This window comes from Suricata suricatta, chromosome 7 (assembly GCF_006229205.1).
Source record: "Suricata suricatta isolate VVHF042 chromosome 7, meerkat_22Aug2017_6uvM2_HiC, whole genome shotgun sequence".
NCBI lineage: Eukaryota > Metazoa > Chordata > Mammalia > Carnivora > Herpestidae > Suricata > Suricata suricatta.
This window is the reverse complement of record NC_043706.1, coordinates 95,528,758-95,600,434: the sequence shown is the minus strand read 5'-3', so window position 1 is coordinate 95,600,434 and position 71,677 is coordinate 95,528,758. Positions and strand designations below refer to the sequence as shown.

The following is a 71,677-nucleotide window of genomic DNA, read 5'->3' as shown; positions in this document are numbered from 1 at the left end:
TCTCTCTCCCTCTCTCTCTGCCCCTCCCCTGCTCATGCACATACGCACGTGCTCTCTTGCTCTCTCTCAAAATAAATAACTTTAAACTTTAGTCAGTTTTAAAAGTATAAAAATCTTACTTCAAAAATAAATACAGAGGGGTGACTTGGTGGCTCGGTTGGTTAAGCATTTGACTTTGGCTCAGGGCATGACTTCATGGCTCATGAGTTCAAGCCCCGTGCTGGACTGCGGCTGAGCCTGCTTGGGATAATCTCTCTCCCACTCCCTCTGCCCTTCCTCCCCTCAAAATAAATAAACTTTAAAAATTATGCACATAAATGTCTTATTGCCCTACAACTTTACATCAAAATCCCCTCATACAGGATAATTTCTAATTCAAAAAAAACCACAAATTTACTAAATGAATAGTAATTAGTCCAATCATTTATTTGCAGTCTTAAATCAGAGATTCTTGTACTCACCAATGATGTCTGATCCTCAAATGGTCTTGTAATGTTTTTTCTAAGAATATTTTAAAAGGTTACCTTAATTTTAATAATCTTAGTAAGCAATTCACCCATTAAAATTAAGTAATATATTAAATAAAGGTAATTTTATATTCAGATGATCAAAAATAGCTAGAGGGATATTCATTCATTCAAATTCGTATTTTTGCCTATTATGTGCCAGGCACTATTGTAAGAGCTAAGGATACTAGAAAAGCAAACAAGATCCTTGCTTTCATGGAGCCTATATTTTAGAGGAAAATTAAAAATTAAAAAAAAAACTATAGTGATGAAATAAAGTAGGATATTGTGTTAGTTATGAAGAGTGGAAAATGACTATTTGTGCTGAAATGTGATAGATAAGGAATAAGCAACTGAAAAGTTTTGAGGCTGGGGTGCCTGGGTGGCTCAGTTGGTTAAGTGTCCAACTCTTGATTTTTGGCTCAGGTCATGATCTCATGGTTCATGGGTCTGAGTCCCACTCAGCATGGAGCCTACTTGGGATTTTCTCCCTCTCTCTCTCTCTCTCTCTCTCTCTCTCTCTCTCTCTCTCTCTCTGCCCCTCCCCTACTTTCACTCTCACTCTAAATAAATAAACATTTTTAAAATTTTTTAATGTTTTATTTATTTTTGATACAGAGAGAGATAGAGCATGAGAGGGGGAGGGGCAGAGAGACAAGGAGACACAGAACCAGAAGCAGGCTCCAGGCTCTGAGCGAGCTGTCAGCACAGAGCCTGATGTGGGACTCAAACTCACGAACCGTGAGATCTGACCTGAGCTGAAGTCAGAGGCCCTACCGACTGAGCCACCAGGGACCCCTAAATAAACATTTTTGAAAAGAAAAGTCTTGAGGTTAAGGGCATTCTGGAAAGAAGAAACACGATAAAGGTTCTAAGATGGAAACAAGCTCAGACCACTCAAGAAATGGAAATAAGGCAAGTATTCCCGAAGCTAAGCATGCAAAGGGGCATGAGGTCAAAGATGCAGACATGGCTCAGACTACTCAAGGCGCTGTTGGTCAAGATAAGGAATGTAGATATTGATGTGGTAATAGGAAGCACTGAAGAGTTTCAGGCAGGAGAGTGACATGATTGAACTCAAATTTTCTTTTTTTTTTTCTTCCCCACCCCCACCCTCACCCCTCTCAAATTTTCTTTTTATTACTTTTTTAAATCGTAATCATTAAAAAAATTTTTTTTTTTAATTTTAGAGGGAAAGAGAGAGAGAACGCACAAACAGGGGAGAGGGACAGAGGGAGAAAGAGAATCTCTACCAGGCTCAGCACAGAGCCTGATGTGAGACTTAATCCCATAACCCTGGGATCATGACTCTTGAGAGTTGGATATTCAACCAACTGAGCCACCCAGGCACACCTCAAATTTTCTTTTTAAAGGACTGTTCTGTCCACTATGTGAAAAAGGAATGTAGTTATGGCAAGATCGAAAAGAATTAGCAAGAAGCTATCGCAGTAATCCAGGAGAGAAAGAAAAAACCAGTGTCCTGGACAAGGAACACTAGTACTGGAGCTGGAGAGGCAGCAGAGAAATATCTTTCAGGCAAAAGGGAGAGAAATACAAATATGTATTTTTCCTTGCTTAAATATGCATAAAGAAATCCTGGTAAAATAGATAAGAAACTATCTTTTTCACTTATAATTTCTGATTTCTCATCATGTAAACGAAGTTTCCATAAAATAGTTCATAATTTTTATGAAGCAAATAAAATCTATATACAACATGATCTTATGTTTAAAGAATAAAATAAATGTACAAATATTAAAATATCTGTACACATGTGAAAATGGGTGAAGGGGAGTGGGAGACACAGGGTTCCAGTAATGGAATCAGTAAGTCATGGGAACAGGGGAGCCTGGGTGGTTCAGTGAGTTAAGGCGTCTGACTTCAGCTCAGGTCATGATCTCACAGTCCATGAGTTCAGCCCCCGCATCAGGCTTTCCACCGACAGCTCACATTCTGTGTTTCAGATTCTGTGTTTCTCTCTCACTCTCTCTCTCTCTCTCTCTCTCTCTCTCTCTCTCTCTCTGGCCCTCCCCTGCTGGCACTCTGTCGCTCTCTCAAAGATAAAATTAAAATATTAAAAATTATTTTTTTAATAAGTCATGGGAATAAAAGACACAGCATAAGGAATATAGTCAATAACATAATAGTGACAGGTGGTAGCTACACCTGTGGGGAGCACAGCACAATGTAGACACTTGTCAAATCACTGTTTTACACCTGAATCTAATGTAGCATTGTGTGTCAACTATACTCAAACATGCATATATCTCTAGATAGATAGATAGACAGATAGGGAAAACATGTCAGAACGTAGAGTGTTACGGGTGATTATTTACTCTATTATCCCGATTATCTAAGAGTAGCATATATTACTTTTATAATCAGTAAAAAAAAGAGTATTATTTTTAAAGATGCAAGGCAAACAAACCAAGAAAAATTACTGCAGCACTTATGATTAACAATAATCAGTTAACTGTAATTCACAAATAAGCAAGTATGACCTATTGGGAACATGGAGGGGAAAAAAGAAAGAAAAATGTTTATAAATATAAATGGAAGGGGCTTAAAGTATGATTTTGACTTTTTAGTTTAAAAACATAAACCACAAGTAGATAAGAGCCCACTGAAACCTGCATATTGCACTCTGCCATAAGGACCATCTTTTCAAAGAGCAGTGTGATTACTATGCTCTACTGGGCCTAAAGCTGCCCCCAGTAGTCTCATGTCGAGAAATCTCACAGAGAAACTAAATCAAAGGACAATTCATCTGTGTAAAAATGGCCATTTTAGCATAATTTATAAGAACAGCAAAAAAGAAAAACCTACATTCCCTGAAATTAAGGTAAGTTATAAAAAATGTTTAGGGGCGCCTGGGTGGCTCAGTGAGTTAAGCGTCCAACTTCAGCCCAGGTCATGATCTCACTTGTTGTGAGTTCAAGCCCCATGTTGGGCGCTGTGCTGACAGCTCAGAGCCTGGAGCCTGCTTTGGATTCTGTGTCTCCCTCTCTCTCTGACCCTCCCCTGCTCGTGCTCCGTCTCTCCCCATCTCTCTCAAAATTAAACACTAAAAAATTTAAAAAAAAAGAAAAAGATAAATGCTTATAAACATAAATGAAAAGGGCTTGATATAAACTGTGACATATGGCAATAACACAGATAATTTTTTATTATTTTCCTAAGGAAAGAAATAGACTCCAAGGCTACATGTTGTATGATTCCATTTATGTAACATTCTTAAAAAGAAAAAACTATAAGGCGAGGAGACAGTTCCCTGGTTAGAGGGGGGAGGGTGAGGGAGCACAGCAAGAAGGAGTTTTTAGGATGATGTATCGTGACTGAATGTAGCTCAATGCATTTTTAAAAACCCATAAAACTATACACCACAAATAGTAAGTTTTACATATGTAAATTCAAACAACCAGGAGAAAAGTGGAGAAAAACTCGAAATAGAATACAAATTAATAAACGGCCCTAACTGTAGTTTTAGGTACTAACACAATCACATTAAAGAGGCAGGAAAAAAAAAAACCTATGTTACATTTGAAAACTATTTGAACTGGACACTCTAAGGCTAAAGACAAAGAGCTGTACAAACATTCTATACTTTAGTTAGTAATTTTGTTTCTTATAGGATTAGGAATGCTGAAATGATGCATGTACTAGAATTCTACAAATAAGTAAACATACCGTCAGTAATGAAAGCCAGCTTTCTGCCAGAAAAAGCAAAGTTACAAGTAAGAAAAGAAGGCTGGCACTGGACTAGAATTGGAAGTATCAGTATGAACTCAAAGAGTTTTTTAAACATATAAAATTAAATTCGATGTGCACATATGTGTGGGTTAACATGCATAATCCTTGTTTTCAAGCTCTGTCTGCTAAGAGGATTTAGAGACCATGCCACTTACACAGCAATTGAATATCTTTGTGGCCAGATCTTTGTTTCCTAATTACTAGCCCCCAATATATGGAAGGGATTGATTCCAAGGCTTTCACATGGAAAAATAAAAGAAGGGATTGATTCCAAGGCTTTCACACGGAAAAATAAAAGACGAGCTTGGAGCATCACGTGGCACCAGAAAGGAAGGAGGACTAAACACTAGGGGCATGGCATGCTGAAAGAACATAGGAGCCACCCTGAAAGAGATCGTACTGGCCAAAGGTAGAATAATTTGAGCAACAAAGTAATGACAGCATTGAATTACAACTCCAAAGAATATAATAAATATCTGGGGCGCCTGGGTGGCTCAGGTGGTTAAGCGTCAGCTTCGGCTCAGGTCATGATCTCACGGTTAGTGGGTTCAAGCCCCGTGTCAGGCTCTGTGCTGACAGCTAGCTCAGAGCCTGGAGCCTGTCTTTGGATTCTGTGTCTCCCTTTCTCTCTGCCCCTCCCCTGCTCATGCTCTCTTTCACTCTCAAAAATAAATAACATTTTTAAAAATTACAAAAAAAATTAATATCTGTAAGTCCACACTAATATAAATGAGTAATTAGATAAGAAAGGAGAGATTTTCCTTACAAAATTCCAGTTAATAAACGTAAAAGGAATGAGGGGGATAGAAAACCACCATGAGAACACCAAGAGTAGTCCCCTATGTGGACAAGAGCGACTGATGGACGTCAAAATTAATAAGCAAAAGTGTGGGGCGCCTGGGTGGCTCAGTTAGTTAAGCATCTGACTTCGGCTCAGGTCATGATCTCACAGTTCGTGGGTTCAAGCCCCGAGTCAGGTTTTGTGCTGACAGCTCAGAGCCTGAAGCCGGCTTCAGATTCTGTATCTCCCTCTCTCTCTGACCCTCTCCTGCTCATGCTGTCTCTCTCTCTCTCAAATAAACAAAATATTAGAAAAAAATAAGCTAAAGTGTGAGGAGAAAGAGGATTATTCGCAGTCTTTGCATAGTCTCCAAATATTTCCTCCAAACATTAATTACAAAGGGAAAAACAGTACATTTATCAAGCAGACATCACTTTAACCAAGGGTAATGCTTTCAACATAAGACATCCTGTACTCCCTGGCATGATTTATTGAGAAAAGCACATCACTTTTGTGGTATTCTTGCCAAAAACACCTATGGCTCAATCTATTCACGAGACATGTAAGACAAATCCAAACTGAGGGATATTTTACAAAATAAATAACAGGTATTCATCAGAAGTGTCAAAGTCCTCAGAAAGGGAAAGACTGAGGAACTGTCACAAATGGGAGAGAAAGGAGACACAACAACTGAATGCAATATAGGATCCTGCAAGAGACAAAGGATATTACTGGAAAAACTGGTGCAACCCAAGTCAAGTCTATAGTGCAGTTCACATTATTGTACCAATGTTCATTTCTTACTTTCAGTAACTGTACTATGGTTACTTAAAATGTAACATTAAGAGAAGCTGGGTGAAAGGTATATGAGAATGCTATTCCTACAACTTTTCTTTAAATCTATTATCACTCATAATATACATATGCTAAGATTACAACTATGTAAGAATATTCAATACAAATGAAAACACAAACCAGAAAAATAAAATTTAAAAATACTAATGGTAAAAAATAAAATAAAACAGGGGCTGCTGGGTGGCTCAATTAGGTATCCGACTCTTGATTTTGGCTCAGGTCATGATCTCATAATTCATGAGTTCGATCCCCGAGTCAGATCATGCTGATAATGAGGAGTCTGCTTGGAATGCTCTCTCCCTCTCCCTCTCTCTGCCCCTCCCCTGCTCAAGCGCATGTGCACACATGTGCATGCTCTCTCAAATAACGAATGTTTAAAATTTTAAATAAGAACATAAATAAAGTAATATTAATAGCTGTATGTAAAGAACTATCACTTTCTTTTCTTTTCTTTTTTTAAATGTTTATTCATTTATTTTGAAACAGAGAGAGAGTGTGCATAAGCAGGGAGGGGCAGAGAGAGAAAGGGAGAGAACCCCAAGCAATCTCAAACCGTGAGATCATGGCCTGAGCTGAAATTAAGAGTAGGTTGCTTGGGGCGCCTGGGTGGCTCAGTCGGTTAAGCGTCCCGCTTCGGCTCATCATGATCTCACGGTTCGTGGGTTCGAGCCCCACGTCAGGCTCTGCGCTAACAGATAGCTCAGAGCCTGGAGCCTGCTTCAGATTCTGTGTCTCCCTCTCGCTCTGACTCTCCCCTGCTCGCACTGTCTCTGTCTCTCAAAAATAAATAAAAACCATAAAAAAAAAAGAGTAGGTTGCTTACCAAAATGAGCCACCCAGGCGCCCCTGTCATGTATTTTAAACAAAGTATTTTTCTAGACCTCTCAAAAAGTAATTGTTACTTTTATAACAGAACAATAGAAGTTAAAATAAATCGTTACTTACTTTTTATACAGAACACCATAGGGTTTTTTCAATGCATACTGTAAAACATAATTTAGTTTTCATAATAAATTACATTCTGAAAAGCAGAGGTAAAAATTAAATTGCATCATATCAGTCATTATAAATGATCACCTGGTCCCTGAATCCTATTCTGAGGTCTTCTGCTTGGCTCCCTTTTGATCACTTATATAAATTTATCACTTATATTAACATAAGCTTAGGGGCGCCTGCGTGGCTCAGTCGGTTGAGCGTCAGATTTCGGCTCAGGTCATGATCTCACGGTTTGTGGGTTCGAGCTCTGCTTCGGGCTCAGTGCTGACTGCTCAGAGCCGGGAGCCTGCTTCATATTCCGTATCTCCCTCTCTCTCTGACCCTCCCCTGCTCACATTGTCTCTCTCTGTCTCTCAAAATTAAATAAAAAAACATTTAAAAAATTTAAAAAAAAACATAAGCTTAATATTCTAACTTAGACTCGACTTTCCCAATTAAAAGTTAGTATGCCCTGAGCACCTGGGTGGCTCAGTAGATTAAGCATCTGACTTCGACTCAGGTCATAATCTCATAGTTGGTGAGTTCTAGTCCCGCATCGGGTGAGCTCAATTCCGGCTTCAGGTGAACACAAGCCCTGCTTCAAGTAAAAACATGAGCCACTTCTCTCTCTCTTTCCCTCTCTCTGCCCCTCCCCCATTCTCTCTCTCCCTCTCTCTCCTGCCCTATCCTTCGCTCACTTGTGTCCTGTCTCTCAAAGAAAAAAGTTTCTATGCCTTTTCAATGATCTATCCAACTTAAATGATTTCTTTCACTTCTTTAAATTCTACCTATTCTATTCTTTTCAGGCAAACAATTTGAGAGTAGAAAGAATAGCAAAAGAAAACAGATAAAAATAAATCCTACCAGGGCACCTAGGTGGCTCAGTCAGTTAAATGTCTGACTTTGGCTCAGGTCATGATCTCAGTTTGTGGGTTCAAGCCTTGCATCAGGCTCTGCTGACAGCTCGGAGCCACGAGCCTGCTTTAGATTCTGTCTCCTTCACTCTCTGCCCCTCCCTTGCTTGAGTTCCCTCTCTCTCAAAAATAAGTAGACATCAAAAAAAATTTTTAATAAATAAATAACAGACAAAAACCTATCAGGAAAGGCTGACAGAATTGAAATAATGTTGTCTGGAGATACAGGAGCTGAGAAACAGTTACAATGATGACAATAAGAATTAGTTTTTAAACTCAGCCCTTTAAAAAATCCCTGTCAGAGCACCTGGGTGGCTCAGTCAGTTGAGTGTCCGACTTCGGCTCAGGTCATGATCTTGAGGTTTTTGAGTTCGAGCCGAGTCCCTCATTGGGCTCTGTGCTGACAGCTCAGAGCCTGGGGCCTGCTTCAGATTCTGTGTCTCCCTCTCTGCCCCTCCCTCACTCATGCTGTGTCTCTCTCTCTCTCTCAAAAGTAAATAAATATTAAAAAAATTTTTTTAAATTCCTTTCATTCAACCCTCTTTTCACTTCTTTCTTACTTCTTTCCACTTATCCACTAATGATCAGTTGTTACCAGTATGGTCAGTTCTGCTCTACCATAAAGAATAACAAAGATCTAAGGCATTACCTTACATTAGGGAAAGCAGTAAAGGAGGGAGACAAGGGAAAGGAACATGACTGACCATCAGAGCTGATAAACAAAGGACATTCAGCAGTAAAACCTATCTTTTAAGTACTAATTTTTTTTTTCTTTTTTGTAAGTTTATTTATTTGTTTTAGTAATCTCTATACCCAACATGGAGCTTGAACTCCTGATCCTGAGATCAAGAGTCACAAGCTCTTCTGACTGAGCCTGCCAGGCATGCCTTCAGCAGTAAAACTTTTTGGTAATTCTTGACCAAATACTTCCCTGCCTTGGTATAATGCACACTAGCACAGTGACAACTCAAGAATCATCAATACGAATGTTAACTACTGTAATTACCTGTATTATTGTGCTATTCTTGGAGCTTACTTAAATACAGGGCCAGTATCCTATCAACACGATGACCCTGAGAAGGATATCTGAACGGACTATTGTGTTTAACAAGCATAGACAATTTAGTCAAGTTTAAAAATCAGTTATTTAGTTGACTTCAAGAATCTATCTGCTGTATTCAAGGCCTAAATAATCAGCCACTTACTACCTATCTCCATGGACTATCCCTTTCATTCGCGGGTTAAGTATCTACTGAGCACCTACTATGTACCATACAAAGGGCTCAACATCAGGCTACAGAGGCAGAAAAAATATAAAGCTTTTTTAACTTCATCACTTATATTATAGGTCCTGAACTGAACATACCACTTCTCTCTTCAAACCTGCCCTCCCTGATATATTCCCTAATTGCCATTACCATTCATCAAGAATCCAACCCAGAAACCTGTTAAGTTCATACTTCGGGAGCGTCTGGGTGGCTCAGTCAATTAAGCGTCTGGCTTCACTCGGGTCACGATCTCACGGTTCGTCGGTTTGAGCCCTGCGTTAGGCTCTGTTCTGACAGCTCAGAGCCAGGAGCCTGCTTCTGATTCTGCGTCTCTCTCTCTCTTTCTTCCCTACCCCTGCTCATGCTCCGTCTCTCTCTCTTTCTCTCTCTCAAAAATAAATAAACATTAAACAAATCAGTAAAATAAGTGTTAAAAAAAAAAAAAGGCTCATACTTCGTAGTCATGCCCAGGCTCTCCCGCCTCATCATCTACTCTCTCTGATGATCTCTCATTTTCACGACACCACCACACTCCGGATACTCGTTACCTGGCTGACAGCAATGGCTGAATTCGTTTCCTATATTTGCTCTCAATACTCTCTAGTCAAACTGGTTTAAAGGACTGATCATACCAGTCACCTCCAAACTCTCAATGGTTCCTGAGATCTTTCAGAACAAAGCCCAAACTCCATGTTACTGTCTGATCCCTGCATGTTCTTCAAGCTCCATTGAGCCCACTCTCCCTCAGCCATCCCCGGCTGTTTGCAGTTCCCCAAACACATCACATGCTCCTTCCCATTCCCTTCTGCACAACTGCTTTCCTCAGCCTTGGAAGACTTTCTGCTCCTCTTCCTCTCCTCCTCCTTCAAAATGAAGTTTAAGTGGCCCCTCTGGGAAGCCCAGTCTGTATATGGCTATGCCCCTGGGATTTTTACTGCCTCCCGTCCTACCTAACACATGCCTCCAGCACAGCAATTAATTCACAGTGTTAGTTTCTAACTTGCCTCATTAAGCCCACTGAAGGGACAGATGTGTCTTACGTAACTATTAATCCTCAGCAGCTCGCACGGTGCTTGGTGTTGCTGAAGGAATAAACAGATAGTATTATGCAGCTATTTCCCTTCACAGACTAGAGATGCTCCTCAAATGTGGGTAAACCCAAGTCTAGTCATAGAAATCAGTTCAAATTTACAAAAGGAACACAGTAGCTGCTTTAAAGAAAACTAGTGGTTAGTGCCTTGCCACGGCAAGTAATCTCCAACTTGAGCTTTTCTCTAAGACAAGGCAAACTTACCCATGTATCTCTCCAGCAGCCCATACTTGTATGCTGAAAATTTCCTAAAATGATCTCAATACCATTTAAAAAATAAGTGTATAGGGGCACCCGACTAGTTCGGTCAGTAGAGTGTGCACCTCTTGATCTCAGGGTTATTAAGTTCAAGCCCCATATTAGGTATACAGATTACTTAAAAAATAAATAAAATCATTCAAAAATAAAAAGGAAAAAAATTATTATATACATACCACATCTCTAAGTACTTGTGTCACCAATGAATTTGCATTTCCCCCTTTAATCAGCATTGCATTTTTAATATTTTCACTGAGTTTTGGTTCTCTCTTCTCAAGGAATCTCTTGGCTCGTTTCGTTTTTGGCTTTCTGTTTGGAAAATCACAATGCATAACAACTTAAAAACATTTTCCTCATAGTACAAAACCATGATTTTACTAACATCCAAGTTCTTAAAACTCAACAAATATTATATAACATTTATCAGTTAGGATTCTGCCACTAAACAAAAATCTCACTTTTTAGGGAGATATTAACAAAATTCAGTTACTACTATTAAGTGTTAATTTTATTAGCTTTTGATTTTACTAAGGCTTTCATTTTTTTATATCACTAACATTCCTTTATTACTGCTTTTTTCTAACCCCCCCCTTTTTTTTTTAAAGAAAAGACTCAATGAATACTGTTGCTATTTTGACTCCATCATTTTTCCTTCAGTCTTAAAGCAAACAGTACTCTTACCCTAACACAAAGCATTGCACACCAACTATGATCAATCTGTGGGCAGTTACCAAACACAGGGAGGATACTAACTACCTATCTTTCCTCCAGTTGTAGACCACAGCACCTACCAGGAAGTACACAGTATCCCACTCCAACATCACTGCTGAGAAAGTCAAACGTTATTGCCACCAACAGGGAATAATAATGACGGACACTTTTATAGGGTTATTTTACTAAGACTTATCTTCACCAAGACCCTACCACACAGGTAAAATTACTATCTTCATTTTACATATCAGGCAATTGAAGCCAGAGAGGTAAGCCAATCTTCAATATGAGCAAAATTGTAAAACTCATCTAGACCATTGTGCAAAATATGAAGGGAAACCAAATTCAATATTCTGATTTCATGAGTGACAGCAGGAGTAGAATGGTTTTATATAATTCTGTTCAGAGAAAGGGCCTCATCTCTGCTTCCACTATATCCTGCTTTTCCGACAGGTCTTGGGCATCTACTGAAAGAATTCCTCCTCTCTTAAATAACTATGACCCACCATCCTCCTTTCAGTCCTGTGGACACTTTGGGCAGGAAAAGAAAAACGGAATTTACACACACTTAACTTATCAAGCAGAGTTTAAAAATTCTCATGCAGATAAAATGTTAAGCAATATAAAGCTTCCAATCACTGTTTGATAAAGATACACGTTATTTATTAAAGCAAGAAATATTTAGTATGCCTTATGGCAAAAAAACCAGTGCTCTATGCTCTATATTTCATGTGCTTATTACTTCTCATTACCCAGCAACTAATGCAAATAACATCCTGTGGTATCAGTTGTTTGTTCCCCAATCAGATCACAGTTTTACTCATCTTTGCAGTCCCCATGCCTAGAGAAATACGTAACAGATGCGCAAAATTCTCTGAATTAATGACTAAAAGAATTTGTTTTGATTAGATGTTAATCCAGGCAAATCCCAAGAAATAACGGTAGACTATTCAGGAGATCAATAAACATTTTCTGAAAGCGCTTAAAACCAACATCAACTCAAGAAGGGAAGAAAAAACTAACGAACACTTATCCGCGCCATAGCAAAGGTTTCACGTACATTCCCACCAGTAATCTTCACGGTTCCATGAAGTACGATTATTACGAACGCTATTATACAAAGTAAACTTAGGTTTAGGGGATTAAATGGCCTAAAGTCCCAAAGTTCTGTGAACGCGCCCGGACTGTCACCTACATCTGTCAAATTCCGAGGCCTTGTGCTCATAACCATTCATTCGACCACCTTCATACTTCTTGGGAAATCAGGAGATTTCTAACTCGCTAGGATAAAAGCGGCCGACACCTCAGCGCTACCGCCTGGCCGCTCCCTCCAGCTGGCTTCCCAGCTCCCCACCGCCCAGAGAGCGGCACTAACAGAGGGAGACCCAGGCTAGCGGATGGGTAGACCCGCCGCAAGCCCAAGAGCGGGGAGGAACGAGAGTAGTAGCCAGGCGGAGCGGAGGCTTCTCCACTCGTCCCCACTGGTGTCCCACTCCCCAACGTCCCCCAGAAAAGGGACCAAGCTGACTTACACAACTCGATCCAAGGCGTCCATGGCTACCGCAACACTAACCCAGCACACCACGCGCTTGTGTGAACTACGCCAGTGTCCCGGAACAGGTGGAACCGGAACTTGCGCGTGACATCACTTCCGGGAACGCCCCATCATGGAAGCCTAGGCCTTTTTTTTTTTTTTTCCTTTAATGAAATTGCGCCCCGTTCCCTTGGTTACGGATTTTTGCCTTTGCTCTCAGCCAGAAATTAACATTCTAGGTAACATCGCCTCTAGCAACTTGATGGAGGCAACGGTGTGTATACCTGGAATAAGGTATTCAGGGACCAGATGTTATTCTTCTGGGAATCTCCCAGAGTGACAGGTTGACATGGTAGGTACTCACATAGTGGCTAAAATATCAATGTGAAATGTGCAATGTGAAATGGGGCAGAATTTATAAATACCGCAGTGCCTGACATATAAAAAGTGTGCAGAAAGTTAACACTACTGATCTTCATTTAGAACCCCAATTTTTAAATTGCTATACTTAATATGCCATAAATTTTACCCCTGTAAAGTGTACATTTCACTGGTTTTTTAATATATTCACAAAGGTGCAACTATCACCTCCTGTTCATCATCACCACTATCACATGTTCTAATATCACAACATGTTTATCACCCCAAAAGGAAACACCTACCCTATCAACCCAGTTGTAGTCACCCATTTTCCTGGGTGCTAGCACACACGCTGTCAGCTACCTAAGCTTGAGGTCAAGCATGCCATGCCCTCTTAGGCCTCCTACAGAAGTGACACAAACTCGGTGATAAGAAATCCCAAGCTCTTTAGGAGCCGGCTTGTGATGCTTAGAGACATCAGCGTCTGTGGCCCAACCTCTACCATTGCACCAACTTGCTGACTTTTTCTAGCCAAGCCAGACCATTACCCTACACCTTATTTTCTTCAAACAGTTTTATAATTTCAGTTCCTACATGTAGGCCTCTGGTCCATTTTTAATTAATCCTCGTATATTGTATAAGATAGGAGATCCAACTTCATTCTTTTGTATATGGATATCCAGTTGTCCCAGTATCATTTGTTGAATAGATTATCTTTGAGGCGCCTGGGTAACTCAGTGGATTAAGCATGAGACTCTTTATTTCAACTCAGGTTGTGGTTTCACAGTTGGTGGGTTTGAGCCCCACATCAGCATAGATCCTGCTTAGGATTCTCTCTTCTCTCTCTCTGCCCTCCCCTGCATGTGGTTTCTCTCTTTTTCTCTCTCTCCCTCTCAAAATTAATTTGTTTTTATTGTTTTTTTAATGTTTTATTTATTTTTGATAGAGAGACAGAGCATGGGAGGGGGAGGGGCAGAGAGCGAAGGAGACACAGAACCGGAAGCAGGCTCCAGGCTCTGAGCTAGCTGTCAGCACAGAGCCTGATGCGGGGCTCAAACCCACGAATGTGAGATCTGACCTGAGCCAAAGTTGGAGGCTTAACTGACTGAGCCACCCAGGCGCCCCTATTTATTGTTTTTAAAAAGATTATCTTTGCTCCTTGGTCTTAAATCAGTTAACTATATTGATGTGTGTTTATTTCTGGGCTCTGTGTTCTATTATGTATTGTCTGTTCTTTTGCCAGTTCTCACTCTTTCTATCATAGCAGTTATATAGCAAATCTTGAAGTTGGGTAGTGTCAGTCTTCCTACTTTGTTTTTCAATATTGTGTTAGCCAGAGTAGGCCTTTTGTCTCTCCATATAAATTTTACTTTGTTATGATTAATTCTTCTTTATGAAAGTGTATTCTTAAATGTACAAAAGGATCTAACACAACACTTGATTCTAGCTATAGGTGACAACAGATACTATGACAAGGAATCCAAATGTTTGAACAGGAATGGAATTAAGGATCACATTGTCTCAAGAACAAGAAACAACTTAGGGCACCTGGGTGGCTCAGTAGGTTGAGCATCCCACATCAGCTCAGGTCATGATCTCATGGTTCATGGGTTCGAGCCCTGCGTCGGGTTCTGTGCTGACAGTCCAGAGCCTGGAGCCTGCTTTGGATTCTGTGTCTCCCCCTCTTTCTGCTCCTCTCTACTCACACTCTGTCTGTCTCTCTCTCTCTCAAGAATAAATAAACATTAAAAATTTTTAAACAAAAAGAAACAGCTTACTTTTTGTCAGATTTCTTAATTCCACCTGTGGCTACGAAGCCTGTTTCCATAGCCTTTGCTTTTATCTCCTGGAGTTTCTTCTGCTCCTCTTTCTGTTTCTGCTTGAATGCCTTATCTTCCTCATCTGTGTTCTTGGCCTGTTTCATAGGCTGCTGCAGGGGCTTTATCTTGCCACTTTTGTGGCCAGACGTGGCACCTGACACTCCTTTCCCAGACCCTGCCACCAAAAGCTTCTCCATATAACTTTAGAATTTTGACTGAGATTGCATTGAATCTATAGAGCAAGCTGGGAAGAACTGATATCTAGACAATGTTGAACCTTCCTTTCCATGAATATGGAATATCTTTCCATTTAGTTTTTCTTTGATTTCTTTCATTAGTGTTTTTGTAGTTTTCTTCATATAGATCTTATATGTGTTTTGTTAGATTAATACCTAAGCTTTTCATTTGGCGAATGCTAATATAAATAGTATTGTGTTCTGTTGTGATGAGCACTGAGTGTTGTATATAAGTGATGAATCACTGAATTCTACTCCTGAAACCAATATTGCACTGTATGTCAACTAACTAGAATTTGGATAAAATTTTAAAAAGAAAAAATAAAGCTTGGATTATTTAAAATATTAATAGTACTAGGTCTTAAATTTCATATCTTATTTGTTCATTGCTAGTATACAGAAAAGCAATTGTTATCCTGCACCCCGGCTATAACTGTTAAGTAGTTTCAGGTGTTTTTGTTTGTTTCTTTGTAGATGCTTTCAACTTTTCTACATAGATGATGATGTTATCTGAAAACAGTTTTACTTCCCTTTCTTACTTATTTGCATTAGCTAAGACTACCAGTGTAATGTTAAAGAGCTGTGGTGAGAGGGGACATTCTTGCCTTGTTCCTGATCTTAGCAGGAAAGCCTCAAGTTTCTCACCATTAAAAAGATGTTAAGAGTAGAATTTCTGTAGATAGTCTTTATCAAGTTGAGGAAGTTCCCTTCTTTCATTCCTGATATTAATAATCTGTCTCGTCTCTTTTAAATTAGTTAGCCAGGCTTGAAGCTTATCAATTTTATTGATCTTTTCAAAGAACCAGCTTTTGGTGTCAGGATGGCCAAGCGGGCTAAGGCGCCAGACTCAAAGAACCAGCTTTTGGTTTCACTAATTTTCTCAATTGATTTCCTGTTCTTAATTTCATTGGCTTTTGTTCTAATTTGTATTCTTTCTTTCTTATGCTTACTTTGGATTTAATTAGCTCTTTTTTTCTAGTTTCCTAACATGAAAACTTAGATGATTGATTTTAAAGCTTTCTTATTTTCTAATTTTTGCATTCCATGCTATAGATTTTCCTCTAAGCACTGCTTTCACCGTATCCCACAACTTTTGACAAATTGCATTTTCAGTTAGTCAAAATATTTTTAAATTTCTTTTGAGAATTCTTCTTGCCCTGTGTGATATTTAGAAGGGTCTTTTTAGGGGCACCTGGGTGGCTCAGTCAACTTCAGGTCATGATCTTAACAGTTCATGGGTTCAAGCCCCACATCAGGCTCTATGCTGACAGCTCAAGAGCAGGGAGCCTGCTTTGGATTCTGTGTCTCCTTCTCTGTCCCTCCCCCACTCTTGTGCTCTATCTCTGTGTCTCTCTCAAAAGTAAATAAACATCAAAAGTTAAAAAAGAAAAAGAATGTTGTTTAATCTCTGAGTATTTTGGAATTTTCCAACTGTCTGTTTATTGATTTCTAGTTTCATTGTGGTCTGAGAGTGGATACTGTATGATTTCTATTCTTTTAAATTTGATAAAGTGGTTTTTTGTCACCACATGTGGTCTATCTTGATGATTCTTCCATGTGAGCTTGAGAAGAATGTATGTTCTATTGTTATATGAAGTAGTTTATAGATGTCCCTTATGTCCAGTTGACTGATGGAATTATCGATTTTAACCATACCCTTACTGATTTTCTACATGCTTGATCTGTCCATTCTGATAGAGTTGTTGAAGTCTCCAACTATGTTAGTGGATTCATCTATTTCTCCTTGAAATTCTATCAATTTTTGCCTCATGTATTTCGATGCTCTGTTGTTAGACACATAATGATAATTATGTCTTCTAGGAGAATTGACCACCTTATCGATATGTAATGCCCCTCTTTATCTCTGATAACTTTCCTTGTCTGAAGTTGGCGCTGTATGAATTAATATAGCTACTCCTGCATTGTTTTGATTAGTGTTAGAATGATATATTTCTCCATCCATTTACTTTTAATCTTTATGTGTGAGTTCCAAGTAGACAATATTTAGTTGAGTCTTGTTCCTTGATCCAATCTGAGAGTCTCTGTTTTAATTGGTGCATGTAGAGCATTGACATTCAAAATGATTGTTTATATAGTTGGGTTCATATCTACCATATACATTACTGTTTTCTATTTGTTGTCCTTGTTCTTCGTTCCTACTTTTGTCTTCCATTATTTTTCTGTCTTTTGTGGGTCTTGTTTTCTAAGCTTTTATTTTATTCTTATTTTTTAATGTTTTATTTATTTTTGAGAGAGAGAAAAATAGAGAAAGCACGAGCAGGGGAGTGTCAGAGAGAGAAGGAGGCACAGAATCAGAAGACAGGCTCCAGGCTCTGGGCTAGCTGTCAGCACAGAGTCCGACGCAGGGCTCGAACTCACTAACCGTGAGATCATAATCTGAGCTGAAGCCGGACACTTAACCAAGTGAGCCACCCAGGCGCCCCTTTGTTTTTATTTTAAAGTTTATTTTTGAGAGAGAAAGACAGAACATGAGCAGGGGAGGGGCGCGCGCGCGCATGCACGCACGCACGCACACACACACACACACACACACAATCACACAATCCAAAGCAGGCTGTCAACACAGAACCTGATGCAGGGCTCAACTTTGAGATCATGATCTGAGCTGAAGTTGGATACTTAGCCAACTGAGCCATCCCAGTGCCCCTTAAGATTTTATTTTTAAGTAATCTCTACACCAGTGTGGGACTCGAACTCACAACCCCAAGACCAAGAGTTGCAAGCTTGTTGTAGACTCTGGGTCTGGAGTTCTCTCTTGTCCAGCAATATAACAAACACATGATTAAAATGTGAGAGAGGCTAATGTCCAGGAGGAGACAAGAGCCTCAAGGGTCCTTGGGAGTAAGGGTCCTTGCTCCATTTTTATTAGGATCAGAGGCTTACAAGTGATGGGATGTGCACAAAGAGACAAGATACCATGAATATTCACTCATGGGTGTGAGGGAAAAGGGGTTTTGAAGATACGTGGTGTTAGGGGTTTGGGTCAATACAAAACAAAATCCTGGGTGGAAGGTTGTTTACAGCAGACATGAGGTGCCAACTCTGTTTACCTAAACTGGCCTAGGGGACAAGAAAGACAGAGCATGCTACCTCAGGGTAAACAAGGCACATTTCTTTTGCTAATTAGCTCCACTCTGGGCAACTCCCCCTGCTGGTGAAGCAGGTCTATATACCTGTTTACCTGTTTTTGTCCTTCCTTCCAGTGAAAGCAGCTTTCTGCTATTGTACTAACTTGGGGGGTGCTTCCTCCCTGAACACCTAATCTTGGATGTTTTCATCCTGAGATTTCCTATCTATACCTTTGTCCTATCTGGACGCCTTTGCTGTTTACCTAATCTTGTTTACCTAATCCTGGATGTGTTCATCCTGTGGGTGTCTATTTCTATATGCCTGGTTAACCCATCCTTGTAAGATTAGGAAATGCCTAAGCTTATTTCCCACACATGCTCTCTGACTGAGCCAGCCAGCTGCCCTGATGTTTTGTAGGTTTTTAAGAAGTTTTTATTTATTTATTTTTGAGAGACGGAGAGAGAGCGGGGGATGGGGAGAGAGGGAGAGAATCCCAAGCAGGCTCTGCACTGTCAGTGCAGATCCCAATGCATGGCTCAATCCCATGAACAATGAAATCATAACCTAAGCCAAGATCAAGAGTTAGAAGTTTAACTGACTGAGCCACCCAGGTGCCCCTGTATTTTGTTTTTAATTAACCATTTTATATGATTCCATTTTATCTCTTTTCTTAGTATAGTTGGTTAAATTTCTCTGAGATTTTAAAGTGGCCTCTGCACTCAATGTATGCTCAAACTCACAACCCTGAGATCAAGAGTTACATGCTCTACCAACTGAATGAGCCAGAAGCCCATACACTTTTATTTTTTTATGTTTTTTTAAATTATTTTTTTGAGAGACAGAGAGAGACAGCATGAGCAGGGGAGGGTCAGAGAGAGAGGGAGACACAGAATCAGAAGACAGGCTCCAGGCTCTGGGCTAGCTGTCAGCACAGAGCCCAACGTGGGGCTCGAACCCACGAACCGTGAGATCATGACCTGAGTTGAACCCGGACGCTTAACCGACTGAGCCACCCAGGCGCCCCTCGTACACTTTTTTTAAATTTTGTTTTTATTTTGAGAGAGAAAGAGAGACAGACAGACAGATAGAATCTCAAGCAGGCTCCTTGCTGTCAGCATGGAGTCCTACACAGGGCTCGATCCAACAAACCATGAAATCTTGACCTAAGCAGAGACCAAGAGTCAGAAACAACCAACTGAGCCACTCAGGCAGCCCCATACACTTCTTTCTAATCACTTTTTAGTGGTCTCCTAGAGTTTGCAATATACGTTTACAATTAATCCACATCCATTTTCAAATAACAACATGCTACTTCATGGTGTGTACAAGTACAAAAAAAAACCCCTAATTCTCCTTCTTGTTGTCCCTTGTATCATTTCTGTCATTCATTTCACTTATACATAAGCACACGTCTTAGTCCATTCAAGGAGCTGTATACCAGAAAGCCATAAACCAGGTGGCTTATAAACAATAGAAATGTATTTCCCACAGTTCCTGAAGCTGTAAAGTCAAAGATCAGAGCATCAGCAGATATGCTATCTGATGTAGACCCGTTTCCTGATTCATAGGCAGCCATCTTTTCATTGTCTCATCACGTGGAACAAGGAGCAAAGGAGCTCTCTAGGGTCTCATTTTTATAAGGGTGCTATTCAGGAGGCCCCTGCCCTCATGACCTAATCACCTCTGAAAGGCCCCACCTTGTCATGCCATCACATTGGGGTGTTAGGATTTCCACACATGAATTTTGGGGGGACACATTCTTTCTATAGCAATCCATATATACAAAGGCATATATAATTAAATATATTGTTGGTATTATTATTTGAATAATTTTATCTGGTAGATCAATTAAAAATAAAAATAAGGGCAGCTGGTGGCTCAGTTGGTTAAGTGTCCAACTCTTGATTTTGACTCAGGTCATGATCTTAAAGTTCATGAGTTTGAACCCCATTTCAGGCTCTATGCCTACAGTGCAGAGTGTGCTTGGAATTCTCTTTCTCCACACCCCCCCACTCTCTTCCTCCCTCGCTTGTGCTTTCTCTCTCAAAATTGTGAAGACATGATAGTGAAGGAAATCTTATTTTGGATCTGAAAAAAAGTAGGATCTTTGCTATCTTGAGAGCCGTATTCATATGTAAGTATGGTTACCTTAAACCCAAAACAAAAGTACCAATTGTCTCCCCCCCACACCCAAAGAGAAAAAACTTATATCCTAGTATCTAGAAACTACATATTGTCATTAACAAAGGTGTATATTCACTCTGTATTGAATCAATACAGTGTACTTCTAGACAATTTTATAAACAGGATTCTCTTATTCCATAAGGAAAGAATGGTGGGGGCACCTGGGTGGCTCAGTCAATTGAGCATCTGACTCTTGGTTTTGGCTTAGGTCATGATCTTGCAGTTTATGTGTTCGAGCCCCCACCACCAGGCTCCATGCTGACAGTGTGGAGCCTGCTTGGGATTTTCTCTCTTTCTCTGTCTCCCTCTCTCTCGGCCCCTCCCCTGCTTGTGCACGCACTCTCCACTCTCTCTCAAAATAATCAAAAACCTAAAAAAAAAAAAAAAAAGAATGGTGGAAGTCATAAAAGAGAGACAGCGAGTCCATTTCTAGAATCAGTGACATTTCTGGAGAACTGTATACAAGCCTAAAGTTTTTTTAGCTTCACATAGGAACAACAAACAAAAACACAAACAGTAGATTCTAAATAATCGTTAGCTGCTGCTAAATAGCTAACCACATAATATCAGTAATTTATCTGATTCTATCTGTCAACAAATTTGTTATGATCAACTATGTAAGTATATAATGAACAAATGGGCAGATTTCCTAACATTTCCATAATGTCAGATCAGATGTAAGGGAACAAGATCATCTGGGTGGGGGCAGAAGCCATGCTGGCTTAGAAACTTCAGGCCCCCCAAACCCAGCATCTCTTGAAACAGCCATTAGTGTAGCTTCCAGGGATCTCTGTAATAAGAACCACAGTGCTCGGGGCGCCCGGCTGGCTCAGTCAGTAGAGCATGTGACTCTTAATCTCAGGGTTGTGAATTCAACCTCCTATTGGGCATGGAGACTATTAAAAAAAAAAAAATAGAAAAAGGAAAAGGAAAAGAAAAGAAACAGTGTTTCCAGTCCATATTTTCCAGTTGTCATATAGTCTTCCTGATCTAGATACAGGTTACCAATAAAGGGTCATTTTTATTATAAACAATATTGCCTGACATCACAGTCGACATTCTATTCTCCCATCTAATAGATTTCTAAAGAAAACAGTGCCAAAAGTTAAACTGGAAGTCATTCTACCAAGGAGAAAAAGAAAGGGTTCTATTATTAACCTTCTTTAGTCTTGGCAGTCCAGGGCAGATATCAGGATCCAATCTTCTATCTTGCCGCTCTGCCACTCCTGGCTTCCACTTCCAAGGGGACTTTGTTTTCCCAAAAGCCTGCTGAAGCTCTAGCCACCACATCCATGTTCCAGCAGGAAGAGAAAGAAGATGAACGGGCCCATTTTTCTTAAATGTTTGCCTTAAAGTTTAAGGAAACTTTCCAGAAGCATCTATCACTCAACACATAATTCCATGTCACTGGCCAGTACTTAGTTATAAGGCCACGTATGTGCATATACATGGGCACACTGATAACCTGCATAATTCTGGGACTGCTACAAAAGAGAAAAAAGAAAAAACAGATACTGGGTCAGGTAATTAGGTGAGTCAGAGACAGTATGATGGAAGAAGCAGGAGAGACTCAGCGAGTGAGAGGGACTTGACTGTTACTCGCTCTGAAGAGAAGACCATAGCCAAGCAATGTAGGCTGCCTCCAGAAGGTGGAAATGGTTCTCAGATGATAGCAAGAAAATGGGCTTGATCCTTCAACTGTAAAGAACTGAAATCTGCCAATAATTGAATGAATAAGGAAATAGAGTCCCCCCATCCCCAACCTCCAGAAAAGAATGAGGTCCTGCCAATACTCTGAGTTTAGCCCAGTCCGTCAGATAGCTGACCGACACCTGCGTCACTTTAAGCCACTAAGTTTGGAGTTATTTATGATGGCTGCAATAAAAAATGTATACACTTACTTTAATAAAACTTCTAATTTAAAGGACTTATCAGAGAAGGGTTCCTATAGTCATTTATATCATATTTTTAAAAATTCAATTCATATCTGGTCCTTAATGACTCTAGTATATAAAACTGCACTATAGTTGGAAATGTGTGTATAGTCAACAAAACTAGTAAAATAGTGAACTGAAAAGCTACAGAGTCAATTATTTTATATAAAAACTCCAAAAGTTTGTTACTAGTTATAATGAGAAACATTTCATCTAGGAGTGAGTTCTAAGGCAGTATCTTGAGTTTCCATAAATACAGAACCTTCTGTCTCAGAAGAAGGGGTATCAATAAGAGAACCAGAATTCTCTATCTCCAAGTTCAGTGGTTTCGCCTGTTCATAAGTCAGGCTTGAATTCTCTTTCATTTGAATCTCTTGCTCCTCCAACTCCAAAGGTTTCTCTGAGGCTGAAGCTACCACGTCGTCATCTTCACTCTCATGGAGAAAGCTACAAATCATGTTGGGTCTATAGGAGAAATCATTGTCCTTGATCTGCAGCCATTCCACACCACCTAATCAGGGAGGGTGAGGGATGAGAGGACAACCAAGAAAGAGACATGAGAAAGGAATTTCAGTTACGGAAGTATATTTCTCTTTAACTTGAATTTTCTTCCAATGAATACACGTCAAAATAAAGCCCCAAGTAAACAAACAAACATGTTAGTCCATAACTACTGATAAATAATCATGGAATTTCCATCTTACCTGAAGATCTTGGAATGCCTATAGTGTACGCAACATCAAAATCACTAAAGACAGAATATAGTCAGTAATATACAGTAACTTTATATGGTGGCCAATGGTAACTACACTTATACTGAGCACTCTGTAATGTATATAATTATCAAATCACTATGTTGCACACCTGAAACTAATGTAAAATTGTACATCAACTATACTCCAATTAAAAACTTAAAATTAAGTAATTCACACTGTAAAAATAAATCACTAAAAAACAAATCACTAAAATTAATCAACTTCAGTTACTATTCCAAACCTCTTTTCCAGAGTCCAATTCTCATCTCATTCCGAGATCATTTGAGCTCTCACTGCCACCTCATGCCTTATAGGAAATTCTGTCACTTCCATACAATTTTCTCCTCGGTTTTCATCATCGATGATACCATCCTACCGTCTTTCAGGTTAACACTCACATGTAATTTTGAATTGGAACATCCAATGATGAAATGAGACACCGCTCCAAAAAAACCAAACAATAAAAAAAACACAAAATCTTTAAAAAAGTGTTTTCCTTCACAGCCTTATAATCAAAGCCCTAACCTATCAATGAACCCCCCCATAATCAAGAACTGCTTCAATAATGCTAATCATTTCTCCTTTTATCCTTTTTTTAAAAATTTTTTTAATGTTTTATTTATTTTTGATACAGAGAGAGACAGAGCATGAGAGGGGGAGGGTCAGAGAGAGAGGGAGACACAGAATCCAAATACAGGCTCCAGGCTCTGAGCTAGCTGTCAGCACAGAGCCTGATGCGGGGCTCGAACCCACGAACGTGAGATCTGACCTGAGCCGAAGTCGGAGGCTTAACCGACTGAGCCACCCAGGCGCCCCTCTTCTTTTATCCTTATGACCTTTCAGTCAAATATTTTCAATGGATGCTCATGAACTTCTATAGCAAGCCTCGGCTCTACCTTCAAAATATCTTCTAAATAGCTTAATACTTGGCACACAACAGAAACTTAAAATGAGTTGAATGAAATGGGTGTTGAGTCCCATTCACACGTCTGTTTCAGTGTGATTTACTTTAGAGCGCAAACTCCCAGAAGGAAAGGGCCACATCTCCTTTTCTTCTGTTCTGCTTGCAGCATATTGCCATGTGTGGTGGCCTCTAAGATGGTCCCCACAGATCTTCACCTTCCTGGAATTCATGTCCCTGGGTCATCTCCTCCCACAATAAATAGGACATGGCAGAAATGACAGAAGGTGACTGACTTCTAAGGCTAGTTCATAAAAGATATCGTGGTTTCTACCTTGTTCTCACAGATCACTTGATCTGGAAGAAGCCAGCTACCATGTCAAGGGTGCCCTTGAGCAGGACTGTGGGTAGGCAAGGTCCTGGGGCCTCGGGCTAACAGCCAGCATAAACTTGCCAGGCATGTGAGTGAGCCAACTTATATCCAGATGTTCGAGCATGACTCGGGCCTTCAGATCCCGGCAGCCCAGCCAACGTATTGATGGGAACCTCAAGAGAGACACAGAGCCAGAACCACCTGGCCAAGCTGATTCCAAATGCCTGATTCACAGAGACTATGTAAAATATTTTTGTTGTTGTTTTTTTAAACCATTAAAAAATGGAGGGAATTTTTAATGCAGCAATGCATAACCAATATAGCCTTGAGCTAACTAATGTATTTAATTACCCAAATCTTCGAACGGTTGACCTGTCAGTTTACTAAAGACTACAGGAACAGAAATTCTACAACTTCCTGCTTTAAATATCAAAAGAATAGCTAAGCTGTCTGATGTAGCTGCCTTTCAAGTCCATTCTAGAACTTCAAGTAACTCTTTCTTCCTGTTATTTTCATGAAATGCCAAAAATGGTGTTAGTTTGGGGATATACATGTTAAGAACAAAGATTTTTTATGTACTTATATGTAACTGCTATAATTAATTTCTACATGATTAATGTGCCTTCAAATGTTTATTCCATAAAACACAATAAATCAAGTCACAAATATTCATTACTAGGGTCATGTTTACTAGAGTTTGAAATGTCTTTGAGAATGAACTTTTTTTCATTAGGAAATTTTTAAAAATTGAAGTATAGTTGACACACAATGTGACGAATCTCAGGGGTACAATACAGTGATGTGAAGTCTCTATGTTCCGTTACGCTCACAACCGTAGCTACCATCTGTCCACGTACACCATACGCTACTCCAGGACCACTGAATATTCCCAAGTGCGCATTTTATTCGCGTGACACATTCATCCCATAACTGGAAACCTCTGTCTCCCAGTCCCCTTCACCATTCTGCCCATCCCACCACCCCCGCCCCTCTGGCAACCACCAATTTGTTCTCTGTATTTATGGGTCTGTTTCTGCTTTTTGTTTATTCATTTGTTTTTTATATTCCATGTATAGATGAAATCATACATTTGTCTTTCTCTTACTTCACTTATGAGCTTTTAAACTACCAAGTAATTATTTGTTCACCTCCACAGATATGTGCCTGCTATGCGTGCAAGAAGCACTAGTTGAAAGTCTCTACTCTGAGATGACCAGCCACTGGAGAAGGCTCAGTGGATGCAAATTAAGAATGAAATCTCTGTGAGATCATGACCTGCGCCGAAGTCAGACCCTTAACCTACTGAGCCATCCAGGCGCCCGAACAGATGAATTTTAAATCTACTTTTGGTACTTTTCACAGAGTACCCTCAACTTTCACATTACGTAGCTATCCCTACAAAGTACAGGAATGTCCTGGCGGCAATGTGTCCTAAATCACCTACTTTCCGAGAACTTAGTGAACTAACCTATGTTTTCTTCTCCTTCCTTCTTTTCTGTCAGAAGCGTTCTCGTCATGCTGAGCTTCTTCATTGTATGGCACTTATATTTTAGCACCGTTTTATTACTGCCTTCTGTATCACCTAGAACATAAAATGAACTCAACTTACTGTTGATGCCATCAAATAATCATGTTAAGCCTCAACAATTCCAGTTCAGGGTCACCTGGGTGGCTCGCTGGTTGAGCACCCAACTTCAGCTCAGGTCATGATCTCGTGGTTTGTGGCTTCGAGCCCCACATCTGGCTCTACATTGGTGGTGCTCAGCCTGCTTAGAATTCTCTCTCTCTTTCCCTCTCTGCCCTTTCCCCACTTATGTCCTCTTTCTCTCTCAATCTAAGTAAGTAAACTTAAAAACATTTTTTTTAGGGGTACCTAGGTGGCTCAGGTTGGTTAAGCATCCAACTTTGGCCCAGGTCATGATCTCACAGTTTGTGAGTTCAAGCCCCATGTAGAACTCTGCTGACAACTCAGAGCCTGGAGCCTGCTTCGGATTCTGTTTCTCCCTCTCTCTCTGCTCCTCACCTGCTCACATTCTGTCTCTGTCTCTCTCTCAAGGGTAAACAAACATTAAAAAAAAAAACCCAAAAAAACAACAAAAAATTTTTTTAAATAATAATTCCAGTTAAAGAGTCAAACTAAACTACTTCCTGTAGAAATAGTATAGTAAGTTCAAGATTTAACTCATCACTCCTGCTCCAGGCACAGAAGTAACAGATAAAATACATAACAACTGAAGGCAAAACTGGATTCAAAAACAACAAATATCTCCAGAGGACCGAAACACAAAGCTGTGAGTGAAATTAAAGCTATAGGCCTGTTAGGCTCTAGGCCCAAAGTAGAGAAATGGAGCCAGGAACCTGGCCTTACAGGGTAATGAGGTCTCAAATTCTACCACTCAAAATGAAGCACCAAAGTTAGACTTACTGCCTGCAGCCTGGAGTGAGGACATTCCCAATCACAAAAGAAGGGTCAGGGAAAAAACCTGCTGCCAACTTGCTGCCTGGGGGTACAGCTTTATTGGAGACTGTGGATGCAGGCAAGAGGGAGCTACAGGCGTGAAGCACACTGAAAATTTGCACATGCTGTTACGTGAGTGTAACTAATACTACACTTTAGAAAGGATCATAGTTGGGGCGCCTGGGTAGCTCAGTTGGTTAAGCACCCAACTTCGGCTCAGGTCATGATCTCGCAGTTCGTGAGTTCGAGCCCCACGTTGGGCTCTGTGCTGACAGCTCAGAACCTAGAACCTACTTTGAATTCTGTGTCTCCCTTTCTCTCTACCCCTGCCCACACTCTGTCTCTCTCTCTCTCTCTCAAAAATAAATAAACCTTAGAATAAATTTTAGAAAGGATCATAGTCATACCTGTTTGGTTGAACCATATAAAACTGTCCATATTCAGTCCAAATTGGTCACTTCATATGGTTAAACTTAACACACATTCAGCAATCTAGAAATTCCATTTCTAAGTATATACTTGAGAAACATTTTTACATACATGCACAAGGAGATACAAACATACTCACGGCAGCATTTTTGCAGTGAGGTAATATGTATAATTAAGATCAGAGGCTCTGGTCCAGACAACCTGGGTTCAAATCCTGCCCGTTTCACTTTATGTATGACCCTGGGAATGTTATCTACCCTTCTGTGCTTCAGTGTCTTCAAATATAAAATGAAGAGTGCAATGGGATCTACCTCACAGGTGTGATGAGGGTTAAATGAGTTAATACGTGTGGCATTTAGAACAGTGCGTAACCCATAGAAGGCATTCAGTAACTTTTCAGATTTATTAATATTTAATAGTAAAAAGAGAAGTGATCAACATGTCCAGTAACTGGAGAATAAATTGTGGTATGGTCACAAATAGAAGACTAAACAACAGGGAAAATAGAATTATACATACCAATATGTATAAACCTCAAAACCTATCTATAACTGAAAAGGGTTATAGAATATGGAAAGCTCTAGAATGATACATGTAATTTATATCAAGTTAGAAAATATACCCCCCAAAAAGCTACTTATTGTTTGTATATATAGATACATATATCCACACACATACACACACATATATATATGACAAAATCAGGTACAGGAAAGAAAAACATCAAATTCAGGATAGTGATTATCAAGACAGAGAAAGGGTCATTTTTTTTTGTTTGTCTGTTTTCTTTAATGTTTATTTATTTTTGAGACAGAGACAGGGCGAACAAGGGAGGGGCAGAGAGGGAGACACAGGATCTGAAGCAGGCTCCAGGCTCTGAGCTGTCAGTACAGAGCCCGATGCAGGGCTGGAACCCATAAACAGAGAGATCATGACCTGAGCCGAAGTCGGACACTTAACCGACTGAGCCACCCAGGCGGCCCAGGGTCATTTGTTTAGAGAGGGGTATACAAGATGCTTCAAATGCATCTGGAATCTTTTTAACTATATGGCAAAATGGTAGGATTTGATACAGCTAGACAATGGATACATGAGATATTTACGTTTAACATTCACTGTCCATAAGTTGGTAATATTTCATAGTAAAAAGATTTGAATTAGCACTGCAAGCACTTACCATGTTCAACATTTTCTTCAAAGATAACACAGGTCCCAAGAGTGTCTGCAGAAAAGATGAAGGCAATTTGTTGAGAAATAACAATGACTTTCTGTGAAAAGCATATAAAAACAGAAGTTTCATCTATCTGACATTCTCCTACCTTCATACTCTCCAGCAAAGACATAATTGTCCACTTGCAGAATGGGTCTCTCAGTGTCAATTCCCTACAGCAGAACACAGGATCATAAAAAAAAAATCATCATTAGAAAAAGCCTTTCAGGGTTGGGTGAAATGGGTGAAGGCAGTCAAAAGATAAAGACGTTCAGTCATAAAATAAGTCCTGGGAATGTAATGTACAGCATGGTGACTCTACTTAATACCATACTGTATACTTGAAAGTTGCTGAGAGTAAATCTTAAAAGTTCTCCATTTGCAACTATGTGGATGAAACTAGAGCTGAGCGAAATCAGTCAGAGAAAGACAAATATCATATGACTTCACTCATATGGGGTCTTGAAGATACAAAACAGATGAACATAAGGGAAGCGAAGCAAAAATAATATAAAAACAGGGAGGAGAACAAAAACATAAGAGACTCTTAACTATGGAGAACAAACAAAGTTACTGGAGCGGTTGAGGGGGGATGAGCTAAATGGGTAAGGGGCATTAAGGAACCTACTCTTCTTTTAATTTTTCAATGTTTATTTATTTTTGAGAGAGAGATAGAGCACAGGGTGGGAAGGGGAGAGCAGAGAGAGAGAGGGAGACACAGAATCAAATCCAAAGCAGGCTCCAGTCTCTGAGCTGTCAGCACAGAACTCTAAGCGGGGCTTGAACTCATGAACTGTAAGATCATGACTTCAGCCACAGTTGGACACTCAACCTACTGAGCCCCCCAGGTGCCCCAGGAATCTACTCTTGAAATCACTGTTGCATTATATGCCAACTAACTTGAACACTGAACATAAATATTTATTATTATTTTTTTAATTTTGAGAGACAGAGAGCGCAGGCAGGGGAGGGTGAGAGAGAGAGGGAGACACAGAATCCCAAGCAGGCTCCAGGCTCTGAGCTGTCAGCACAGAGCCTGACGTGGGGCTCAAACCCACAAACCGTGAGATCATGACCTGAGCCAAAGCTGGAGGCTTAACGACTGAGCCACCCAGGCGCCCCTGAACATAAATTTTTTAAAAAGTTATTAATAATAAAAAAAAGTTCTCATTAAGATAGGGCACCTGGCCAGCTCAGTCTGTAGAGCATGCAACTCTTCATCTCGGGTCCCGAGTTCAGGCCCCACAATGGGCACAGAACTTAAACAAACAAAAATTCACTATCGGAAAAAATATCATAACTGTGTGTAGTGACAGAAGTTAACTAGACTTCTTGTGGTAACCATTTCCCAGTATATACAACTATTAAATCATTACGTTGTACTTCTGAAATACAATGTTATACGTCAATCATATCTCAATTAAAGCCAAAAAAGAAAAGAGCACTCACTATGTTGTAACCTTGCTACCAAGGAGAGTGATCACAACTGAGGAATCTCTGGAGCTTGTCCTCACAAGTACAAAATAAGCTAAAAATGCTCTGATCACAGCAGCTGCAACCTGAAGAACACTTATGTCACATCCAAGCAGTGACGTGTATTTCAGTCAACATCCTCAAGTTAAGAACAGTTTTGTCCATAGTAGCTCAAAGATTTTAAAGTAAAGTGATGAAACGGATGGTAACTTATGACACCATAGCTCAAGTCTACAGCAGAGCTTGAGGTCTTTTCAGTCTCAGTAAGGCGTCTTCTCTCCCTTGTCCAGGCAGCGTCTGCGTGCATATCTGAACTCGCTTCACTGTGTTTTCTCTCGCCAACGCACTATTGAAACAATGGTTTCTTTTCTTTAAATATTGTTCCATATCAAAATGCTACCCGCTCTAAATCTTCAACTTTCTCCAGCCACACATTCACTCAAGCAGAGTGTGGCATTTTCTCCCATTTGCTTCCCATAGTCCCTTTGTACTTCTAGGTAACTGTCCTCAGAATTCACTGCTTTGTAACGAGGAATAGATCCTTGGGGGTATGTATTTCATTCATCCTTGTTTACATGTAAGAAAACCTACAAAAATCCTTTAATTCTAGACGACTCACCAAAATCTTGCATTTATTTTCACATTTTGATAGAAAGTCTGAGTCAATAATTCCGGACAATTCCACCAAAACCAACTGCTCCTGGTGGAAGAAAGAGCAGTTAATATGCTAGCACGGGAGTGCGCAGGAAGAGGCCGTTAACAAGAGGAGCCAAAACTCCCCACTGCAAGCATCCCAACCTTTGTGAACACTACTAAGTCGTGCTTTCGACGAGAGGAAGCAGGCGACGTTCCCTAGGGTAACTTCCTCCACTTCCCCACTCTAACGACCGCGGAGCCGCCAGGGCCGGGGCCCGCCCTCCTGGCTTCGCGCGCCGGGGACTCTCCCTCCCGCCGGCCGCGTCCCGACTCCCTGCCCCACACGCCGCCCCCGCCGCCCAGGCCTCCGCAGTGCCACTCACCGCGTCCTCTTCTTCCTCGTCTTCGTCCTCCCGGCTCCGCTCCTCGGGGGCCGCCATGATACCGCACCTTTCCGGAACCTCCGAGCCACAAGCCACGCCCTCCGCGGCCGCCATCTTGAGTGCGGGCGGCAGCTCCCGGTTCCACCGCCGCTCCGACCCCGCGGCTGCGCCTGCCAGGACGCGAGATGGCCGCCCCCGTGGCCACGTGGAAGTCCGGGCCAGGCCTCCTCCTTGTCCTCTCGTGAGCGGGCGCTGGGCTCTGGCGGCGGCTGGCTGGGGCCGGCCTGCGACCGAAATCGCCCTGACTCCCGGCCCCGGGTTAGGGGAGAGGGCTGGGGAGAGAGATGAGAAAGCAGGTGCGAGCGAGGAAACCACTCGGTGGGAGGGAAACGGGAGAGGCCTCGCTTTGGCCCGAGCCTACATTTCTTGGAAAGAAATTTCTTAATAACGTGTGAGCACTACCCCTCAATTCAAGTTCTCCATGAGCCGAATTAAGGGCACATTTCCGTGTAACACGTAACGAGCGCGCGCTGCGCAAAAAGTCCCGCGCTAGAAAGTGGGCTTGGGATTCAGGCAGGACGGCTGCAGGGACTCTTAGGGTAGAGAAAGGGACTTAACCAATTATAACTCATCGGACAGGTCGTTGTAGGTGCTATACTACCAACGTTGTGCGGGGAGTACAGAGACCTTGGGAAGGGGAATTTTGAACAGAATTTTCTTAAACTCATAGTTTTTCTGATTATGAAATAAATAATCTTTATACATGAGACAGGATGATCTAGCTCCAAAAAGCATGAGCTTTGGGGTCTGATACTTGTCCAGTTCAGCTGCATTCTTAGCAGGAAAATCTTAGGCAAGTTAGTTATTGTGAGGATTAAATGAGACAATACATGTAAAATAAATTTATCCCATTATTGGGCGTATCTAAAAGTGCTTCTTTGGGGTGCTTGGGTGTCTCATACGGTTAAGCATCTGACTCTTAGTTTCGGCTCACGTCATAATCACAGTTCATGGGTTCAAGCCCCTCACTGGACTCTGAGCTGATATTCTGTCTTTCTCTCTTTGCACCTCCCTGGCTCAGGCTCTCCCTCTATCAAAATGAATAAATAAACTTTAAAAAAGGGCCTTGTAAATTGAAAAATTACACAAAGTATCAGATTTTACTGGAGTGAAAGGAAAGATAATGAGAAGGACAATCCTAGTTAAGGGAACAGCAGAGACACAAAGGCTTGAGGAATGAGAAGTGTTTTGCAAGGTCAGTGTAACAATTCAAGATGTCCCTTTCAGAAGGTTCACCTGGAGGCTTCTTAGCTCTACCCCCACCCTTCTGGCCAGGATCCCACAGGGTGATAGCCCCATTTGCTTGGCTCACCCCACACCCAGGGCCACTGTCTGGCTCTGACTACAGCTATTAAGTGCTACCTGCCTCTCAGGCACTCCTCTTACCCAGTTTCTGAGGTCATATGAGTGTCTGTGATGTCTTCCTGTGTCTTCTCCCACTCGATTCCCCCAGCCTCCCTCTGCTTTCATGCTCAGAACATCATCGTCCTAGGCCGCCTCTTCCCCCAAACCTCACCTTTTCTTCCAGTAGAAAATTCTGCTTGATCTTTGGTGCACTGCCCACTTCCAAGCTCCAGTGGGCCCAAGCCTGAGCCAGAGGCCTTTGTTTTGGGGGGCGAGAGGGATGGTTGTGATTGCCCTTGCCTGACCTGAGAGGAACACTGAACCTCTGAGTTCCCAGGACCCTGGGTTTGCCCAGGGTAGGCCTGGCATGGCCATTGGTGGGGGCTGGGACAGCAATGTCACTTCCCTCCTCTCAGTATCCTCTCAGAGTCTATCTCTGTAAGATAGAAAGGGAAAGGCAAATTTCTAATTCACCAGCAATAAAAATTAGAGGAGGCTTGGCCCTCAACCCTTGTATTTCTCTCTTTTCACTCTCTTCCTCCCACCCACAAGACTGGTTTGGAGGGCAGGGTGGAGAGAGCTGGCAACTACTGTGAGCAAGTTCCCTAACCTGTGACCAGCCTCCTCCCATGACTGGTGACTGTTTAATGAGCTGTGCGTCCCCCACAAAAACAAGAGTGCCCCTCTGCGAGGCCACTGCCCCTCTGCACAGCCCCTTTCCGGTGACCCTCACCAGATCTCTGAACTGGGTGAGGGAGCCATCCTGGTAATCCCTGCCCGTTCCACTCACCCCCTCACTGCACCTGCCCCAGAACCTGGGCCTAGGCCAGAGGGGCAGGGGGAAGAGAAGGCATTAATAGGAAAAAAAAAAAGAAAAATATATGAACAGACTCAGCTTTGGGACTTCCAACCACAAAAGAAATTAACATATATAAATATATATATCTACCATATGTGATGGAAAGACTTCATTTTCTTTTCCCAAAGAAATAAAATGGAGAAAGCCTCTTGAGTGGCAAAAAAAAAAAAAAAAAAATGTCCCTTTCAAATAAACAGCCTCATATTTCCAATCAAGGTTATTCCTGTTTACTCTTTATAAAGTAATTATTATTTTTATTTATTTTGAACAATTGACAAAAGGATATGGAGAAGTTATCTTTCCATCCCTATCGCCCAACATCCTCTTTCCATAGGCAACCATTTTACTATACTTTCAGAGATATTCTGTGTATTTACAAAAACATCTCTGTATGTATACAAAAATCTGTAAAGTAATTTTAATATTATAATATAGCACACAGACTAGAAAACCATTCCCTTGGGAGGAAAGGAGACATTATAGTATTGGTTTTATGTCCTAGAGCTCATGCCCTTTGAAAATTAGCTTAAAGTTTGAAACATCTTGAACAGTAAAACAGATATTTACTGGGCAGAAAAACCTATCAGCATCAACTGTGAAAGAGAGAGCAAAAGAAGACTTTTAGTGATTGGGAGGAATTTCAATGGTTTGTAACTGGACTCCTTTTTTTTTTTAAGATTTTTTTTTTCAGTAATCTACATCTAATGTGGGGCTCAAATTTATAGTCATGAGATTAAGAGTTTCATGGTCTACTGATTGAGACAGCCAGGTGCCCCTGGAATACATTATTTTTTTTTATTTTTTAAGCTTATTTATGTATTTTGAGAGAGAAAATGTGCAAGTGGGGGAGTGGCAGAGAGAGAAAGAGAGAGACAGACATTGAAGCCCAAGCAGGCTCTGTGATGCCTTCGCTGAGTTCGACTCAGGAACTCGAATCCATGAATCATGAGATCATAACATGAGCTGAAATCAAAAGTCAGATGCTCAACCCAATGAGTCACCCAGGCGTGCATCCCTTACCCCACCCTTGCCCCCCAGAGTTCATTCTTAATTTGTTCTATTCTTAGGGTGCCTGGCTGGCTCAGTCAGGAGAGCATGCAACTCTTGATCTCTGGATTTTGTAGTTCAAGCCCTATGTTGGGCATAGAGCTTACTTAAAAAGAAAAAAAATTCTATTCTCAATCCTAAAAAAGATAAAAAGTCTCAGATCCCAACTTAAAGAGACTAAATTATCTTTACTTTAAAATGGAAGCAATAGGGGTGCCTGGCTAGCTCAGCAGAGCTAGAACATCACATCTGACTCATGATCTAGGGGGTGAGCTCGAGCCCCACCTTGGGTGTAAAGATTGCTTTAAAAAGATGGAAGTGGGGTGCCTGAGTGGCTCAATCAGTTGGGCGTCTGACTCTTGGTTCTGGCTCAAGTCTTGATCTCACGGTTTATGGGATCAATCCCCACATCAGGCTCTGCTCTGTCAACACGGAGCCTGCTTGTGGTTCTCTTTTTCTCTCGCTCTGCCCCTCCTCCACTCACATGCATGCTCTCTGTCTCTGTCAAAAATAAATAAATAAATATTTTTTAAAAGTGGAAATAGTAAATCAAAGGTGGCAGATCTACATAGGGAATCTTATTTGCCAATAAAAAGGAGGGGTGCCCGGGTGGCTAAGTTGATTAGGCTTCTGACTTCAGCTCAGGTCAGGATCTCGTGGTTTGTGAGTTCGAGCCCGGTGTTGGGCTCTGTGCTGACAGCTCAGAACCTGGAGCCTCCTTCGGATTCTGTGTCTCCCCCTCTCTCTGCCTCTCCCATGCTCATGCTCTGTCATTCTCTGCCTCTCAGTAATAAATAAAAACGTCAAAAAATTTATTTTTAAAAAAAGGAATGCAGTACAGATACATGCTACAACATGGATGAACTTGAAAACATTACGCCAAGGAGGCGGACACAAAAGCCACATATTGAATAACTCCACTTATTTATTTATTTTATTTTATTTTAAGTCATCTCTAAGCCCAACGTGGGACTCTGACACTCACAACCCTGAGATAAAGAGTCGCCAGGGGCCCCTTGAATGCTTCCATTTACAGGAGATGTCCTGCCAGGCAAGCCTATGGAGAGAAAAAGTAGATTATTGGTTGCCAAGGCCTGGGGGGAGGGGAATGACTTTGGGTAGATATGTGGTTTGTTTGGGAGATGATGAAAATATTCCAGAATTACTTACTGGTGATGGATGCACAACTCTGTGAAAATACCAAAAACCATTGAGTTGTATATATACTTAAAATAGTGAATTCTAGGGGCGCCTGAGTTGCTCAGTCGGTGGTTAAGCCTCTGTCTTTGGTACAGGTCATGATCTCACGGTTCGTGGGTTCGAGTCGCGCGTCAGGCTCTATGCTGACAACTAGCTCAGAGCCTGGAGCCTGTCTTCGAACTCTGTGTCTCTGTTTCTCTCTGACCCTCCCCTGCTCATGCTGTCTCTCTCTCTCTCTCAAAAATAAATTTAAAAAAAAAATTAAAAAATTAAAATAAAATAAAATAGTGAATGCTACGGTATGTGAATTATATCTTAATATTGCTGTTATTAAAAACAACAACGATAATAGAAGCTGCTTGTTTTAAACAGAATAGGGAAGAAAAATTGCTTAGATGAATAAGGAAAAATCCTTGAAGGCCACCTGGGGGCCAAACACTATGGCAGCTGCATAGCAGAGATAGAATTTGGCCCCAGATCCAAAAACATGGCTTAAGGATGAAGCTGGAGGAGGTTGTGGGGAGTTGGTAAGGGTCAAGGGTCATTTGCTTGTTTTAACCCTTTAAGCCTCATGACAGTCTCAAGAGGTAATTACGATCAAGAATGATGTTCAAAATACGTAGCTTAGGGGCACCTGGGTGGCTCAGTCGGTTAAGCAGCCGGCTTCGTCTCAGGTCATGATCTCGCGGTTCATGGGTTCGAGCCCCACGTCCAGCTCTGTGCTGACAGCTAGCTCAGAGCCTGGAGCCTGCTTCACATTCTGTACCTCCCTCTATCTCTGACCCTCACCTGCTCGCACTGTCTCTCAAAAATAAATAAAAGACATAAAAAAATTAAAAAAAATGTAGCTTAATATTTAACAGGATGACAGGAAAATTTAGTCTTTGTCCGTTTTCTTTCCTTTAAAGTCCCAGATATTACACCCTACACCCTATTTGGAGAGAACTTTCCAGTCTTCAGCCCATATTGATTACTCCTAAAATTCCCATGGTTGAAGTCCCTCGGATCCTTGAAATGCGGCTGTAGAAAATCATGTAATTTGCCTCCAACATGGCTCTTAAACCAACTTATAAATTTTCCCTCATTTTGTTACTTCTTAGCAGTAGTTTCCCAGAGCATGGGAATCCCTGCTGGGTTTGGGAACCTCGATGTGCCTTTCTAAGCACAGCACAGATCTTGGCACCCGTCCAGGGCGCTGTGAGGGGAATGAGGACACACCAGTTTACCCTCCTTCCCAGCCTCCAGTTCTGAATAAAGGCACCCTCTCCCCTTTTTCTTCTCAGACATCTAGCGTAATTGCTTCAGGGAGCTCAGACTCTAACAATGGGCAGGAAAAGGCAGGGTCTTCAAATAGCTTCAGCTTTACATTCATTAGACATCTGAGACAATGGAATAAAAATGGCCTGGCTACCTGCTTGGAAGGGATAAAGGGGGAAATGTAGGGTATTAGTATCTCCATAAACTATCCTGTCATATTAATAAAATCTTTTTGAAAAAGTCAATTCTTGTCCGGTTGGTTTTAAGAGTCAAAGAAATTTGCTCACATAATTATAACCTGTGAGCTTAAGAGTTCAAAGTGCTAAATGAGAAGAGATTTGGTAACATGTCTGTCTCAGTACAGTGGTTACTGGGGCATTGCAAGAAGGGGCTGGGGGGGAGCAGATAAAAGATAACGGTCAGGTTTTCTTCAGTCCCATAAGGGAAGAAAATGCCTTTCTAAGTGTTCTAACCTTTATTTATTTTTGAGATAGAGAGAGACAGAGCGTGAGCAAAGGAGGGGCAGAGAGAGAGGGAGACACAGAAGCAGAAGCAGGCTGCAGGCTCTGAGCTGTCAGCCCAGAGCCCAACGCGGGGCTCGAACCCACGAACTGCAAGATCATGACCTGAGCTGAAGTAGGCTGCCTAACCAACTGAGTCACCAGGCGCCCCTCTAGTGTTCTAAATAATGAGGTTCTACTGCTAAGAAGTAACAAAATGAGGGAATATTTATAAGTTGGTTTAAGAGCCATGTTGGAGACAAATTACATGATTTTCTACAGCTACAATTAGAGCAAATAGAGAAGAATCTATGGGATTTGGTGGGGGAGGGCCAACTGATTTAACTGCAATTAATAAGAGGAATCTTATGAAAAATCAGAAATATAATTTTTTAAGAAATATAAATAGGCCGTTGTGCTCAATATTTAAAAGCCTGCCACTAGGAGGAGACAAATGAATTAAAAATTGTTTAATTGGCTCTTCTTTTAGAACACATTTTCTTAATTGAGAAGAATCTGAAAAAAAAATATCGTTAGTAGCAGAATTCTAGTTAAAAGACTTTAGTGGAGGGGCGCCTGGGTGGCTCAGGCGGTTAAGCGTCAGGCTTTGGCTCAGGTTATGATCTCACGGTTTGTGGGTTTGAGCCCCACGTCAGGCTCTGTGCTGACAGCTGATTCAGAGCCTGGACCCTGCTTCAGATTCTGTACCTCCCTCTCTCTCTGACCCTCCCCTGTGTGTGCTCTCAAAAAAACAAATAAAAAACATTAAAAAAAAAAAAGACTTTAGTGGAGAAATGAGGGCCTGGGGGGTTGAGGGAGGTGGGGAGGCCTTTAGTGAGTATTAACATTTGTCTTCAAAATGAACCAGGGCACTTGGCTGGCTCCATCTTGATCTGAGGGTTGTAAGTTCAGGCCCCATAATTGGTGTAGCGATTCCTTAAAAACAAAATCTTAGGGGAGCGCCTGGGTGGTTCAGTTGGTCGAGGGTCCAACTCTTGGTTTGGGCTCAGGTGGTAATCTCCCGGTTCATGAGTTCAAGCCCCATGTTGGGCTCTGTGCTGACAGTGCCGATTCTTTCTCTCCCCTGTCTCTCTGCCCCTATCCCACTCGTGCTCCCTCTCTCTGTCTCTCAAAATAAATAAACTTAAAAAAATTTTTAATAAAATAAAATAAAATTAAATTAAATTAAATCTTGGGGCACCTGAATGGCTCAGTTGTTTAAATATCCGATTCTTGGTTTTAGCTAAGGTCACGATCTCATGGTTCATGGGTTCAAGTCCAACGTTGAGCTCTGCATGGGCAGTGCCAATCCTGCTTGGGATTCTCTTTCTCTCCCTCTCTCTTTGCCCCTTCCCAACTCATGCTGTCTGTCAAAACAAACTTAAAACATATATATAAATAAAATCTTAAAAACAGAACAATTTACACTTAAATAATAACTTATATTCCATTAAGTTCTTTAAAAAAAAATCTCTATCTTACTTTGTTTTAGATCTGAAGACCAGGCGCTAGGTCAGTGGTCCCCACCAGCTGCATCAGAATCACCTAGGGTGGGGCGCCTGGGCGGCTCAGTCAGTCAGCATCTGACTCTTGATTTCACCTCAGGTCATGATCTCATAGTTCATGAATTCAAGCCCTGCATCCAGCTCCCCACAAGATTGTCTGCACTTGGGGTCCTCTCTCCTTCCTCCCTGCCTCTCTCCCTTCTCTGCTCCACCCCCACTCTTGTTGTGGTGCTAATGCTAATAGTTGAAAAGTAGTCATGAAACAAGAGGGCTTAGGGGGTAAACTCTAGAGATATTTTATTTGTTCATTCATACATTCATTTTTAAAGATTTTCTTTTTAAGTAATCTTGTCATTCATCGTGGGGCTCTAACTCACCACCTTGAGATCAAGAGTAATCTCTTCCATGGACTGATCCAGCCAGCCAGGCACCCCGTGGGGGTGTTTTCAATAAATGAACAAACAAAAACAAAAAAACAATGTTGTAGCTTTTCGCTAAAATCAGGTCCTAAGAAGTTTCAGATAGATGGGCTCCTCAAGGGAAAGGGCAAGAGGTCATGATAGAAAGGGATTATCAGGGAAGCCTGGGTGGCTCAGTCTGTTGAGTGTCCAGCTTCAGCTCAGGTCATGATCTCACAGTTCATGGTGTTGAGCCCCGGGTCAGGCTCTGTGCTGACAGCTAGCTCAGAGCCTGGACCATGTCTTCAGAGTCTGTGTCTCCCCCCCGCCCCCCAAAAATAATAAAACATTAAAAAAATTTTTTTTTAAAAGGAAATGTCAGTGTGGGAAAACATTAAATTTTATTTTTATTTTTTTAATATTTATTTTTGAGAGGGAGAGACAGAGACAGAGCAAGGGCAGGGGGAGAGACAGAGAGAGAGGGAGATAAAATCTGAAGCAGGCTCCAGGCTTCGAGCTGTCAGCACAGAGCACCAGCACAGAGTCCCACCTGGGGCTTGAATTCATGAACTGTGAGATCATGACCTGAACTGAAGTTGGATACTTAACCACCTGAGCCACTGAAGCGCCCTATGCATTTAAATATTATTGACTTAAGAGCACAAAGTTTAAAGATGTTACAGTGTTTTTAGTTTAAGAAGATGGGCAAAGGGAGCCAACCGACCAGGCATCGGAAGGCTTTCAGGGAGAAGGTAATCTGGCACATGGGGCAGCGGGGTGGGGGTGAGGGGAACTCGGAACAGGAGGGTTTTCTGTAGCTATTCAGGTACAGAGAGATGAGACCCTGGACTGGGCAGTGACTGAGGAAGGTCAGGTCAGGTCAGAGACATTCCAGGTGAAAAGCAATAGGACCCAGGAGACTGCCTAAATGAGAAGGCCAATAAGAAAAGGAAGTTTTGTGTTTTTTAAAGTTTATTTATTTTGAGAGAGACAGAGATAGCACAAGTGGGGGAGGGGCAGAGAGGAGAGAGAGAATCCCAAGCAGGCTCTGTGCTGCCAGCATTCAGGGCTCAAACTCACAAAGCAGCGAGATCAAGACCTGAGCAGTTGGGGCGCCTGGGTGGCTCAGTGGTTACGCATGCAACTTCAGCTCAGCTCATGATTTCATGGATCGTGAGTTCAAGCCCCACATCTGGCTTTGTGCTGACAGCTCATGGCCTAGGTCTTGCTTTGGATTCTTTGCCTCCCTCTTTCTCTGCCCCTTCCCAGATTATGCTCTGTCTCACTCTCAGAAATAAATAAACATTTTTAGCAAATTTAAAAAAACAACAAAAGACCTAAGCAGAAATCAAGAGTCAGACGCTCAATTGGCTGAGCCACTCAGGTACCCAGAGAAGGAAGTTTTTAAAAATCTCCGTTTATGAGTCAGAAAGTCTTTTCAGAAGGCTGCTATCGGTGACATGAGGCAGAGCCCAGCTGCTCTGTCCAGAGGAAAAGGTCATTAGCTGGGCCAGTGGCTTTCAAGAGTGGCCCCCAGACCATGCAGTCAGCATCGCCTGGGGTTCTGTTACAAATGCACATTCTCAGGCCACACTCCAGACCACGAAATCTGAGGGCTGGGAACAAGGCTCAGTCAACACTTTGTGGTTTCACAAGCTCTCTGTATGATCCTGTTGCCCACTTCCATTAAACACTGAGCTTAGCCAGGCAGATTTTTTCTTTTTTCTTTTCTTTTCTTTTCTTTTCTTTTCTTTTCTTTTCTTTTCTTTTCTTTTCTTTTCTTTTCCTTCTTCTCTTCTCTTTTCTTTTCTTCTTTTCTCCCTCTCCTCTCCCTTCACCTCCCCTCCCCTCCCCTCCCTTACCCAGTCCTCTCCTTTCTTCTCCTCTCCTCTCCTTTCCAGAATTTGAAGTGAGATATACAGAGAGAATCAGTCTGTTGGTTGTGGGGAGAGAAGCTGGAAGTTGGTTCCAGAGAGACTGTGAGTCAGCTGGAATTACGAGTAAGCAGCAGCTATAACTGAGTGAGGCAGTCAGCGGGTCATCAGAGGCAGGAGGAGCAGTGTCACTCCTGCGGTTGGAGAGTACTTCATATCTGCTGCAGCCAAGAGTGACAGGTGAGCCCAGCCTCTGCATATGTATGTGGTTTGTCCGGTTCCCTGCCCATTTTGCTTCTTAGTTGAAGCCCAATCATATTGCTATTCTTAGGCTCCTCTGATATTCTTATCTCCGTTATAGTCATGTGTATCCTTAAAATAGCCAGGCTGCCCATTACTGTAGGTGACCCAAGTGAATCTGCATTCCTGAACCATGAAAAGCTGATGGAACAAAAGTTTAAATAAAGGGGGGGGACTTATTTTCTAATTCTTTTTTAAAAATAAAAATTTTCATCTTAACTATCTTCTAAGTGGATGCTGCAGTAGTTAAGTATATTCACATATTTGCACAACCAATGCCGAGAACTTTTCATCTTGTAAAGAAATATTTTTATTTTTATTTATTTATTTATTTTTTAATGTTTATTTTTCTGAGGGAGGGAGAGTGTGAGCAGGGGAGTAACGGAGAGAGAGGGAGACACAGAATCCAAAGGAGTCTCCAGGCTCTGAGCCGTCAGCACAGAGCCCGACACAGGGCTTGAACTCCTGAACCATGAGATCATGACCTGAGCTGAAGTCAGAGGCTTAACCCTCTGGGCCACCCAGGCGCCCCAAGAAATATTTTTATTTTTAAAATTTTTATTTATTTATTTTTGAGAGAGAGAGAGAGGCAGCGTGAGCAGGGGTGGGTGAGAGAGAGAAGGAGTCACGGGATCTGAAGACAGGGTCCAGCTCTGAGCTAGCTGTCATCACAGAGCCTGACCTGGGGCTCAAACCCATGAACCGTGAGATCATGACCTGAGCTGAAGTCCAACGCTTAACCGACTGAGCCACCCACATGCCCCCAGAAATACTTTTTTAAAAAATGTTTTTTATTTATTTTTGAGAGACAGAGAGACAGCACGAGCAGGGGAGGGTCAGAGAGAGAGGGAGACACAGAATCTGAACCAGGCTCTAGGCTCTGAGCTGTCAGGACAGAGCCCGACGCGAGGCTGGATGGAACCCATAGACCGTGAGTTCATGACCTGAGCCGAAGTGGGATGCTTAACTGACTGAGCCACCCAGGCGCCCCCAGAAATATTTTTTAATCATTTATTCACTTAGAGAGAGAGGGAGAAAAGGAGAGAACAAGTAGGCAAGGGGCAGAGAGAGGGAGAGAGAGAATCCCAAGCAGGCTCCACCCTGTCAGCTCAGAGCCAGATGTGGACTCAGTCTCACAAACTGTGAGATCATGACCTGCGCGGAAACCAGGAGTCAGATGCTTAAAACTGACTGAGCCACCCAGGCGCCCCAAACTGAATAACTTCTAAACTTCACCATCAGGTGTAAATCTCATGTTCATACTTGGAAGTGTTTGTTTTGTCTTACAAATCTTGTTCTTTTTTCATTTTTAAGTTTCATATATTTAAGTAATCTCTACACCTGACAGGGGTTCAACTCACGACCTGAAGATCAAGAGTCGCATGGTGTTCTGACTGAGCCAGCCAGGTGCCACTACTATTCTTCTTCTTCTTCTGATCTCCTTATTCAGGCAGTCACTCTGAAAACACACTATCAGTTTTTTAGCCAGAATGTTTTTTGACCCCCCCTCTCATTCCCCTCAGCTGCTGCCCTAATCCACATCTAAACTGCCCACTCTTAGATTTCAACATTTTCCGTGTATGGTGGCTTTTTTTCTTTTCTGCAATTAAAAACATTTTTTGTTTGAAGGACAAACAGAGTATGAGCGGGGGGAAGGACAGAGAGAGAGAGAGGGAGACACAGAATCTGAAGTAGGCACCAAGCTCTGAGCTGTCAGCACAGAGCCGGACATGGGGTCAGAACTCAAGAACTATGAATCATGACCTGAGCTGAAGTCAGACGCTTAATCGACTGAGCAACCCAGGTGCCCCTCTGTAATTTTTATGTTTCACATTTTTCATATTAATCTTCTAAATTCACAAACATGCAATTCAGGTAGAGCTATAAACAGTAAAGATTCCAGCAACTCTTGGTTAGTGAGGCAGCAACCTAGCCTGGCATTGTCAGTGCCTTAGACAGGACCCCCCTCTGCCTGGATCCTTGATCTCTCTCATCTGGTAAAACGGGTGGGATTGCAATAGATAATCTCTAAGTTTTTGCCATCTATGACATTGCCTGTACCATTATATTTTGCTTTTTCATCTTGATGGCATTTCCCTTTAGCCTATTCACAAAATAATACTTATTTAAGTAGCATAGTCTTGTAGAATTAATGTTTTACTATCAATACATTTCAAGAAAGGAAGTCAGAGTTCTAAGAACAGAACTGTTTTACTTACAGTGTTACAAATGTCTTAATTTGTTATGACAGTTGGGTTGGTATCAGAACGTACCATACCTTATCAAACCTCACACTCTTCCTTGCCACCCACCAACTAACCCTTTCCTGTTGAAACTCTTACATCTTGCCTTTTTTTTTTTTTTTTTTTTGACACAGGGCCTTTGCTAATGCCATTTGCTCGGCTAGGCTATCGATTGCCTTCAGTTCATGCCCATTACTTCTCGGACTCCAAGAAACTAGTCCTGACTAGCTCACCCTAATCTTACATTTATTCATTAAGTACACATTTACTGAGCACTTTATGTTTGCCAGGGCCTCCTTCCACTTTTCCTATGAGCTTCTGTATGCAACTGTTAAATTTAATTAAACAAGGAGCTCATTAGATTGATGTGGCTGTAATGAACCCACAATAAGCAAACCAACATCTAAGTCTGTAAATGCCTCAAGTTTGCAAAGTTGAAACCTAAGGACAAGGAAGTGCAAAGAGCCAACTAGGGGTTGAGCTACAGCCATTCAATGAGTTCCTTGCTTTTTCTTCCACCTTTTCTCTCTGTCTCTCCCCAGCTCCTCCTGGAGCGCTCCGAACCACTTAGGGTTTGGCGCTGTTTGATTCAAGATTTTTGCTTAAAAAATGTCTAAAAACCTTTAAATGCCCCAGATTAATATTTTTATTTATTTATTTTTGAGAGAGAGAGTGGGGGGTGGGGGGAGACAGAGAGAGAGAATCCTAAGCAGGCTCTGCACTATCCACATATTGGGCTCCAACTCACGAACTATGAGACCATGACCTGAACTGAAACCAAGAGCCAGACGCTTAACTGACTGAGCCCCCCTGGCACCCCCTCAGTTTAATCTTTTAACACAACTTCAAATCATATTGTTCATATTCTGCTTTGCATTTGTTTGTGTAGGTGTGTTTTTTTTCTCAACTTGATTTTAATTTTTTTGGCTTTTTGGCACAGTATTGTGGGTTCATTAAGATTACTAAATAAATGGATAGATGGATAAATTAAATAATGTAAAACTGCTTTAACTCAGAGGAATTCGAAAGCAATACTTAATTAGAATTTAAAAATCATTCTAAGTCCAAACAGTTCTGAGAGTTACATTGTAGATGATTCAGTTGAGTGGCCTATCTTTAGACTGTGCACTCCACCTTGGGCCTTTTTTAGTGGAATCACTCATTTTTTTCTTGTTTTTAAAAATTTTTAAAAATAGTTTATTGTCAAATTGGTTTCCATATAACACCCAATGACAAGTGCCCCCCTCCATGACCACCACCTCTTTCCCCCCTCCCCCTCCCCCAGGAATCACTCATTTTTGACTCTTACTCATTCACCATTTATATTATTTCTTCTCTATTGAAGTAAATTGAACCACCACACAGATTGACGTGAGGCTCAAACTTATGAACCATGAGACCATGACCTGAGCTGAAGTCAGATGCTTCACTGACTGAGCCACCCAGGTGCCCCTGAAGTGTCTAGTTTTCTAAAACAGAACAGGACAAAGAAAGGGAAAACTCTGTGGGTTAGGTTTTCTTAAATAAGACAGACTTTTATACAGAAATGCACTATTTGTTGGAAAGTGGGTACTTATAATTCTGATAATGGCCAATATATACACAGTATTTCTACTGTCAGGCTCTATCCCAAGCACCTTCCATATATTGACTCATTTAGTCCTTAGAGCAAGTGTGATACTGGCCCCTCCTATATTAGAGTCACTTGGGATACTTGTTAAGGATATAAATTCTTGGGGCGCCTGGGTGTCTCAGTCGATTAAGTATCCGACTCTTGATTTCAGTTCAGGTCATGATGTCATGCTTCATGAGACAGAACCCTGTGTCAGGCTCTGTGCTGATAGCGTGGAGCCTACTTGGGATTCTTTCTCTCCTTCTCTCTGCCCCTCCCCCCACAGCCCCTCAAAATAAATAAATAAACATAAGCATATACATTTATTTTATACAATATAAATAAATAAATTTAAACATAAGTTCTTCAGCCACAACACAAACCTACTGAAAACAGAATATTGTGGGAGTGGGGTTGGGTGGATGGGTGTAAGGGCCACAAACATGCACTTTTAACAAATGACTCAGATGATTCTGATGCTCGGTAAGCCTGAGGACCTTTGCCCTAAGTACAAGGTAGGATTAACAAAAAAGGTTCATGAAGGTAGCTGCTCAGCTCTTAAGAGCATGGACCTTGGAGCCAGATTGCCTGAGTTCATCAAATCTACCACTTACTACGTGTATGTTCACACAGGCTATTTAACTTCCCAGGCATCAGTTTCCCCATCTACGAAATGGGAAGAACTATATAATTATCTCATAAAGTCACTGTGAGGATTTTTTAAAAAATATATTTTATTTTGATAGAGAGACAGAGTGTGAGCTGGGAGGGGCAGACAGAGACAGAATCCGAAGCAGGCTCCAGGCTCTGAGCTGGCATCACAGAGCCCAACGTGGGGCTCAATCCAGCGGCCGTGAGCTCATGACCTGAGCTGAAGTTGGACACTTAACCAACTGAGCCACCCAGGTGCCGCCCCTGTTGTAAGGACTAAATGAGTCAATATATGGAAGGTGCTTGGGACAGAGCCTGACAGTACAAATACTGTGTATATGTTGGCCATTATCAGAATTATAAGTACCCACTTTCCAACAAATAGTGCATTTCTGTATAAAAGCCTGTCTTATTTAAGAAAACCTAACCCACAGAGTTTTCCCTTTGTTCGTCCTGTTCTATTTTAGAAAAGCAGACACTTCGGGGGCACCTGACTTCAGCTCAGGTCATGATCTCACAGTTTATAGGTCTGAGCCCCTCTTCAGTCTCTATGCTGTGTGGACCCTGCTTGGGATTCTCTCTCTCTGTCCCTCCCCCTACTCGTGCTCACTCTCTCTCTCAAAATGAATAAACAAACTTAAAAAAAGAAAAAGAAAAGATACCTCAAGCCAGAATATTGCCTTATTGCAGAGTAAACCTGGACAAAGAAAGCTTAGATCTTTTACCACAGGCTGATGAGCCAGAGATCAGCACTCAGTCTTTTGTGCAGCTTCCCCGTAATTAAAATCACATAAAAAGGGCAGGGATTCAAATGAGTCTAACATCTCTTCTCACTTACCAGAAAGTGTTTGGGCAGCTACAAAGGGCAGCAAAACACAAAGCCTATTGTAGCAACCATCCCATGGCCGCACACCCCCTGTCTCAGGTCTGTTTGGAGAGCATGTTGACTCCCAGGCCTCCTCTCCCTCTTGTCTCCAGGAGGTTTGCTCGCCTCTGAAAGATGGAAAACATTCCCAAGACCAAACCAGAGATTGTATAATCCCCATTCCCCTCCCTTTCTAGAGTGAGATGAGCTTTGGCAACTGATCCCTTGGGAATGGACCTTGACAGCAGGTGTGCCCAGGAGATTTAGGGCAGCTTTCCACAATGGGCTCCTTGTTGGGGATGTATCCAGACTGGACATTATTAGCTGACTCTTGTCAAATTAGGCCTTCTTCTTCTCATGTGACTTCTGGGAAGTTATTTAAGATTAGAATTTCCATTTTCCAATTTGTAAAAAGAAACTTTTTTTTTTTTAAGGAACTTACATTAGAATATTAGTACTACAAGGAAATGCTTTTAAGACAACTTAATATAACCTTTTAAATGTTTATTAAAAAGCTAGATCCAGAGGGGTTAAGGGACTTACTTAAGGTCAAAGACCTTGTAAGTGGCTGGGAAAGGAATAAAGCCTGTAGAATGTACTTAATTTTGCTAGTAACAAAAAGCTAAAATTGAGGAACCACTGAGATCTTTGCTTGAAGGCCAAAAATTTAAACGCCATTGGTATTTTATGTCCTTGGTATTAATTATTTCTGACAATTTAGCTCATGAATAAAAACACAAAGAATTATTTCCTAGTGTATCTAATGAGAATATAACAGAAGCTTTGCTGTTAAACATAAGATACAGAATTTTCAGTTTCTGTAGGTATACATTCTTTCATAATAATTTGGGATTATAATTTTAATTGATGTTTTAATGAATTATTTCATTCTGGGGCACCTGAATAGCTCAGTTGATAGTGTGAGCTAGTCCTGCTCTCGGCTGTGAATTCAAGCCCCACGTTGGATGTAGAGCTTACTTAAAAAAATGTATTTAACTACTATGCACCTCAACTCTAATTAAAGATTTTTTTAAATTTATTTATTTTTGAAAGAGAAAGATAGACAGACAGACAGAGCATGAGTGGGGAGGAGCAGAGAGAGAGGGAGACAGAATCTGAAGCAGGCTCTAGGCTCTGAGCTGTCAGCACAGAGCCCCACGCGGGGCTCGAACTCAAGAACCAGGAGATCATGATCTGAGCTGAAGTCAGATGCTTAACCAACTGAGCCACCAGGAGCCCTTACTTAAAGATATTTGGATATAATTTCAGTTATAGAGCAAAGTTGCAAAGAATCCCCAGATAGTCTTCACTATATATGATAGTATTCACTATATATATTTCTATTCATATATATACTTTTTTCTTTCTGAACCATTTAAGAATAAATTGCAGACATGATGCCCTTCTAACCTTAATTCTTAAATGGAAAAAAATATACCACACCCAGTAACTGTAGAGTCATCCAGTATCGGTCTTTTCAGCAACACCCACTCAGACAGATAATAATCATTGTTGATATAGCGTCGTTTTCAATTTGTAGCATCTTCTGAATGGTAGATAAAAATCTAGCTGTAAGAACAATTAATATAGTCTTCGCTCAACAGAAATTTACTAAAGAGGACATTCGTGCCGCGGATGAAAGAATAAAACGTCATATTGTGTTTATTTTAGAGATACTGAGCTCAAAAAGATTTCTCTATTTATTTTCCCCTTATACATTGAAGCATTTTCTTTCAAGGTGAGAAAACAATATAAAATAAAATTGCATTTCTTATAGATGAAGGATCAAAAGGTCAAATCAGAAATCTAAAATGAGCAATTCTTAATGTTCTAAGAATTGGGTGTTGTTTTCAGCAGTTTCATTATTTTTTTAAATTATTTTTTAATAGCTTATTTATTTTTGAGACAGAGAGAGACAGAAATTGAGTGGAGGAGGTGCAGAGAGAGAGGGAGACACAGAGTCTGAAACAGGCTTCAGGCTCTGAGGTGTTAGCACAGAACCCAATGTGGGGGTCAAACCCACAAACCATGAGATCATGACCTGAGCCAAAGTCGGAACCTTAACTAACTGAACCACCCAGGTGCCCCTCAGCAGTTTCATTACTATGTTGGCGGTTTCTGTTTTTGTTGAAGTTGGAATGAAATTGAAGGGTGTCAAACAGGGCTTTAAGAAGTTTCTCTTTCTCGTTTCTATTGCATTGTTTTCCAAATTATGTTAACCTTCAGTGGATGCTTGCAGTACTAAGGAAATCTTTTCATTAGTCACCTTGAATACACATTCTGGCCAAATCTCCATGTGAATCCCAATTCCTTTGGCATCAGTAGCCATAGATTTTGTGAGATCATATTAAGGGTACAATGGACAATATAGGTGCCCTTATATTTAAAACTGCCACAAGAGCCTGGGGGGCTCAGTCAGTTAGGCGCCTGGCTTTGGCTCATGTCATGATCTCACGGTTCCTGGGTTCGAGCCCCACATCAGGCCATGTGCTGACAGCTCAGAGCCTGGAGCCTGCTTCGGATTCTGTGTCTCCCTTTCTCTGGCCCTCCCCTGTTTGCACTGTCTCTCTCTGTCTCTCAAAAATAAATAAAAAACATTAAACAATTTTTTAAGCTGCCACAAGAGCTCTGAGTAGCAAACGGGCAGAGGGTCAATAATCATACTTGGCATTTATTTAAGCCCACTGAATTTCTGGGGCTATTTTTTGTAAACAAAGCACCCTTGTATAGGAAGTGAGTTATCATCACTGTATAGATCAGCATAAATAGTCAGTATAAATAACTGGCCTGCTAGAAGGCAAGCTCATCTCTCTGAGCAAGAGAATTTTGTAGCACTTTTTTTTTAAAGCAACTCTAGACTGTTATTCCTGGTTTTAAGGACAAACCTGTGGAACACACTTATTTCTCATATGTAAGAGGACAAATCTGTGAAAGATGTCTAAGCTTTAATTATAACCTCGTCATTCTGTGTACTTGATGCGAAACTAGCAGGGCACCTGGGTGGCTCAGTTGGTTAACATCCGTGCTGCTGGCTCAGAGCCCGGAGCCTGCTTCGAGTTCTGTGTCTCCCTCTCTCCCTACTCCTCTCCCACTCGTTCTCTCTCTCTCTCAGAAATAAATAAAATTAAAAAATATTGATGTGAAACTAGCTTACCATTTTGTGAGGGCACAGCCATCTTTCTAGTGCCAATATAGATTTTGGTGCCAATGTGGATTTTGTTAATTAAGGTGCGAAGAAAAATACTTTATAACGTGAACACAAGTAATATGCACTTTAGTCTTGTACTGATAGTCAAGACTACTAGTAAAAAATTCCAACTAACCTCACTGCCTTCTGTAGAAATGTAGTATCAGTGAATATTTATCAAGCACCCTTAGTATATGATACTTATTTATGGATTCATGAAATGTGGAAATAAAAGGATGATGCAGTTTGATTAGATTGCACCTACGTAGTCATCTATGACTATGATTTATGATGCTGTAATTTTTCCACTAAGATAATGTTTCTTTTACTTTGAGTGGCACAGGATAGCAATTAGTTAAGGATAAGAGCATCCAACATAAAACAAAAACCTTTCAGTTTACTTTAAAAAAATGAACGTGATTGAGTAGTTGTCATTGGATCTTCCTCTTACTTTGTTTCAAATGACATCTTTAGGCACACTTGGCTGGCTCAGTCAGTAGAGCAAGTGACCCTTGATCTCAGGTCATGAGTTCAAGCCCTACACTGGGCGTAGAACTTACTTGAAAAATAATGGGGTGCCTGGGATGACTCAATCAGTTAAATGACTTCAGTTCCAGTCATGATCTTACGGATCAGGAGTTCAAGCCCCAAATCGGGCTCTGTGTTGACACCTCAGAGCCTGGAGCCTGCTTCAGATTCTATATCTCCTTCTCCCTCTTTCCCCTCCCCCGCTGGCACTCTGTCTCTATCTCTCAAAGATGAATAAATATTTAAAAATTTTTAATAAAAAACTATGTTTATTAATTATTAAACATATTTTTTAAAATAATAAAATAGGAGCACCTGGGTGGCTCAGTCAGTTAAGTGTCGGACTTCGGCTCAGGTCATGATCTCATGGTTCATGGGTTCGAGTTGTGCTGACAGCTCAGAGTCCAGAACCTGCTTCAAATTCTGTGTCCCCTTCTCTCTCTGCCCCTCCCTGGCTCATGCTCTGCCTTTCTTTCTCATAAATAAATTAACATTAAAGAAATAAAAGATTTTTTAAAAATAAAATAAAATGACATCCTGGGGAGCCTGGGTAACTCAGTCAGTTAAGTGTCTGACTCTTGATTTTGGCTTGGTCATGATCACAGGGTACATGAGATTGACCCCCGTGTTGGGCTCTGTGCCAACAGTGCAGAACCTGCTTGGAATTCTCTTTCTCTCTCTGCCCCTCTTCTCTGCACTCTCTCTCAAAATAAATATGTAAGCTTAAAAACAATGACAGGTTTATTATAAACAAGGAATACCACTAAATACTGTCTTAACCTTTAAGTTTGTTTGTTTATTTATTTTAGAGAGAGAGAGAGAGAGAGCATGAGCAGGAGAGAGGGGCAGAGGGAGAAAGAGAGATTCTTAAGCAGGCTCTATGCTCAGCGTTGATTCTGACTCAGGGCTCCATCCTATGACTCTAGGATCATGACCTGAGCCAAAAATCAAGAGTTGGCAGATGCTCTACCCACTTAGCCACCTGGGCACTCCTGTCTTACCTTCTTAAGGAATTCTCTTATGCTCTTTTTTTTCAGTTTATATTTATTTTCTCGGGTGTTATACACCTGGGATTTTTCTTTTTAAAAAAAATCATTTGCTATTTTTAAGGAGGGAGCTGCTTGCTTCAATGCTATGGAACTCCTACAGTGATTCCTCACATGATTTTCTATGTAGAGGTCACTCTGGTAGGTTGGGAATGAACATCATCAGTGGCTTTTCAGATGTCCTTGATAACTTTCGACAGAGCTTTAGGAAGAGGAAAGAATACTGTACTCACAATATGCTAAATTAACAGCGTCTATTTATCCTTTATGAACGTGTGCTTCATGAAACATTGTTCAGAAGCTGGTAAGTGGTTTGAGAGAGAACATGCGTCACTTATTGTCACGCGCTCTGGTATCACGGGGTAGGGTGCTGATACACACTTGATGGAATGGAGCAGCTCGTCATGAAATGCTGGTTTGTAGATAAAAATTCAGAACATGAGGGCAAGAAAGGATTAACTCAGGGAAGCAATGACCTTAGATACTCTAATGTTCCTAACATAAAAACGGCATAGGGGCGCCTGGGTGGCTCAGTCGGTTAAGCGTCCGGCTTCAACTCAGGTCAAGATCTCACGGTTCGTGGGTTCGAGACCCGCGTCGGGCTCTGTGCTGACAGCTAGCTCAGAGCCTGGAGCCTGCTTCAGATTCTGTGTGTCTCTTTCTCTCTGACCCTCCCCTGCTCGCGCTGTCTCTGTCTCTCAAAAATAAAATAAAAACCCTTAAAAAAAAATTAAAAAAAAAAAAACGGCATAGACTTCTACTCAGAAATATGTTATCCAATCCAGCTGGGTGTCATTTAAAGTTGAAGATTGTGGAAAAATATAAAAATATGATAAAAATATAATAAGATATAATAAAAACTGAGCTTGAGTGGCTCAGTCTGTTAAATGTCAGACTCTTGATTTCAGCTCATGTCAAGCCCCTCGTCAGGCTCTGTGTGCTGACAGTGTGGAGCCTGCTTGGAATTCTCTCTCTTTCAGAATAAACTTAAAAGACATACTTACGCCATCTCAGGTGTCCATGCTTATATGGACACCTGAGTGGCTTAGTGGGTTAAGAGTCCAACTTTGGCTCAGGTCATGATCTCATGGTTTGTGTGTTTGAGCTGTGCTGACAGCTCAGAGCCTGGAGCCTGCTTTGGATTCTCTCTCTGCCCCTCCCCTGCTCCCACTCTGTTTCTTTCTCTCTCAAAAATAAACATTAAAAATTTTTAGAAAGAAATATATAGAATAAAAACGAATTTCAAATGTCTTGCTTGTTACTGTGTTTGACATTATTGATATATCATATTGATATTTCCTTGGAGAAATAACAATGGTTCTGTTTTGACTGGCAGGGAAAAGAGTATTGCTCCACTTGTAGGCACCTGGGGACGGGCAGCAGAAGTTGGTTAAAGCACTTAATCATATTGGTGCTAACTTCCTTTTTTCCTTTTAGTGCTAACTTTCTGTCACAGATGTCACATCCTGGAGAAGTCATGAGATAGGAAGTTTAAGAAATGGTCCAAAAATGACAACTTATAGTATAAAACTGAAATATAAGTGCCTTTATCATAAAGGAAATGAATGGAAGAAAAAGCCTCAGGGTCCTTAAGCAGTTCTTTGGCAGAGGTTACCTCCCTCCTTTAGAAAATGAGAAAACTGGGTGGCGGGAGGGCAGGCAAGGCGCCTGGGTGGTGCAGTTTGTTAAGCATCTGACTCTTGATCTCAGCTCAGGTCATATCTCACAGCTTGTGGGTTCAAGCCCCACATCCGGCTCCGTGCTGACAATGTGGAGCCTTCTTGGGATTCTGTTTCTTCTCTGCTCCCTCCCCTGCTTGTGTGTGCTCTCTCTTTCCCTCCTTCAAAATACATAGGTAAATATTTAAAAATAAATAAATAAATAAATAAATAAAATGAGAAAATGTGGGGGGCGCCTGGCTGGCTCAGTTGGAAGAGCACACGACTCTTGATCTCGGGGTCGGGAGTTTGAACCCCACCTTGGTGTAGTGATTACTAAAAAAATAAATCAACTTAAAAAAAAAGTTGGATAAACTAAGATCCCTTCAATGCAGCTTGCTTAATGCTTTTTCAGGAACCAAAGTTTTCGTGGCTGAAGCAAGGAACTGGCAAAAAACAGTTCGTGATAAGAATAATGATAAGGATGATGATTAATACAAAGTATCACGCTTGAGTAGTGCAAATTAGTGGACTTTGGTTACCCTGCACCAGACACTCTGTTACTCACCTGATGTTATCCATGATTGTAACATCTTGCCAACATTTAGCATTAAAGGGGTTTGCCGTGTTCTAGAGATAGGACACCCAACAGTGTGGTGGTCAGGAAATCTTTGTTCCAGTCCTATGGGTCCAGTTTGCTTTTTCTTTTTTCCCCTAAAGGACTGAGATCCTTCATGGTCCTGTTTTCTGATCTTTCGTCATTCAAGTTGTCAGGTATTTACAAATTGGTATTCTCCATTTTACTATAATCTCTTGTGGGCAGGGATCACAACCTATTCATGTCTAAATCCATTTTATTTTGCATGTCCTTTGCAGATAGTAGATAGTAAATGTCATTTGAATGATCTGTCTACAAAATAATTTTAAAACTGAGTTTTTAAATGGCCTTTCATATTAAAGAATAGAATATTCATATAGTGTCTACCAGCTAAAATATTTGCTTTGCCTTATGCTCATTAAACATTGGACCATTTTGGGGTGCCTGGGTGGCTCAGTTGGTTAAGCAGCTGACTTCAGCTCAGGTCATGATCTCACAGTTCACAGTTTGTGAGTTAGAACCTGCGTCAGGCTCTGTGCTGACAGCTCAGAGCCTGGAACCTGCTTTAGATTCTGTGACTTCCTCTCTCTCTACCCCTCCCCTGTTCATGCTCTCTCTCTTGAAATAAATATATAAACTTAAAAAAAAAGAGAAGTATGTAAGAATGTGTAGTGTAGACATTTAAAATGTACTATATCATACATATACAATTGTATCTCTATACTCAGAGGCAGAACCAGTCAAGGAAGACCAGATAGAAGGAGAGAGATAGGCGAGAAAGGAAAACAGGAAGAAAAGGCAAGATGAAAATGGCTACTAGGAGGGAGGGGTGGTGCTAAGTGAGGCTTCGGGGTGAGTGTGCATTACTTCTGCATGGTATATGTAGCTGACTAGGTTTCTGGAATGGAGCTCACACTTGGCAGTTTAAGGAGCTGGTTGAGTAAGAAGGAAAAGGTAAATTAAAAGGGTGCCTTAAGACTCAGTGTAAATAATGGATGGTCTCTGATATGCTTATGATCATTAAGAGCATCATAATATAACAGTGTTTGAGAAAGACAGATTGTGCTGTACTAATACTAGCAATCACTTACCAGACACTGACTGTAGGTCAGATGCATACATGAAGTGCTTCTCATATTAGCCCATTTTATCTTACAACCACTCTATGAAGGAGGCACTGGTACTTCTATTGTACAGGCAAGGACAGTGAGACAGCGATCTGTTAGAGTGACCTATTTCCCAAGGTCCCATTGCTACTGAGTAGCAGACCTGGAATATTATGAACATGGGCAGTCTTACTCAGAAACTGGTGTTCCCACCCATTGTGTGACATGGCCTCCTCTCTCCACAGAGCTCTTTGTCTACACAACAGATAGCTAGGGGGCTCCTTAGGAGGTTGAAATAGTATGAAGCCTACAGTGAGCTTGCATTGGAGAACCAATTACACTTGCTAGACAGATCTGAAAATGGAGAAGAGAGAGATTAGAGAGGTAAGGATGATGTCTGTGTTTATATGATTTCATTCCAAAAATACTTCTTAACCACTTCCTATGTGCCAGGGACTGTGCTGGGGAAGAAACAGTGAACCAGACAGGCAAAGTCCCTGCCCTTACGGAGCAAGATTGTGTTCTTAGTAAAACAAAACAAAAAACCCAAAAACAAAACAAAACAAAGAAACAGTTACATATGCCTGGAAGGAAATACAACCTGGTCACACTAGTTGTTGAGGAGGGAAACGCATTTGGAGGCAGGGGCACGGAGAGCAGGAAGACTTGAGAATTATGCCTACTGAATCTGAACATGTTATCTATTTGAAAGTCATTATTTCTTTAAAACAGAAATAATAAAACCGTGAGCTGTGTACCAAGACGTATGTGTGAACGCGTATATAGGCAAATATATTGATGAATGCATATTTGCCTGTATATGCATAGACTTCCTGGCAGTTCTTACAAGAAACTGGCAAAACTGGATGCTTCTGGGGATGCAAGTGGGCAGGTAGGGAATAGGAGGAGAGTGACTTCACTCTACACCCTTTTGTGCCATTTGCAGTTTTTATAAATTCAGTTATTGATTATAGACAAGTATTAATTAAAATTTGAGTTTTTGACACTAGCAGAACTCTAGGAATAGAGGTTTTATATAGAAAGTAAATTGCACACACAAAAATATTTAGTATGGTTGACACACGTCAAATTATTTCAGGTACACAACATAGTGATTCAACACCTCTGTACATTATGCTGTGCTCACAAGGGTAGCTACCGTCTGTCACCATACAACCCTGTTACAGTATCACTGCCTATATTCCCCATGCTGTGCCTTTCATTCCCGTGACTTACTCACTCCATAACTGGAAGCCCCTATCTCCCACTCCCCTTCACCCCTTTTGCCCATCCCCCACCCCTAACAATCATACACGTTTTTAGTATGTTTTATATACTAGTGTGCTTCCTCCAAGTTGTAACTTTTACCAAATTTCACATTCCAAGAAAAACTTTGGATGTCTGCCCACATGCAATCTAGGGGGACCTCCTCAACCCACAAAAGTTGGTGTTTGTGAAAATACCAGAATTGAAATATTTTGGCCTCTCGCTAATGTGGGAAAAACTCCTCAGCTATCAAAATTCTCTAGATAAGCTTTCAAAAAATGCCCAAGGCAGTTTCACTTCACACAATCGACACACTGTTGAAACAGGTTCAGTGGGTGGCCAATCTCCACCCAAAGGCTTCAGGGTTTTGCGCTTTCTTCTAGAACTAACTAAACCTGACAAGATAGCTTATACCTGACTTTAAATCTACATCGATCCACTTGATCTTCACCAAACTTTGGACAATGAAACTCCTTAATCTTTCACAGAAGTCAGGTGCTGAATTTTGGTGAAATCAGTAGAAAATGTAGCTTTGCTGCTGATATTGTAACTGGCAGGGTTTTAACAGCTCTATTGTGGTATAGTTGACATACAATAAACTGCATGTACTGAACATGTTCAATGTGGTCAGTCTTGATATGGGTACAGCTATTACCACAATCGAGATAATGAACATTTGCACCACTTCTAAGATTTCCTCCCACCCTTTTATAATCCTTCTCTTCTGCCTTTCCCTTCCAGACCCTCTCCCCTCCCTGGGGACCATTGGTCTGCTTTCCATCTAGTGTAGTTTGCATTTTATATAGAATTTTATATAAATGGAATACTAATATAATCTGTACTCTTTTTTCTGCTTCTTATACTCAGCATAGAGATTCATCTATGTCATATGTACCAAGAATCCTTTTTTAGTTTTATTTTTTTATTCATTTATCTTAGAGAACAAGCAGGGGAGAGAGGCAGAGGGAGAGAGAGCGAGAATCTCAAACAGGTCCCACACTCAGCACCGAGTCCAACATGGGGCTCCATCCTACCACTTTGGGTCAGGACCTGAGCCAGAAACAAAAGTTGGATGCTCAACTGATTGAGCCACCCAGGACCCTCTTTTTATTTATTCTAAGTAGTGTCTACACACAACACGGGGCTCAAACTTATGACCCCAAGATCTAAGGTTACACGCTCTTCTGACAGAGCCAGCCAGGCACCACTATGTACCAAGAATTTTTTTTTAAGTTTCCTTATTTATTTTTGAGAGAGACAGCACACTCACGTGTGAATAAGGAAGGGACACACACGCGCGCGCGCACACACACACACACACACACACACACACACACACACAATCCCAAGCAGGCGCCGTGCTGTCAGCACATGGAGCCCAGGGCTCGAGCTGAGGAACCATGAGATAATGACCAGAGCCAAAATAAAGAGTTGGTTGCTTAACCAACTGAGTCACCCAGGCACCTCTATACCAAGAAATTTTTAAGCTAAAGTTTGAGATTATAGGTCCACATGTGGTTGTAAGAAATAATAGGGAGATCTTGTGTACCTCTTAAACAATTTCCCCTGGTGGTAACATCTTGTAAAACTATGGTGTAACTGGGGAGCCTGGCTGGCTCAGGCAGTAAAGTAGGCGACTCTTGATCTTGGGGTCAAAAAGTGAGTTCGAGCCCCATATTGGGCTTACTTTAAAAAAACGACAAAACAACAAATATGGTGAACTCGGGTGGCTGAGTTGGTTAGGTGTCCCACTGCAGCTCAGGTCATGATCTCGCGGTTTAGGAGTTTAAGCCTGCCATCAGGGCTTGCTGCTGCCAGCACAGAGCCTGTTTCTGATCTTCTGTCCCCCTTTCGCTCTGCTCCTTCCCACACTGTGCTCTGTCTCAAAAAGTAAATAAGTCTTAAAAAATATATCATCACAGTCAGGATACATATAGACACTGATACAAATGTACTAATCTTACTGTCTTTTCAAAAAATTTTTTTTAGTTTATTTATTTTTGGGAGAGACAGAGATACACAGAATCTGAAGCAGGCTCTAGGCTCTGAACTGTCAGCACAGAGCCCGATGCGGGACTCGAACCCATGAGCCATGAGATCATGACCTGAGCCAAAGCCGGACGCTCAACCGACTGAGTCACTCAGGCGCCCCTAAAACCCTTCTTTTGAAGTCACCTTTGATAATTTCCATACCATCCTGTTGGCTACTTAAGTCAGCTCTATCAATGTGAGAGGCTCTTGGAAGCTGGCTTCCACACGTGGGAAATAAATAAAACAGACATATTATCTCTGCCCTCAAATCTTACATTCTAGTGGAAGCAGCTGGACAATAAATAATAAACATGACAAATTACTTAGGATCTAACGGAAAAGATGAAGAAAGATTAAGGACCAAGGGCGCCTGACTGGCTCAGTTGATAGTGCATGTGATCTTGATCTTTTGGGGCTGTAAATTGGAGCCCTATGTTGGGTGTAGAGATTACTGAAAAATAAAATCTTAAAGAGTAAGTTAAGATTGCTTTGGGATCTGGCCACAATTTAAAACAGGTAATCTGGGGGCGCCTGGGTGGTTCAGTCAGTTAAGTGGCTGGCTTCAGCTCAGGTCATGATCTTACAGTTCGTGGGTTTGAGCTGCACATCAGGTTCTGTGCTTGCTGACCGCTCAGAGCCTGGAGCCGGCTTCTGATTCTGTGTCTCCCTCTCTCTCTGACAGTTCTCTGCTCATGATCTCTGTGTATGTCTCTCTCTCAAAAATAAATACACATTAAAAACTTTTTTTTAAATCAAAAAATAATACAAGTTATCTGTAAACTTAAAAAAAGAAAAAAACATTAAAAGGGCACCAGGGTGATTCCCTCAGTTGAGTGTCTGACTCTTGATTTTGGCTCAGGTCATGATCTCACAGTTTGTGGGTTCAAGCCCTGTGTGGAGCTCTGTACTGACAGTACAGAGCTTGCTTGGGATTCTCTCTCCTTCTCTCTGCTCCTCCCCTGCTCGTGCTCTCTCAAAAATATATACACTTTAAAAAAGAAAACACATTTAACATAGGATGTTTGAAATAAAATAAAACAGGATGTTTGGGGGCACCTGGCTGATTCAGTCTGTATAGCATGCAACTCTTGATCTTGAGATAGTGAGTTTGAGCCTCATGTTGTGGGTAGAGATTACTTAAATAAGAAATTAGGATGTTCCTGGTAGGTCTTATTGAGATGCTATTTGAACAAAATCTTTAGTCGGTGAGGGAGTGACCTACGTTGATAGCTAAAGGAAGAGCATTCCAGGGCAGAGTTGGTGCAAAGGCTCTGGGACAGAATCATGCCTGGTGTGTTGTAGAAAACGCAAGGGGCCAGTGTTCCTGGACAGGGTTGAGCAAGAGGAAAGTAGATGACGTCAGAGAGCAGGAAAGGGACAGATAAAACCTATAAGGTAATAAGTTTGGTTTGAAATGGAGTGAAATGGGGAAGTATTAGAAGGTTTTGAGCAGAGGGTTTTATACTTTTCATTCCCTCTCACTGTGTCTTGCACTTCTGTTCAGTAAATATTTGTGGATGGATTTCAGTGGGAGCGAAGGTGAAAATGCTGACTTCAGGGTTGCTAATAGTGACAACTGTCGGGTGGCCCCAGGGCAACCAGTGGAGGAGTTCTGAGGCAGACAAAACACAGTGGAACCTACAGATTAGAACACATAGCTAAAAACAATTTAGAAATACCAAGATAACTCACATACTTTCCAAAAAAACATTTCCTGGAGATTTACTTAATCTTGACAGCAAGCTTCTGGCCTCAAGATTCTCTTCACCAGTTGCCTCCCATATTTAAAAATAGGTCTTCAAGTCCTGCAGTCTCACTCATTCTTCTGATTGAAAATAAAGGCTTCATTTTGATTACTGATAAAACTTGATGGCCTTTACATTATGGCCAATGAATAGCACATCATAGAGTGCCATTCATGGATAATGTAGTTGTTTTTGAAAATATATTTTTTTAATGTTTTTATTTTTGAGAGACAGAGAGAGACAACGTGAGCAGGGGAGGGTCAGAGAGAGGGAGACACAGAATCTGAAACAGGCTCCAGGCTCTGAGCTGTCAGCACAGAGCCTGATGCGGGGCTCGAATCCCACAAACCGTGAGATCATGACCTGAGCCAAAGCCGGATGCCCAACCGACTAAGCCACCCAGGCGCCCCAATGTAGTTGTTTTTAAAAGGAGAATCAACAATGCTAACACATGATAATTTGATAAGAATGGAGTAAAATTTCCTTTCAGACTGTAGAACAATTAGCTACTAGCTTAGGAATTTGTTGATCATAACTGTCCAGTGAAAGAAAAGTTAAGACTGTGAAGCAATGATTATTTGAAATGGGATGATCTACTTTTCAGCTATTAAGAACCATTTGTTTTTCTAGGAAATGAGTTTTGTATTTTATTACCAAGTTCTAAAAATGTCTAATAAAAATTCTTAAAAAATTACTCAGAATTATTCCGTGTTTACTGTAGAGTTCATTTTCTCAGGACAGGTAGGGCCAGCCCTCAGATGTTTTTTCAAAGAACCTAATGAACGAGTTGTGTGTGTGGAGTGGCCTCTGTCCCCAAATGCCAGTTGAATGTTTGCTTTATCTGGGTGGCATTGTGGTAGCATCCCCTCCCTAAGAAACAAACAACCCCCCCCCCAACCTCAAGGCAACCTGGCTATGCGCAATCCCTCAGCATCTTATAGCATGAGACCACTTAATCAGACTGCATGTTTGCGTGCTACCACATATGGGAGACAAAGAAGTAGAAAATATATATAAACCACGGCACGTGGCATTAAAAAACTACGCCACGTGGTGTTCGTGGCTCAGTTCTTTGGGTATGAATGCAACTGAGCCATGCCGGCATGAATAAATTTGCTTCCTGGAAAGAAAAGCCTCAGCATCACGACTGTGTACAAATCCTGCTACATCATGACTTCTGCAAAGACAGGAAAATGACGCTCAAGTCAGCTTTCCCCTTTCCCATTCCTGTTTCCACATTCAGAAGTACACAAAGCTCTAGATTGTTGCTACAAAGTGTGTGCTAACTGCTATCAGCTCCAAACTGTTAGCAGTTTGCAACCAGATATATACAGCAACTGAGGGCAAGTATTCAGAGTTTTTATAACTATTTGGCAGTGATCTTGTCTGTTCAATAATTATTAAAAATAAAAAACAAAAACCCACTGTACCTTTTAGGAGCACCTGGGTGGTTCAGTCGGTTAAGCATCTGTTGATTCAGGTCATGATCTCGCAGTTCATGGGGTGGAGCCCCGCATCGGGCTCTCTGCTGACAGCTCAGAGCCTGGAGCCTACTTGGGATGCTGTATCTCCCTCTCTCTCTCTCTCTCTCTCTGCCCACCCCCCTCAAAAATAAACACTAAAAAACCCCCAACAGTTTATCTTTTTTAAAAAAAATCCATTTCTGGGGTGCCTGGGTGGCTCAGTCGGTTAAGCCTCCGACTTCGGCTCAGGTCAGATCTCACGTTCGTGGGTTCGAGCCCCGTGTCAGGCTCTGTGCTGACAGCTAGCTCAGAGCCTGGAGCCTGCTTCCGGTTCTGTGTCTCCTTCACTCTCTGCCCCTCCCCCTTTCATGCTCTGTCTCTCTGTATAAAAAATAAATAATTAAAAAATTATTAAAAAATCCATTTCCATAGTTTTTGGCTTTTTGCAGTGTAGTCTTTCAGGCTGTGAGAATTTGGAAATAAAAACTGGGGCTTTTAAGAAATCTGACACTGTTCTAGATGACCCTTTACCTCCGAGGTCAATCAGAAAAAGGCTGTTGATTCCTGCATCAATCCAGCCTGGTCTTTGTGAATGTGTGAATGTCAGTGGCCTCAATCTCTCAACCTAGTCTTACTGTGACCTTGGCCTCCATTCCACTTCTGCATCAGGACTGAAAACCAGTATACTCAGTTCCTCAGGCCTCCATAGTGTTGTGCCTGCCTAGTGGGAGCTTTCACTCACACCACTATCCCTGCAGAGTGTAGATTATGGTAGGAGGCTCAAGGGAATTAACAGCCAACAGCAGGGACAGTTTTTGTTGTTAGGTATTATTTACTACTCAAATGGTAAGCCAGTATACATCTATGGGTTTTGACAGTTACACTGTATTTCATTGTGGGATTTTTAAACCAGGGCCCTATAGGCGCACAGGTTTGTGTATGTGAAGCAACTCTTTTAGGTCAAATAAAGTTAGTAATTTTGGAGAAAAGGTTAAGCATTCTTTATGAATGTATACAGCTTCACAATCCCAGTGCAGCAAATTTGGGTTTGGCTCATTAAACATAACTAAAAGCAAACCTATTCGCTTCTAGCCCAATCCTCACCTTCTTGCCAGTAGGACCAAGCCAGAAAACTCCAGGTTTCCTATTCTTTGGTGTCTCCTATTTATCATTTTCTGTTGCTGGGACTTCACTACGCTAGCAGGCCTATTTACCTCTCCTCTTGCAGAAGCTAAGTGGTCTCTGGACATTTAGCTTACCTTTCCTCAATCCATTTGGAAGCTCCTTACAGGATTATCTTCTTTGCCTCTTTAAATTCCCCCTACTCATGTTAAGTTTCTTCAAGTATTTTCCTCATTATACAAGTCTTGGATGAAAACCATTTCTTGAGAGAGGCTCAGATGTGAGCTGTCAGCAGCCAACAGTCCTGCTAAGTGAGGGGATCGATGTGTTGGTCCGGGGAGCAGGAGGGCAGGGGAAATGAAATCTAAGTCTACTACAAGAGCATCCACCGTAATCACGTCCCCTCCTGTTCACTCGGCTCCTCCCAGTAAATGGAGATGCTTGCAATTTCTAGAGTAATTCACCTTCATCTCTTTGAAACAAGATCTTACAATGCTACATCCTTGCTTTTTATTGGATTCCTACAGTTGTTTGCTTAAAGACATTAAACCTTTCCCAACCTCCTCAGGGAAGAGGCACTCTCCTCCATTCTCTTGCAGCACATGCCTCCATCTTAGCAGTTTATCCATCTACTTCCTTGAGGAGATCCTTGAAGGGGGAATGATTACGGCTATTTATATACTATCAGCATCTAGCACTATGGCCAGCTTTTAGTTCTTACTCCGAATGTTTGGCCCAAACATGTAATTTTATCTGTACAGTAATCTTATTCCTTTTATAAAGGCTAGGTGAGCTCTTTGTTCAGTATGAAGACTCTCATTTATTAGTTCCATGCCTTCCTCTTTTTAAAATACTTATTTTGAAAGAGCACATGCACAAGCAGCAAAAAGGAGGCAGAGACAGAATCTGAATCAGGTTTTGCAGTCAGTGCAGAGCCCGATGTGGGACTCGAACCCATGAACCATTAGATCATGACCCTAGCCAAAGTTGGACCCTCAAGAATTTTAACAATTTAATGTTGGGGGTGCCTGGGTGGCTCAGTTGGTTAACTGACCGACTTCAGCTCAGGTCATGATCCCTCATACTTGCAGCTTGAGCCCCACATCAGGTTCTCTCTGCTGTTTGGCACGGAGCCCACTTCAGACCCTCTTCTCCCTCTCTTGCCCTCCCCAGCTCGTGCTCTCAAAAGTATTAAAAATTTTTCAAAAACAGAAATTTAGTGTAGTTGCAGAGAAATGGCCAGTTAACCAGCATCCTAACTTCTGACATTTAGGTTGTTTCTACATGCACTTTTGTATACGACTATATATACACATTTTGAGCAATTTCTTTAGAACTGAAAATGGACTGCCAGTTTATCCTCCCTCGTAACTATTTTCCAGGTTCCATCATTTAGTGTTTATTTCCAGAAAGCCTCAACAATGTTAAGATTTCGTTATTTCACTTCACTTTAAAGGCTTTTAATCCCTGCAAAATGATCAGGACTGGTTGGGAAAATGGTTGAGTGGCAGATCCCAGGAATCTGCTTGGAGAGCCAGGGTCAAGGACATAAAGGGGTTAATGAAGGCTTTTCTAACTTCCAGGGCTCACCTCAACCTCTTACTAAAATGCTAAAGATAAAAAGCAAAATAGGCAAATGTGCTATCAAGAGTGGGGAATTAATTCTTGAATCGTACACAAAGTAGGTGACAGAATTCAATTCCCAAATGTTAGGGTAGGTGTGAAAAAGAGTACCAAGAAGTTAAGTTTAGCTGAAATACTGCAGGGATTAAGAAAACGAGTTGAGGGTAGGGCACCTGGCTGGCTCAAGTCCGTTAAGCATTGTACTCTTGGTTTGGGCTCAGGTCGTGAGCTCAGTCAGGAGATCCAGCCCCGCATTTGGGTGCTGACAGTGTAGATAGAGCCTGCTTGGGATTCTCTGCCCCTCTCCAGCTCATCCTCTCAAATTTATTGAACATTTATTTCTTTATTTATTTTTGATACTGAGAGAGACAGAGCATGAGAGGGGGAGGTTCAGAGAGAGAAGGAGACACAGAACTGGAAGCAGGCTCCAGGCTCTGAGCTAGCGGTCAGCACAGAGCCTGATGCAGGGCTCGAACCCACGAACGTGAGATCTGACGTGAGCCGAAGCCGGAGGCTTAACCGACTGAGCCACCCAGGCGCCCCTGAACATTTATTTCTTGCGAAATATGGCAGTTACTTTATTTCTTTCAATGTTTATTTTGAGAAAGGAGAGAGAGAATTGGGCAAAGTTATCTGAACAAGACATTCTGCCCTCAGTATTTGAGAGCTTGTTTCAGTCCTAAAAGCCCTATTACTAAACTCCCCCGAGGACAGGACTATCTTAACAGATAAAGACATGGGTACCAAAAGGGGGAGGGGAGGTCTGATAAAAGTCAACACCCACTCCTGAAAAACTCAGAAAACTATAAACTGGAGGTTATGTAAAGGGCATCTAATTAGGAATCTATATATAGAAACTAACAGGAGACATTTCTGATGGAATATGCAATGTTTCCTTCCTAAAACTGGAAGGAAGAAGACTTTATTTAATGGCGGGGGATCAGAAGATTCAGGCAAGCAAAGCCCCTAAGAAGCAAAATGAGGGGCACCTGGGTGGCTCAGTCGGTTAAGCCTCCAACTTCGGCTCAGGTCAGATCTCACGTTCGTGGGTTCAAGCCCCGTATCAGGCTCTGTGCTGACAGCTAGCTCAGAGCCTGGAGCCTGCTTCCGGTTCTGTGTCTCCTTCTCTCTCTGCCCTTCCCCCTCTCATGCTCTGTCTCTTCTGTATCAAAAATAAAAAAACATTAAAAAAATTAAAAAAAAAAAGCAAAATGAAAGGATGTACTTATTTTCTCAGATGACTGTTTGCAACACTCTGCAAACACCTCCTGAAGTTCGCCCCCTAGTAGTCTGCCCTTACCACAGGAGGTCTGAACCAGTGCACTAATGAAGAGCTTAGCAAGGTCCTATAAGATTTTAAAAAATTACAAATCAGAAGATTCAATAGACACTAGCATCAAAAGCTCATGAAAATCATACAAAACATCACAGAAAATTTCTGGAAAAAAGAAATTACAACAGGTCCTACCCAATCCCAATTGCTCATAATTTCATCGGTCTCTACAAGTAGAAATTGAAGGGTGCCTGGCTGGCTCAGTTGGTAGAACACATGACTCATCATCTTAGTATTTACACAGAAATACAGGTAACCCATGGAAGAGTCAAACCACGGTCAAAAACTGGTCCAATAATTTAAAAGTTGGCAAAGTAATTCAACGGAGAAAGCACAAATGGTGCCAGAGTAACTGCACAGTCACATGGGCAAAAACAAACTTCAATCCCTACCTCATGCCACACACAGAAATTGGAGATGGATCAAAGATGTAAAAGCCAGGGGCACCTGAGTGGCTCAGTCGGTTAAGCATCCGGCTTTGGCTCAGGTCATGATCTCCTGGTTCGTGGGTTTGAGCCCCCCATCAGGCTCTGTGCTGACAGCTCAGAGCCTGGAGCCTGCTTTGGATTCTGTATTTCCCTCTCTCTGACCCTCCCCTCTGCTGCCTCTCTGTCTCTCAAAAATAAATTAAAAACAAAGAAATTTTTAAAAAAAGATGTAAAAGCCAAAAATTATGAAGCTTTCACAAGTAAATACACCCCACCACCACAATGTGAGACTATGTAGATTTATAGAGACAGAAAGACCCATTCAGAAAGTGGTAAGATTTGAGATTAAGAACTTCTATTCATCAAGTCACTATTAGGAAAATGAGACAACACAGACTAGAAAACATATGCAAAACACTAGTTCTGTTGAAAATAAAGAGCCAGCCTGATTTAAATGTACAAACCATTTTTCAGAGTACATACTAATGGGGAATAAATATGAGAACATGTTCAGTACTCCAATACAACACAGCCAGAAGCCACAAAAACACTTGTATGCAAATGTTCATAGCAGCTTTATTTGTTTTCCAAAAACTGGAAACCAAGGTGTTAACGTAATGGATAAACAAATCATAGTACATTCATACAGTGGGTACTTCTTGGCAAAAATACATGGTTCAACCTATCAAAAATTTTATGCCAGATGAAAGCATTGTAGGAGTATATACCTTATAGTTCAATATAAAGTTCCAGAGTAGGGCCGGTGGCACCCTATGTTATGGTGGAAATAAAAATTGGAAAGGTGGTTAACTCAGGGACGGGGCAGATTGTTGGGAGTTGCCTAAATAGGGTAAGTGAACCTTTTGTCCCTACATGGCTGTGAGCTAGTGTCGTCCATTTTCCAGAATTATAGTTAAGATTTGCACATTCCAACTTAACAAATCTTACCCACAGAGATGGGTGGATAGAGGGATGGATCAAAGCTGAATTGAGGACTCTTAGAATGTACTACTTTGTTTACTTTGTATATTTGAAAATTCTCCAAATAAAATGTTTAATTACAAATCTCATCTATTTTCTGGTGTCCTAGGAAATCCCCGCAGAGCTCAGTTACAAAGTCTCTCAAAGTAGACGGGACAGATTCAAAAAGAAGTTCCCATTTTAACAGAAATAAAAGGGGGGATGAAAATGTCAAGTTCTGAAGGTGGGAAGTGAGGAACTGAGGACAGTTACCAGGCCAGGACAATGAAATTCTTCACCTTTCATAGTGTAGTATCATATTTGCAACTTAAGGGGTCTGAATCCCATTGCTCACTTACCTGTTCTTGTGAAAGAACCTGATGTCAGAGGGATTGCACACATATCTAACATTTTACTTTTCTAGGATCAACCCTCCTTTTACTCACATTTTAGAAAATATTCTTATACACTTTCTGAATTAAGAGCCTATTCTATAAAACCCGGAACATTTCACCTTCAAAATCTGACTTCTTTAATTCCAAACTCACAGACTTTCTTATTCTTACCACTTACCTTTTCTACTATTTGATAACTTGGTATATATACAGACCAGCTATTTCTTTTAAGCTTGTTATGAAGCCATTAATAAGGAATGTTTAAATCTGAGTATAAACTACTTATTATCCCAGGAGCTTAAAGATCTTCTGCTTTGTGATTACTTAAACATTAGATGGGCAATAAGCACCAAATACCAATTTCTTCAAATTATAAAAATTGCAGATATCTAGTATTTGGTTGTGTATGCTATTTTAAAAATACATCAACAGAAAACTTTTTGAATGTCACTAGACAATGAATTAAGCAAACTTTTATTGAAGCTTAAGTTGTGGTACAGAAATACATTTCAACTGATTTTTAAGTCCAACACCATGAAGAGAGAAATTATGGCACCAAAATTTTCCCTCAATCATACACACTAGGATTAATTTTGATTACTATTCAATCTACAGTTTTAATTTTTCTAGGCTTTATTCCATACAAATTTGTGCCGTTTTCAACATTAGATAGAAATCTTAAATCTTTGAGGGGGGAAAAATTCAGACCTCAAGCCAACAAATGTCATCAAATCTACTGGGACACTGTTCAAGAACAAAATCCACTTTGAGCATTGGTCCTCAAAACAGTACAAAACATTAATTAGGTACTGTGTGCCTAGTTACAGAATCAAACTGATCCACTGACCGAAAGTTTCTTCAATGAAACTTTGAATCAACATGCTTAAAAATAAAAGTCAAAATTTGTGTTCCAACCACTTGATTTCAAACCAAGTAGATTTTATGTTTAGAAACACTAAAAAAAAAAAGTGTTTCATTTATAAATACGGAAGGAACAAAAAAACATCACTGCAACAATCCAGAAAGAACCAAAGAAATTTGTGAGGACAAGCATACAAAATTTAGTCAACCTTGCTGTTTTCTCAGCTGCTTATATCTCAGTATTTGCAAATATACCTAAATTTGCCAACTCCTCAAAGCCTGTATTTTTAGTCATTTCCCAATGACGTCTGGAATTTTGTGTCATGGATAGCATTCTGCTTCACTGTCTGAACATCCTCAACGGTTCTCAGTCTGGGAAGTTTCCCTTGACCCTATGAGACCATGGTGAAAGGAACACCAGGAAGTCAGAACACTAACATAATGCATCACACTAAGTCAAAGAACTTTAAGTCCTAAGATGACAAAGACAGACTCCATTTTGAACCAAAGTTTATGGTATACTATGAATGAAAATTATTGGAGATAGCTGTTAAAAGTAAGTGAATCATCTGAGCTGATGTACTAAATCCAATACAACCTTTATCTTAATTTCCTTGCTAATAAACCTAGTGATAAAAATTCTTTTATACAACACTTAGCAAGTTAGTAAAGGCATGCTACTCATGAGAAGCTAATCTCATTAATGGGAACACAGAATGGCATACAGTTTCCGGAACAGTTCTGCTAGTATACCCTAATATAAATTTATGTGTCTTCCTTGCTAAACACCATGTTTGTTTTGGTCACTATCTCCAAAAGTGTCCATGCCAATATAAAAAAAGGACAAACTCCTTTGACCTTAAAACAAAATAAAGCCCAGGGTCCACTCCCCTTCCCCCTCCCGGGTATAAGATTAGTATAAACCCACAGTGTAACAGTATATTGCTTTATTGGGGGGTGGAGGGGTCAGGAGGCAAGACACCATGGCAAGGAATGAAATCAATTAAAGGAAGTACAGGTATAGGAAGCAATGTTAAAAGTTAATACACAAAATGGGTAACTGCAATCATTTTCTTAAGAGGACTTGACTCGTGGAAGATAAACTTTAATTGCTGTTGCAAAAAACATCTGTATGAAGTAGAAATTGGTAATATTAGTAGAGAATATGTTCTAGAAAGTGGAGGTAACTGGATGTAAAATCCTGGCAGCAATTTAATAGAACAGTCCCAGATGACTAGGCTGAGGCCAACACCTAATGAGGACGAAAGCCTTGTCTGTGGGGAATTTTGGATGATACCTGGAGAAATATTACATTGTGCGTAAACCAAATTGAATTGTTTTCACAAGTGTTGTAAAGTTTCATATAGTAAAAGGTTTTTTCTACATGCACTTCAATTTCACAGCAAGAGTGGCATAGGATACCTAAACACAGAAGAGAGCATTCATGCAAGATATCTAACTCCTTGATATAATAATGCATACAATTCAAAATGATTACACTATCATTACATCTAGGGCTTTCTGCAGCTACAAGGTGGTGGTTATGGAAAGCATGGCCCCCGGTATCAATATCTAAAAAGCAGCCACCACCTCCTTCTATGTGTGGTCTCTTTTTGCGTTTTTTCTTCATTTTTATTAATCAACTCTGCTGTTGTTGCTGCTTCTTAGCAAAACTGGTAAAAACAAAATTGTAATCATTGAACATAGCGCTCTGGCAATCAAGACGTTTAAAACCTTCAATCTTCTGGGGCGAAGAAAGCACTGTGCGACATTTAGAACTCTGGGGAAAAAATTTAAACCAATCATTAGTGCTTCCAATCTACAGAAGTATTTTCAAACACAACAGGCAAGTAGAAAGAATTTAAGACTACGATCTTAATGAAATGGTGGCATCTGAATACTTTAGCAGCTGTCCTGTGGGTGGACAGAGGGAGGCATCATCCTATGTTCTCCCCACTCCACCTCCCCATCTGTTTACAGGGAATACATCACAGAAGGAACCCATCAACTGCGCTAGATATAAAACAAGGACCAAGTCTAATCAAAGACAATAACCTCTTCTACTAATAACCTCAACCAGTAGTACTTCTAGGTATCTGCTGCTATATACCATCTTAGATATGTTTTACTACATGATTCACTATCCTTATTTCTTGTAAGATTTTATGGTCAGTAATAAACAAATTACCTGATTTACAAACAGGGTGGTCACAAATTTTCCTGGCTTGAAGACTTCCACAACTTTCCTGATCAGGTCATCATAAGAGGTCTGACTTAAGTTTGTTTCAAAGCTAACATAAGAAAATTCTGGTTCTGGAGTGATGTGAATAGTCCAATAAGTTCCCTTGGAGAAACAGTTTTATGTTAGTAATGAAATGGGTATGCTTAAATATTTAATAATTAAGCAAAATATTACTTACATCCGATTTCATTCCATTCATTGAATACCCACAAGGATTGAATAGTGTGGCATCAATGACAGAACCTGGTATCAGGTCACGAATTCCACTCTCCTGGGAAAGGAAAGATGGAATTACATACAAATTTTAAAAAGACACTTACAGGCACCTGAGTGGCTCAGTTGGTTAAGCATCTGACATTGACTCAGGTCATGACCTCACAGTTTGTGAGTTCAAGCCCTGAGTCAGGCACTCTGCAGACAGCCTGGAGTCTGGAGCCTGCTTCAGATTCTGTCTCCAGCTCTTTCTGACCCTCCCCCACTCACATGCTGTCTCTCTCAAAAATAAAAAATAAACATTAAAATTAAAAAAGGGAAAAAACCCACTTAGAATGAGTTAAATATTTAGTCCTAAAGAAGAATCCAGAATTATTCCTGAAAATGCTTACACGAGTGACATCCTTTGCAGTAACACCATCTTTCATGTAGAACTGGTCCATAACTGCTGGGTCAAGCTCACTCATCAGAATTTCCAGGGTTTGATCTGGCTGACTGATTACCCGAGTCTCTGGGAAATCCAAAGTATACAAGTACCTATATAAAAGGAAATAAAAAGTTTCTAAAAATGACAAATAGCAATTTAAAATAAATCCTATATAGACCCCCCCAATTGTGTCCAACATACCAACAGTCAGAATTCATACGTCCCATACAATATGCTGCTCCATCTGTTGAGGGAGGAGAATAAAATAAATTTAACAGCTCTGTTTGATAGGATAGTTTTGCCTCCACCCTTCCAATAGCTAGGGTAACAGTGCTTGCCTCTTATCAGAAATATTATTAAGGGAAGTAAATTCACAAGTAGGCAGGCTCCTGTCATCCCACTGGGGGAAAAAAAAAAAAACACCTGTCATTTAGAGAGAGATCTACTTAAACTAGTGAGTTAGTCTGAATGCTGAGAAAACAAAGGTTCACCCTCTCCCCTTTAAAACTTCATTAAGGGGGCGCCTGGGTGGCTCAGGTGATTATGCGTCTGACTTCAGCTCAGATCATGACCTCCCCGTTTGTGGGTTTGAGCCCCGCATGGGGCTCTGTGCTGACTGCTCAGAGCCTGGAGCCTGCTTCAGATTCTGTGTCTCCCTCTCTCTGACCCTCCCCTGCTCGCACTGTCTCTCTTGGTCTCTCAAAAATAAATAAAAAGCATAGAAATTAAAATAAAATAAAACTTCATTAAGGAAATGGAATTTGATCACCTATTTCCCTCTACTCCCAAATAAATACAAGTCATTTACGTATTAGGTTCTTTCCATATTGTTGTTCCAAAGCCTCA

General features: G+C 41.1%; 3 protein-coding genes and 1 pseudogene across 4 annotated transcripts in view; all 4 read right to left on the bottom strand.

Moving 5' to 3' along the window:
* The window catches only part of RPF2 (ribosome production factor 2 homolog), a 34,438-nt gene extending 21,713 nt beyond the window's left edge, over positions 1–12,725 (bottom strand). Inside the window, exons 1-4 of the mRNA XM_029945430.1 lie at positions 12,641–12,725; positions 10,574–10,706; positions 6,838–6,875; positions 462–501 (exon numbers count right to left, since the gene is read on the bottom strand). Coding sequence (XP_029801290.1) covers positions 462–501; positions 6,838–6,875; positions 10,574–10,706; positions 12,641–12,663 — 234 coding nt within the window. The 5' untranslated portion in view covers positions 12,664–12,725. The remainder of the gene's footprint in view (positions 1–461; positions 502–6,837; positions 6,876–10,573; positions 10,707–12,640) is intronic.
* Positions 12,726–14,776: 2,051 nt separating this feature from the next.
* On the bottom strand, positions 14,777–15,019 carry LOC115295307 (annotated as a pseudogene).
* Positions 15,020–21,333: 6,314 nt separating this feature from the next.
* GTF3C6 (general transcription factor IIIC subunit 6) lies at positions 21,334–31,016 on the bottom strand. Of its 2 annotated transcripts, XM_029944771.1 has the most exons (6): positions 30,885–31,013; positions 30,485–30,565; positions 28,502–28,565; positions 28,360–28,404; positions 25,764–25,877; positions 21,334–22,777 (listed from the first exon to the last, which is right to left on the bottom strand). In XM_029944771.1, exons 1-6 carry the CDS (start codon positions 30,996–30,998, stop codon positions 22,476–22,478), a joined length of 720 nt encoding a protein of 239 aa, XP_029800631.1. In that variant the 5' UTR covers positions 30,999–31,013; the 3' UTR covers positions 21,334–22,475. The 2 variants fall into 2 exon arrangements, with proteins under 2 accessions (XP_029800631.1, XP_029800633.1); XM_029944773.1 differs by lacking the exon at positions 25,764–25,877 and having other exon boundaries at positions 30,885–31,016.
* Positions 31,017–67,525: 36,509 nt separating this feature from the next.
* AMD1 (adenosylmethionine decarboxylase 1) overlaps positions 67,526–71,677 on the bottom strand; it is a 22,589-nt gene continuing 18,437 nt past the window's right edge. Inside the window, exons 5-9 of the mRNA XM_029944153.1 lie at positions 71,033–71,075; positions 70,797–70,941; positions 70,370–70,462; positions 70,138–70,293; positions 67,526–69,729 (exon numbers count right to left, since the gene is read on the bottom strand). Coding sequence (XP_029800013.1) covers positions 69,589–69,729; positions 70,138–70,293; positions 70,370–70,462; positions 70,797–70,941; positions 71,033–71,075 — 578 coding nt within the window. The 3' untranslated portion in view covers positions 67,526–69,588. The remainder of the gene's footprint in view (positions 69,730–70,137; positions 70,294–70,369; positions 70,463–70,796; positions 70,942–71,032; positions 71,076–71,677) is intronic.

What these genes read in the sequence shown, in the direction of transcription:
- GTF3C6 (XM_029944771.1), bottom strand. Translation starts at nt 30,998, where the DNA reads ATGGCGGCCGCGGAGGGCGTGGCTTGTGGCTCGGAGGTTCCGGAAAGG. An exon ending in AAAATAAATGCAAGATTTTG is followed by an intron (nt 28,566 to 30,484) that starts GTGAGTCGTCTA and finishes GTTCTGCTGTAG; the next exon opens with GGAATTGACACTGAGAGACC. An exon ending in CTTTGCTGGAGAGTATGAAG is followed by an intron (nt 28,405 to 28,501) that starts GTAGGAGAATGT and finishes TCTTTTCTGCAG; the next exon opens with ACACTCTTGGGACCTGTGTT.